General features: G+C 47.0%; 1 protein-coding gene across 1 annotated transcript; it reads left to right on the top strand.

Moving 5' to 3' along the window:
- The first annotated feature begins 34,857 nt into the window (after positions 1-34,857).
- Positions 34,858-59,673, top strand: LOC123323719 (arachidonate 5-lipoxygenase-activating protein). The gene is made up of 5 exons (XM_044912191.1): positions 34,858-34,981; positions 41,611-41,710; positions 48,446-48,516; positions 52,768-52,849; positions 59,202-59,673. The coding sequence occupies exons 1-5, from the start codon at positions 34,912-34,914 to the stop codon at positions 59,362-59,364; spliced, it is 486 nt and encodes a 161-aa protein (XP_044768126.1). The 5' UTR covers positions 34,858-34,911; the 3' UTR covers positions 59,365-59,673.
- Positions 59,674-71,411: the final 11,738 nt, after the last annotated feature.

The raw sequence follows: 71,411 nt of genomic DNA, 5'->3' as shown, positions 1-71,411 counted from the left end.
ACACGCGTGTTGGAGCCATTGACTTGCTGCTACGCACCCATGGCAATAACTCTGGCTTTGAGAATTTTATTATGCCGTGACACCTAATGATGGCTTATGTTGTTGTTTTTTGTTTTTTTAAAGAAAGACGTCCACAAATCTCCTTACAGGTCTGCCATATAATCGAGGCTTAATACGGTTTTTCACTACATGGGCTGTTTAGGGTGCCTTGTTCCATTGCTGTAGCCCTTACTAACAAGATGGCCTTTCTGATTTCTAATCTAAATATTGCTACATATTAAAACCCCATTTCTCAAGTTTATCTTTTGTGAAGAAGAATAATTGGCTATTCCTGCCATTTGTACACTTCCACATGTGTAAAGGAAGGCATTCTTCAGCTTGGTTTCATTATGATAAATGGCAGCAACCCCTGTAATATTTGTCCTTAAGTCCGATTTTACAATATAAATTTGCCTGTACGAGCAAGGTGCTTGCACAAGATAAAAAATTGGATTTGTGTAATGTCCTGGAGACCAACAACCTGGAAAGGATTTATTTATTCATATATTTATATGTTAACTGAGGCTTTACTTTGTGCCCCGAGGAAGACAGAACTGTGACTTCAGGATGAGAGGGGGTTTCATAAACACAACATAATAAGTATAAACGTAAAAGAAAGGGTTGATGTATTTGATTAAATTTAACATGTAGTAAAACTTACGTTAAATGAATAAGCAAAAAGTAAACAAATTTTAAAAGCCATAGACTGAGAAAAGAATTTTCAACGCATGTACCCAACAAAACCCTAGTATCCAGAATTCATAAAGAATGCCTACCAATTAGTGGAAGATAAACAACAAAACATAAAAATGGGCAAAACATCAATGAAGAGAAAATCCATATTGCCAATAAACTCGTGAGAAGACACTTAACTCTTCTAACAATCTGGGAACCAGAATCATAATGAGATGTTATTTCACACCCATTAAGTTGGCAGAATTTAAGAAACTTGACAAACTCAGCTGGTGAGGATGTGGAGCACTGATACTTCCATCTATTATGGATGAGAACGGGTGCACCTGCTCTGGAGAATGATTTGTCAGTTTCCTGGTGACCGGAAAGAGACTCATTCCCTCCAGTGCAGAGCTTCTTTCCTAGAGACATGTGTACAAGGATATATACAAGACTATTTGATCCAATATTGTTCCTAATATTGAAACATTTTAAATGACTCAGATGCTCATCTAAAGGAGAGTGGATAAATAAACATGGTGTATTTAGATAGTGCAATACTATGTAGCAGTTTCAATAATGGATTGGACCTTTATTTACCAATGTGTATAAATCTAAAAATACAATGTTGCAGAAAGCATAGGTATAGTAGTCCACGTGCCCATGCAGATCAAATAATACAGAGCAGGTTATAGTGGAAAGTCATGGTCTTCCAAGTATCCTCCCCTCCTTGAACCCAGAAGTCAGAGAAAATGTTTTCTTTTTCTTTTCCTTCCTTCCTGCCTTCCAGTTTCTTTACTAAGTTCTTCTTGTGGCTACCTTCATAACTCTAGACTTTATGTTGTTATCTCTATTAGTTAGCCTCTACTTATTTAGAAGACTTTGACATTACCTTTTAACTCTCCAATATGAAGATTTTACTTTGCACTTTCCCAGTCTACCACCCTCTTCCCAGTATTAATATTTATATTTGTGGTAGGCAGAATTTCTAAATGTATAAGCACTCCTTTGTGGTTCTCTGAATGTTCCGTTTTCATAGCAACCTATTCTTTTTGTATGGGTACAACAGGGCTGGGGGGGCCTGTGGTTCAGCCTGTGGAACTTTCACTTAATGCTCGGCTCTGGGTGTGGCATCATCTGCAATAGCACCCGATCCTGCAGCGGAGCTCCCCATTTGTCTGGTAAGCCCAAAGCTTTGCTCACATATAAGGCGGGAAGACTGTGTAGCCGATGTGGCCTTCCACAGCTGTTGTTATTTTCAGGCAAGGTTTCTCTACCGATTAGTCTTTGGATTCAGAGCTCTGGGTAAGATGGGCAAGAAATGGGCCGTCAGGCTTCAGGAGCCTCCAAATAAAGGCCTCAAGAGGAGTGAGATATTCTGTTCAGTATCTTTGGGTTTGGTTTGGTTTTGCATGGGGCTAAATGCTGACGGCTGGCTCTCTGGACGGTGATGGGTAAGATGGTGTCAAGGATAGTTGTCCTATAAGACGTTCCCATGTTCTCTCTCTTTTTTAGCCCACTTCTTGCTTCTACCCTCTAAACAGCTTCTGACTCTGAGCCCAGAAACATGTCAAGGTTCTGTCAGGTAGATCAGCTTCCAGCGTCTCTGCAACAGCCACAGAAAATTCTAGACGATGGTTTCTCTTTGAGTTTCATCAGTCAACTTTTCTTCATTCTGTCTTGCAGCTTCCAAAGACTTACAGATGTTTCTCTTTTGTTGGAGTGGCAGAAACTGCTAGCTGAGCACCCAATATTCATATTACCTTCTTTACTAACAAAACCTCTCTATTGTTGGAAGTGGCAGCTGAATAACATACTCCAGCTTTCCTTGCAGAGAGAAGTGGCCAATGAAATGTAAGTGGAAGTCATTAAGAGAGACTGCCAAAAAAAAAAAAAAAGAACACAACTCTTAAAAGAGATAGACTTGGAGTACCTGGCTGGCTCAGTCAGTAGAGCATGAGACTGTTGATCTTAGGGTTGTGAGTTCGAGTCCCACATTGGGTATAGAGATCACTTAAAAATAAAAATCTTAAAAAAAAAAAAGAGTGAGACAGACTCAGCCAGCAGTTCTTCCTGTTTATCTCTCCCCCCCCCCCCCCCCCTCTTTTCCTTCCTGTGTGGAATAGGGCCGTGTTTCCTGTAGCTGCAGCTGCCATCTTGGCAGGAAAGGCCAAGAACTCTCCCAGACCTCAGGCCTGGCATATTTTCAAATATTTGCTCCTCCAAAGGAGGATTAGATATTCTTGCCTGGTGCCTTGGGACTGTGGCAGAAATATATTTCCCTGCCTCATTGTCAGGTTTGGCCGTGTGACTTGCTTTGGCTAATAAAATGTGAGTGGGAGAAACCTGCAGAGCATTGCACGTTTCCACCAGCATTTTTGCTCTCTTCCCTCTGCCTTTAGAAAGGCACACCCAGGATAGAGGCTGTTTTTTTTAGCCTGGATACTGTTATGAGAAGACATCTAGAGGAGACTGGTAACATATATAGTGAGTTAGAAATAAACCCTTGTTGGGCACCTGGCCGACTCAGTCCGTAGAGCATGTGACTCTTGATCTTGGGGTTGTGAGTTTGAGCCCCATGCTGGGTGTAGAGATTACTTAAAGTCTTAAAAAATAAATTAACCTCTGTTGTTGTAAGCCACAGAGATTTTAGGTTTTGTTACTACAATGTTATCTAGTGGAAAGTTCGCTTACACAATCTGTAATAGGATATTATGTGCTGGAGTTTCAGAGCTGAGGGAAAAGGGTGAAAAGTGCTCACACATTCTGAAGAGAGACGCTAGCTCAACCTGCAGCCATTTACCATGATTTAGGGAAACCAGTTCTGAAATTCTGAAATGGTGACATTTGGATCCTCTTGGGAGCAGACCCTGAGGTGAAGTTATGAGTGCAAGAGGTTTACTGGGGAGCGATGGCTGTAACAGATGATGGAGGAAACAGGGTTGGACAGAGAGACCCCAGACTTTGATGGGAATCTGAGAAAGTATTGGCCAACCCAGTGGAGACCTCTGGACCAGCAGCCGTCCACGAGAGGTGTGCCACATTGAACGGAAATAGCCAGGCCCTAGTGTTCCTGTTTGAGGTTCCACACTGACCCCTCTGCTGGGGAGTCTGTGCATGTCTAGCCCTTCAAGTGGGTAATCCTTCTCCAGGTGACCTTCCACTGCTCGGCTTGGTCCCTGTCCCCAGAAGCAGGACAGCTCTGGCCTCTTTCTCCTTAGGTTTCTTGATGGTGGGCAGTTCTCTGGGTAGGGATCCCTTTGGGCTCACAACAGCTACCTTCCACAGTGCCCATTTGGGTCATGGAAAACCCTATGCATCCCTCTTCTTTTTTTTTATTTTTATTTTATTTATTTATTTATTTATTTATTTGACAGAGAGAGGAAACACAAGCAGGGGGAGTGGGAGAGGGAGAAGCAGGCTTCCCGCCGAGCAGGGAGCCCGATGCGGGGTTCGATCCCAGGACTCTGGGATCATGACCTGAGCCGAAGGCAAATGCTTAACGACTGAGCCACCCAGGCACCCCCCCTTTTTTTTTTAAGATTTTATTTATTTATTTGAGAGAGAGAGAATGAGAGACAGAGAGCATGAGAGGGAGGAGGGTCAGAGGGAGAAGCAGACTCCCTGCTGAGCAGGGAGCCCGATGTGGGACTCGATCCCGGGACTCCAGGATCATGACCTGAGCCGAAGGCAGTCGCTTAACCAACTGAGCCACCCAGGTGCCCGCATCCCTCTTCTTTTTGACCACAATCTAAATTGTGGTCAAAACCATATTATAAACTTTGCCATCTTAATCATCTGTAAATGTCCAGATCGGTAGGGTTAACTATATTCACATTGTTGTGCAACAGGAGACCCGTGCATCTTTCGTCAACAAATTCGTCAACAAATTTCGTCAGGCTGTTCCCACTGTTGCCCTCATCCCATGCCCCTGGCACCAGGCTCTATGCCTCCCAAACTCAAGGGACACAATTCAAGCTCTTGCAAGAACCATCCTGCCTCCTTCTGCCAATCCTGCAGCAGCTTTAAGCACATGTCCTTCTGTGTGTGAGAGGGGCTCCCGCTTCCTCCAGCGGCTTCCTTAAACTTCCTTTCACTTCTTGCTTGATCTGGGGAGGAAAGCACTCAGCTCCTGTCTCAGGGAGGGAGAAGAGGGGGAAATGTCTTAGAACTCTTAGGCTAACATGGCTTCTCAAAGAAATCTCTGCTCCTGGATCCCTCAAAGTAGGTTGCAGCCCTGCAGGTGCCCTGGATTCTCTCTATAAGAACTTGCTGCCAGAGGGGAGGGGTGGGGGAGATGAGCAAAGTAGGGGAAGGGGATTAAGAGGTACACCCCTCCACTTACAAAATCAATAAGCCACAGGGATGAAAAGAATTAGCCAACAATATTGTAATAACGTTGTATGGTGACAGACGGTAACTACGCTCGTGGTGGTGAGCATTACGTCATGTATAGAACACCTGAAACTAATGTAACATTGTATGTCAACTAAATTCCAATAAAGAGAAAAAAGAATAAAAGGAAAGAACTTGCTGTCCCGCTGTGAAGAGAGCAGTGGGCCTCAGGCCTCCAGCCGTAGCACCTCGAGCATCTGCTACAGGATTTGCACCAAGGCCATGCGCTTCTGGGAGGTTCACCATGGTGGGATCACAGCGGACCCTCCAAAACTGATTCAGATGAGAAGTAAGCAGCATTTGGATGATGTGTGCTGCCATGACGGCGGGCAGGCACCAGACAGCGGAGAGGACTTAGCAACAGTACCAGCCAAGTAAGAAAACCGACACAAGCACTTCCTTCCCACCCGCACTTCCCCCCCCATCTCTCTTTTCCTCTCAGCCTGGGAGCAAGTTAGGGGAGGAAGGCATGTGGGGGATGGAGTCCACACCCCCCGCTGCTGGCCTTGGCCCGTGGGGGTCCCCCATGAACAGCCTCTGAGCCTCTGCTCTTGGGTTTTGCCCCCCACACTCACTTTCAGCGGGGAGGGAATGGCTGTCTGGCCTGCACGCCGAGTGCTGATGTTTGGTGATGTCTCACAGGGAACAACTGCTTTCACCCTGGAGGGCTTGGGGAAGTCTCTCAGAGGAGGAACATAAACAAAGCAGGACTTATCTGACACCGGAGAAGACACTTGGAGGGACAGATGGCTGAAGTCTGGCTGAGGGAGAAATCTTCTACTTTGGAGCAGAATGAGGACGGGCTCTTGGTAATGCGGTTGAGGACAGACACAGTGGCAGAAGGAAATCTGCAGCCGGGGGCGATGGCCAGAGAGGAGATGAGAGAGAGAGAGAGACAGAGACACAGAGAAAGGCAGCAAGGAGAGGAGAATTTAGAATGGAGAAGTGTCAGGATGCCCAGATCCCAGGTCTAACACTTGCATCTCCAATTAAAAGGCAAAGGGATGTTTGTACTTGCTGTAAGATGTTGTCAGGTAGCGTTCAAGAGTCTTGCGCCAAATGGCAGTCCCCCTCCAATGCTGTGTAAGCACACTCTTTTGCATAATCACTCCGGCATAGCATTTTTTCATTTTTATTGATTTGTCTTAATTTAATACACATATAAGAATATCTTCCATTTTTAAAAATTTGCATTCCTTTAATTGCTTTGGAGGCTGTGCACTTTATTCTGTGGTGATTTACTCTGCCAATAAATATGTAATCACCGTGAGCATGTTTTATTTGTGTAATAAACCAAGATAAAAAACACACAAGATCCACTAACTATGAATTAGACACGTTGATCGGGACCAGGGTGACAGGTGAACAAGGTGCAGTCCATGTTCAGAACAACCTGCGCTTTGGTTGGGGAGACTGGTCATGCACATCAAAAGGATTAAAGTAATAAAAGGCAGAGATTATTGGATGCTAGCTCTCGTGCTACAGAACACAAATGCTGAAGGAGTTTCATATAGGGAGAGATCAAGACTATCCTAAGTGATAAGAATAGGTAAATTTATGACATTCGTTTAAAAACTCACCCCTTGCATAGCAGGATGAGCCTTTTGAAGTGGGGATGGAAGTTCTGCTGGCCCTGCCTCTCAGATCTGTTCCCAGGGAGTCTGAAGGGGGTGGGGACACAAAGGTGGGGCCCTGGACGAATGGCCAAGTGGAAAAGGGTCCCGCCAGCCGCATGCCTGGGTCACCTTTGCAGCCTGCTCTCCTTTACAAGCCCTCCCAATGAGTGTGTTCTGTCAGGGTTCTTTCAGGAACTACTTCAGGAGAATGAAGGCAGGAGGAAGTTTCCAGCAAAAAGATCCAAAGGGAAATGTATCTTACATGCACAGGACTGTTGTCATAGCTTTCCATATGGAGTATACCTAGAAAAGCCCATTTCTCTGACAAGGTTCTAAGAGGAGGGACCATCCTCTGCGACAGGATTATTCATTCTCCCTTTTATCCGCAGCGCTGATTGAGTACCACTGTCAGACCCTGTTCTTGCCGCTGCCTGGAGGGTCCTAGGCTTCTGTCTTGCAACAAGCATGCTAACTAATTCTTCCTTGGAGTCTTAACCACGATTTTAAAAGTAGGAAGCAGTTTCCTCAATCTGGCTCCGCCGGCTTTTCAGAGATTGGAAATTCCCTTTTGCAGGTCCGGCTGGGGTTAATGGCTCTTTCTTGCAGCCACTGAGAAATCTGAGGGCTCTCTTGCAAGTGCTGAGCAGACAGTTTGAAAGCCCTGCTTCCTGTCTCTGGGTGTGTGGGAGTGCCCACTGAAAGCTGATAAGAGCCGCCCCGAAGTTCCAGCAAGTTCCAGCAGCGTGGACTGCTTCCCCCTGTGAAGCCCAGGCGGGGAAGAAAAAAGCCACGGTTTTAAGAAAGAATGCATAAAGGAGAGGGGATCTGAAAAAGAGCCTGAGCAGAGTTGGGGGGGGTGGGGTGGGGGAAGCTCTTGTCCCAGCGGACAATGATAGGTGGACGGCTTCCAGGGACTGGGAAGAGCCCCACCTTACAGGAAGAGAAAGATACACTGAAGGACAGCAGGAAGGAAGCAGAACAGAGCTGTCACATCTGGGCTGACAAGCGCCAGCTTTCTCATTTTACAGATGAGGAAACTGGGCCCAGAGAGGGGAAGTGGTTTGCTCCAGAGCAGATTCTTGAAAGAATCATCTGCTTTCCCCCCTCCCTCTCCACTTCCTCACCTCCCCTGTGGTCCTGAGTCAGAACTGGAGGACGGGCAGGCTGGAAGCCCTAGGCGGAGGGGCCTGGGGGAGGGGGGCCTGGGGGGGGGGGCGGGCATGAGGCCCGCTGAGGTCCTGGGTGTGCCTTCGAGTCTTCATTCCAGGGCAGGGAAGGGAAGATCTTTAAGATCGTCTCTGCTCCCTTCTGGTAATCTCCCTTGAGCTCTGCACCTCTAGACAGAATCCCGAGGAGTGCAGAGCTGGTGGTGTGAGCTGGCGTGGAGCCAAGAGCGAGGTTGTGTGCCGAGCTGGGCTCCGGCAGTTAAGCAAGTGGGTGCTGAAACTCTCCGTCAACCCTTTCTCCCTGCCCCTGTGAAGACCTCTCCACAGAGCATTCTCACAGGAGGCTTCAGAGTTGAGAAAGGCAGGCCCCTGCCCTTCTGCTCAGTTTCGGCCTCCTTCAGCAAGCGCTCCGGAATCTGGGCTCCTCCCAGGGTCTGCTCACCCATCGTATTAACTCTACTTTTATGCCTTAGCCCACTCAGCCTAGAGTTCAGTTCTGTGGGCCTCTGTCTGCTGCCTTCTCTAGACTGGAAGTTGTCTGAGGCCAGGAGGACCCGGTCTTGTTCGTATCTGTCCCATGACCACCTGTGGCCTGCACTAATGTGCTCCGTGCTTTGGCATCTGGAAGCCCCATTAATGGTGGCACAGTCCCCACCCTCAGTGAGAGGTCTGACGGGTGGAAAGTAGAGGGATTTGGGTATGGAAATGGAAGCTTATTCTAAGAATGGGTGTGGAAGGAAAGACAAATGTAGCTTGTGCAGTGGAGGGCACGTGGAAGGAAAGAAAGTGGAAGTCAGAAGGGAAGGACTGAGAGGAAGAGCAGAAGCATCACAAGAGGAGGAGGGGAGGGGGAGGAAGGGGCAGAACTCGCCCACAGGGCTCTGCAGCAGGCTCCCCGCTCTCCTCCCTACCACCCACCCCCCATCCCATCCCAGGGTGTGCTTGACTGCTGCCCACAGACAGACAGACCTTCCTGGTCTTTTGTCTGCCATTCTAAAGCTGGGTCATTTAAAACAATCTTTTCTTTCCACCAGTACTCTGATTTCAGGCATTTGGGGGAGAAAAAAAAGGCCATGGTCCCTTGCATGCCAGTCTACTGAGATTAAAATAAATATATTCATTGAAACCATTTTCCCCCTTAATAGTTATTTGTGGAATTAAAAATTTCCATGATCATTGAGGCTCTAAATATCATTTTTGGCTCTTTCAGGATAAAGTTTGCATTTGATGCAAAATAACCATGAGGCATATGCGTCTGTAGGTGTGGGTAATGAGATGTTTTTCATCATTACATCTTCTGCCTTTACATCTTTTACCTCTGTCTGCTGTTTGGCAACCATAGCGTGGGTCTCATGAGTTTGTTGTTGTTGTTAGGAAGGAACCACTGGTTGGCTCCTGGCTCTGTCACAGGGTCCTGGGCCAGAGGTGCCTGTGGTGTAAGCTGCCCACTGGCTCTTCCGTCTGCTAGAACCCCATTTAGAAACCTGAACATTCCCTTTGACATTTTATGGTCGCCAATCCTCATTTGTCAAAATGTGTTCCGAAGAAGTTTTTTTTTTTGAAAGTGAAAAGAAGTCCATAACCTCTTCTCAGGGACCCAAAAAGCATGTGGCCATCCTCAGCCAGCAGGGGCCACTCTTCCCCCCCCCCCCCCCCCCCGCATGCCCATCAGATGTGCTGGTGGGTCCAGCGCAGGTGACTAGACGCCAGGCCACGCGCAGTGTTCTGTACAGTGTTCTGGATGCTGCAGGGAAACCTCACAGCGCCCCCCCCCCCCCACCGTCTGCTTTGGCTGGCAACTCGTGTTCTCCAGCACCCTGTTTCAGATGAAGCCTCCTCCTCCCTGTGGACAGTCAGTGGCTTCTGCCCATCGGGAGAGCCCCCGTCACAGAAGGATCCAGCTCATCACTGAGACTCAATCTGGGTCCCACCTCCTTATGATAATGAGGACAATACTTCTCTGTGCAAAGGCTTCCTGCCAGTCCCTGAGTTACCAAGATATTCCAGCTCCTCTCCTTCAAGCTATTATCATGAAGACCTGTGGGGTCAGATAATCTAGGGGGCTCGGTGGCAAGCTCTCTTCTCTAATTCCCTGCCTTGGGCCTCCCATGTGACATTGCCTGGAGGTGGGGTGGGGGTGGAAGTGTGGTGAGGAAGAGGCCCGAGTTCGGAATCTTCGCTCTCGCCAGCCATTGCCACTCTGGAGTGTAGCCTGAACACTTACTCTTGGGATGCTGTTGACTTTTCCACGATCTGAAGTATTTGACTTTTTCCATTAAGGTGATTGCAAGGAGAGGAACTGAGGGAACCAAATTCCCCCAAATAGATATTTGTAATCAATTATGGGCAGAGAGCATGTTAAAGAAGCAACGTGGAGAAACGTCGGCTTGAATGCTCGGTTCAAATCCAGCATAGCTGTACTTCGGTGGGCAGGGAGGCATTGTTGAATCATGGTGTAGTATATTCTGTGAGCCAACATACAGAGGGAAATGAGCCACATTGCCAAAAATTAGCTTTCCCTTCTCATTCACTCCGTGACTCCAGAGGTCCTCTTGTTCGTGTGTCTTGGTAACGAAAGCACGATGCTCTCATTACTTGCAAAGAGCAGGGTGCTATGAGGAAACTTCTGTGGGCAGAGGGGTGAAGTATTCAGAAAGCTTTGGGGGTCATTTTTTAAAAGATTTATTTATTTATTTTGGAGAGAGTGCACGAGTGGAGAGGGCGGGTAGGGGAAGGGGAGAGGGAGAGAGGAGAAGCAGACTCCCCAGTGAGCACGGAGCCTGATGGAGGGCTCAATCTCACAACCTGAGATCACCACCTCAGCCGAAACCAAGAGTCCGAGGCTTAATCGACGGAGCCACCCAGGCCCCAAGAGATGGGGGTAATTTTTATAGGCTTCTCAAACTAGTGAACATTGATCTTACTTTTTATAGGAGACAGGACATAGTCACTGAACACTTGGCTCGTCAGTAGCGTGACCGTGAAAGGAAAGGGTAGCTACAGAGCCTGACAGAGATGGTCTCTCTGTATACACCCCCCTGCCTCTCCCCATCCCCCCCACACTCCTTAGCCCCCTCTAAGCCAGAGCTTCTCTTCTGCTTCTACCACCAACTCACCCTCCATTGAAAGAGTAGGAGTCAGTGGAGAAATTTGGTTTGCATATACGTTTCATTTCATGGTCACTTTGTCCCAATATTCTGTACAACGAAGGGCCTCTGTATAGTGTAGTGATTTAAAGTGTGGGCTCTAGAGGCAGATTGTCTAGGTTTTTATTCCGGCTCAACCACTTATTATCTGTGTGTCCTCAGGCAAGCTCCCTCACCGAGGCTTGTTATCCCATTTGTGAAATGATAATAGTATTACTTACCATATAAGGTTGTTGTGAGGATCCATCAGATAAAATATGTAAAGGGCTTAGAACAATGTCTGGCACATAATAAGTGCTCAGAAAATATTAACTCTTATTATTCATAATAAACTGACATATATTTCTTGAGTGGGGTGGTGGGTACATGGTGTTCAGTTTATTAAGCTTTAAACTGTGCATATATCTTATAAATCCCTTTTATGTGTATGATATATTTTGCATGCATTAAAATAAATGCATTAAAAATAAATGAGCATTTATGAGGTTTGTTTTAGCAATCATATGTCCCAGGGTTCCAGGAAAACAATGGAGTAAAATATTCCATCCATTATTGGATCCATATACCAAACTATGGGACTGCCCATGTATTCTTATTCATGATTCAGAAAAATACAGTAACTATCGAAAGAGCACTGATTTTCTAGGAATTAATATGTGAGCATGTATTTATTTTTTCCCGTCCTAGATCATCAGCAGGTTCCAGAGTCAGAGAGTCACTACTGTTGAATCATCGGTATGCCCGTGCTCTCCAGGCTGGCCGCCCCGGTTCTGAGTGGGGATGGACAGTGCTGGGCAGCCTGCGGTGAGGACTGATCCATTTTCCAGAGAAGGCATGCTGCCGAGAATTCACACCTGGCGAATTCAACTTTGCCATTGAGACAGGCAATTCCGTTCCTCTTTCCTTTCTTGGCTCTCAATTCCCTGCTTAGAAAGCGAGAGGGGTTGGCAGGGAGGTTTTGTTCTAGGGACCAGGGGAAGGTGTCCAGATCTTTCTGGACAAAAAAGACACCGCTGTTTATCTCTGATGTAGTCTGTGGAAGTTACTCTTGCTCTCAGGAGCTTCTAGAGCAGAAGGGGGAGCTGCGCTCCTCACCGCGCAGGCTGAGGAGAATTGCTGTCGGGAACATGCTGCCTCTACTCTCTTTTGTTGTGCCAACGGCTGTTACAGTCCTTTGTGTACCCATTTGTCTTCTCCACTGGACTTCAAAGGTCTTAGAAGGAGAAATTCCATCTTGTTTATCTCCAAATACCCACGGTCACGTGCTTAGTGAGTGTTTTTTGAGTGTATGAATGGACGAGTAGGTAGGTGAATGAGTAGGAACCGTCATAAAAAAGTTGAGAATCAAGTGGAAAGATGGAGCCACAAAATCTTCTAGGTAAAATATTTTTCAAATATTAGGGATATTCTGATATGCTGAGTTGACGGAGTAGAGAATTTTAAATGCAGCTTCATTTGTCCAGCCATTTAGGAGAATTTACAAATGTTTCATTAGGCTGTAACGTTACGTCAGCGAGGACCACACTTACCGCCAGCAGCTGGCGCCCAGCAAGCACACAGTATGACGCTAAAGGAAATAGTCTCGTCTCTTCTCTTTTGGGGGTTAGCCCAACCAGTAACCCTGACAGGAAGGAAGACACAGCCAATTCAATCAACGCGCACACAGCATCTTCTTCTGGAAGTACTTTGCCAAGGACTGGGTGAACATGAGAATAAGTCATGGGTTCTCTCTTTCGGGAGTTTTCGGAGGTAGATGCATTTGCATCCAACAAGGCAGAGTGTGGTAAGTACTATAATAGAAGCAGAAATGCTAAGTGGATCAAGAGAGGAGGAATTTATTAAAGCTTATAGGATGTGGGAGGACTTCACAGCAGTGAGTTCTGGTGGGATAGGTAGGATTTTGTCAGGGAGAAGTGGGAGGAGGATCATTTGCGTGACTACAGTGCAAGGTGCACAGGATGAGAGGGTGAGGGTCAAGGTGGGAAAGTGCCTCCACGATGGCACCCAATGATTCCCACCTCCTGGGACTCGTGCTCTTTTGGAGTCCTCCCGGAGTTGTATGGGGGTTGGTCTGTGTGACCAATGGAAGAGGGAGGAAGTGATGGTGTGTGGCTTCTAAGAGTGCGTCACAGAAGATGTTGCCACTTCCCTGCTGCTTTCTGGATTGCCTGCTCTGGGGGAAGCCAGCTGCCTCCGCACGAGACCACACGGCAGCCTAGGGAGAGACCCGCATAGGGAAGGAACAGAAGTCTCCTGCCAAGAGCCAGCACCAACCTGCCCTCCGTGTGAATGAGCCGTCTTGAAAGTTGATCTCCTGGCACTGGGCCAGGGCTTCAGGTGACTGCAGTCCCGGGTGACATCGTGACTGAAACTTACAGAAGACCTTGAGCCAGAACTGCTCAGCAGTTTCTGACCCACAGTAACTGCAAGATAACAAGTTTTATTGACGCTTTAAGCCTCTGGTTTTGGGGGCAGTTTGTTAGACAGCGATAGACACGTTGTACAGAAATGAAGGCTTGGGGAGGAGTTTGGGGGAAGCCTTGATTTTCAAGGAGCTGTACTTGCACGCAATGGGGGCACTGTTGTGTGTGTGTGTGTGTGTGTGTGTGTGTTTTAACGTAAAGGATGATCATTCTGATGCTGTACCTAATCTAATTTGGCAAAAGGAGTGCAGGGACAGGACGATAATTTAAGAGGCCACCGCAGTAGTCCAGACGAGAGATGATGAGCGAGCCTAAATGGAGGCACTGAGGGGTGCGGGGTGGGGTTGGAAACAGAAAGAGGGGGCGCCTGGGTGGCTCAGTGGGTTAAGCGACTGCCTTCGGCTCAGGTCATGATCCCAGAGTCCTGGGATCGAGTCCCACATCAGGCTCCCAGCTCAGCGGGGAGCCTGCTTCTCCCTCTGACCCTCTCCGCTCTCATGCTGTTTCTCTCTCTCTCTCAAATAAATAAATAAATAAAATCTTAAAAAAAAAAAAGACAATCAGAGCCTTTAAAAAAAAAAGAAACAGAAAGAGGTGCATCAATTTCAATGTGGGGAGTGAGGGTACAGGAGCAGCGGAGGTGACTCCCTGGCTCTGAGCGCAAGAACACGGGGGAGCCGTCATCTCCTGTCCCCAAAAAGGAAACGCAGACGTGAGCACCGGTTTGGAGGCCGGGATGCGTGGGAATAAAGAAGCGGGGGCGTCTGTCTCCTGGAGAGAGCGCTCCCCGTGTTCAGAGCTCCGCGGACGGCTGACCACCAGGCTCGGTCACAGATCCGGCTGGTTGAGAAATCTCTCCCTAAAGGACAAGGCTGTTCCATTTCACAGCACATCTTCATCACTGCCAAGTGTTCCCTGGTGACAGGCTCTGCCATCGGTATTTTTAGCATGTGGCCTTTCGCAGCCTGAAGAGCAGCATCCTCTTCCTGGAGCTCCTTCTCCTGCGGACAGCCAGTGGCCCGCGGAGGAGGCAGCTTCAGCGGGGCCTGACAAGCGAGAGTCTGTCGCAGCGCCAACCTGCTGGGGGAGAGGCCGTCAGACCCCAAGTTTTAGAGAAAGCCTCCATCTCATTCCCTTCTGTTCTGCTGCAGACGCCTACCAACTTCAGTGCCAATCAGCAGCTGAAAAAGAAAAAAAGCCTGTCCATGAATCCCAAGTGGAAGGAAGTTTCTCAGGCAATTTCCTTATATGACAGTTACATCAAGCCCGAAGGTAATACCTGGCCAGGTAATGTCAGGAACCCACCAGGACCTACGTTTTGCCTTTATAGATCCTAGAACAGGCCTGAGCGAAAACCCTTTGGGATTTGTAACATGTTCCATTGCCTCAAATGGAGCCAGATTTGGGGCAAAGCAAGAGAGCACTGAGGCAAGCTTGAGAAGGGTGAACGGTTTCTCAGATGGGGTCTGCAGTCCCTGGCCGAGGCTGGGGTTATGAGAATAGAAGGACTGTCCTCCAGACTTGTAAGAGTTCTCTGCAAGAATTTTAAAATTGTGTGTTTCATGGTTATGGTAATCTAAACAGATTAGGATGAGCAGACTCGGTGCTGACTGTCCCCCTTATGTAGGAATATCATCTTGCAACCCCGGGACCCATAGCCACAAATGTGTTTATGATCGTTTTGATGCCAAGTGGCATTTTTATTTTTTTTTAAAGATTTTATTTATTTATTTGAGAGAGAGAGAGTGAGAGAGCGAGCACGAGCAGGGGGAGGGGCAGAGGGAGAAGGAGAAGCAGACTCCCTGCTCAGCAGGGAGCCGGATGCAAATGCAGGACTCGATCCCAGGACCCCAGGATCATGACCTGAGCCAAAGACAGATGTTTAACCCACTGAGCCACCCAAGCGCCCCCCAAGTGGCATTTTTAAAGGTGGTCGCACAGACTAAAGGAAAAGGCGAAAAATGGATTTAGTACAGAACAAAGCATTTGTGTCAAGTGAAGACCAGTAACATCTTTGTGCCCTGTCGGAACAAATGTGTAGCGGCCACTCAAGGCAGGAATGCCAGCAAAGCTGCCAGGGACAGGAAGGGCCACCTTCTTGGTGTGAGGATCAGGGTTCAGCAAAACAGTATCATTTGTCGCTCTGAACTCATGTGGTCCCTGGAATTTAGGGGTTTTGAAGAAAAAGAGCCACTCTTCGGGGGAATAGAATCACCGCAGCAATCACCATCATCAAAGCATTTACCTGGTGTGTGCCCTCGGAGCGGCGGTAGGATTAGTAATAGGAGGTGGTGGTTGTTTCTCCATGAGGACTGCATGGATGCGGAGAATGTGTGGGGATCAGAAGACGACGGTCTTTTGCTAATGAGGTGAAGGCCCCACATAAGTCTACCCTGGGTGGTGTGCATGGACATAAGTCTACTCCGGATGGGCAATAGCAGGATTTTCTTCTTGAAGCCTCAGGTGGGCTGGGCTGGCGGGGATAGAAGAGGATTTGGGGAGAACACCCGCCCTGGAACCAGAGGACAAGACTATACATGTTGGGTAGTAATAAGTGGGCAAGGCAAGAGATCTTCACAGCAGGGTCCTATACTACTGTGAAAACTGCCCCGAGCTAAAACCAAATCACATGTATGTGGACATGTTGGAGGCGGGACGGGGACAGAAGCTCCAGGGGGACCTCAGAAAGAGTCAAAGCACCAGGGATAACCCCCACCCTCTCCCTTAGCAAATCCAACTCTTTTTTTAGTTGGGGTCTCTTGGAACTTCAAAGCTTTGGGTACATTTGATTCACACACCCAGTTTCCTGGCTGTGAGTGTCTAAAGCTGGTCCTGGGATGACTGGAACGTCTGGTACCTCACCTTCCCTCGGGCCTCAGTCTCCCCTCAGGAATAACCACCTGTGTCCTATTTCCATGCAACTTGACTCGTGCACAGAGCTCCCCCACCTACACGAGAAGATCCTTTAAGCCATGTGATTAATGCAATTAATGGTATGCACTTCTGAGGATTAAAGGACTTGTGGATGGAGGTGATGCTGTATACCACACTGCTTTTGATTCTTCATTTTCCCCTTATTATCTTTATATTTTTACTCTAGTTTTTCCTTCCTGAATCAAGATGGATTACTTTTGGCCACATTAACAGAAACCTGACTGCAGGGGCTTAACCAAATAAGGTACTTTTTGTTTTTTTGAGATAGGGTTTGTAAATGTAAATGCACACATTTTAAGTTTACAGTTCAATGAGTTTTGACAAAGGTACTGTAGCTCCTAAAACCACCCCATCAATATACAAGACATTTTTGTCACCCTAGAAAATGAGCTCATATTCCTTTCTTGTGAATCCTGACCCTGTCCCCCAGGCAACCACTGTTCCGATTTCTCTTACCATAGCCTCTTTTTGCCTGTTTCTGGAACTTCATATAAATAGAACAATACAGAGTGTATTCTTTTGTGACTGACTTCTCTTGCTCAACATAATATTCATGGGATTCATCTGCGTTGCTGAAAGTTTCGGTAGTCCTTTCCTTTTTATTGCTGAGTAGTATTCTATTGAATAAATATACCACAATTTGTGTATCCATTCATTGGTTGGTAAATATTCAGACTGTTTTCAGTTTTTGCCTGTTGTGAATAAAGCAGTTAAAAACATGATTGCATAAGCCTTTAGTTTATAAGTTTTCATTTTCCTGGGGCAAATAACCAGAAGTAAAATAGCTGGGTAATAAATAGGTGCATATTTAATATTTTAAGAAACCGCCCATCAGTTTTTCAAAGTGCCTATGGTAGTTTACACTTCCAAAATGGCAACGTATGAGAGTTCAATTGTTCCACATGCTCACCGACAGTTGGTGTTGCCAGTTTTAAATATTTTAGCCGTTTTGGTGGGTGTGAAATGTCACGAGGTTGTGATTACATTCCTCTGATAACTGATGACATTGAACATCTTTTCATGTGCTTATTGGCCATTTCTATAGCTTCCTCTGTGACATGCTCTTTGAACTATTCAGTTAATTCTTTAAAAACATTGGGTTGTATTTTTCTTTGTTTTCTTTTTAACGTATAGCAGTATATATATTCTGGATACAAGCTCTTTGTCAGATAAATGTATTGTGAATATTTCCTCTCAGTTTGTGGTTTGCCTGTTCATATTCTTAATGTCTTTGATGAGTGGAAACTTTAAATTTTGATGAAGTTCAGTAGATCAGGTTTTAATTTTATGGCCAGCATGGATCTATTTCTAGGCTCTCTGTTTTGTTCTATTGATCTACTTGTCTACTCTTCCTTATGCTAATTTCCATGATTCAGATAGGGTTATTATTTCGTTTCCAGTGGTAGGTGGGCCGGGCCTGGGGAAGCTGCTCCACACTGAGTTGTCTGCTCAGAGCCAGGTTCCTTGCAGCTCTCCGCTCCACCATTTTCAGCAAGCGGTTTTTGTTTTCCAGATAGCAAGATGGCAGCTTCCTCACTGGCATCATAGTCTAGCTTCTGGGAAGAAGAGAACAAACAGGTTAACAACCCTGCTAAGTCTGCCCCTTTTCATCAGAAGAAAAAAAAGTCCCCAAACACAAAAAGCCAAACCATCATAAAAAGCTCCCTGAGGTCCCAACTAGAATTCTGTTTACATCTCAGAGCTGGTCATGTGGCCACCCGCGGCAGTGGAGACTGGGGAGAGGAATATTTGCATGTTATGCACTGACTGCATTAGTGAATTGGCCACTGAGGCAAAAGGGGAGTGATGGCACCTATCAGTCTGGGCAAGTCAGAACCCACCGTTGGAACTGGAGGTGGGTCAATCTCACAAACCGTGAGGATGCTACAGAATGTCTTGGGATGACAGTGAAGAGTGAGGACAAAGAGAAACATCCAGAATATATATGTGTGTGTGTATATATATATATATATATATATATATATATATATATATATAATTATTTTTTTTTAAATTGAGTTTTACTTCTTCAGTTAATTCTATATCAGTGCTTCTCAACCTGGTAAGGGTACACAAGAGGGCATAAGATTCGTGGATGGAGTTTTTCAAAAAACTCAACTTTCCTTCCACAGGGCTACCCCTATTGGCAATATGAACAGCAATGTCTCCTTCAGATCATTAATTAAATTTGCAAATTTTGAATCTTTAAAAGATAACCACCTGGTTAATATCTTAAATGAATCAGTGTCTTAGAAACCCAAAGCCAGAGAAAGCATTATGGCAAATGTTTGGGTCCCAGAGGTGTTCCTGGGCACAGCCCCTTCTGTTCAGAGCCTACTCTTTATTCACCGAGTGACAAAGTAAAAAGGGCCCTTGCAGGTTGACTCTATTACTATGTCACAAGCAGGCACTGCTCAAGTTCCCAGTATGGCTAGTGTAGCATTTCTTGTCTATGGCTCCTGTAAGTCCATTTATACTGCCTGCTGTTGAGTCATTTGTTTCGCCTTTAATATTACCCCATCCTTGTTCCTGGAAGAAATTGAGTTGAGTGACAGGAACCAGGCAAGAGCCTAGCAGGCCTCAACCCAAACAGTCTTCCATTTGGTAGGGTGACTTGAGACACAAGCATCTTCTATCGCAGTGATGGTTAGCGATCTTTAAGAATCAGTGTGAGCTGGTACAACCCATGTCTCCTGCTGTATTCATTCTCTAGAGCAGCTGCAACAAAGCACCATAAACTGGGAGGCCTTACACAGCAGAAATGTATTCTCTCACAATTCTGGAGGCTAGAAGTCAAAATCAAGGTGTTGGCAGGGCCGTCCTCTCTCTAAAGGCTCTAGGAGAGAATCTGTTCCATGCTTTTCTCTTAGCTTCTGGTGTTGCCAGCAATCCTTGGCTTGTAGATCCATCACTCCAATCTCTGCCTCTGTTGTCACATGGTGTTCCCCCTGCCTCCAAGTGTCTGTCCCTGTGTCTCTTGTCCTCTTCTTAGACACGATGAAGGCCCACCCTACTCCAGTGTGAGTTCATTTTAACATCAGTAGTTACATCTGCAATGACCCTATTTGCAAATAAGATCACATTCTGAGGTTCCAGGCATGAGGACTTGAGCATATCTTTTTGGAGGACACAATTGAACCGGTAACAGCTGCTAAGACATACCGTGGAGCTTGTAAGGTGGGCCAGGACCAAGGTATCAGCATTATTATTCTGCAAGGTCCAGGAAGGAAGCCGTGCTAACAGGAAGAACAGGTTTTCCTCAAGTCAGGCCAGACTGGGTTGCTACTCTAGCTGACAACAGAGGTGGTCTCCTGCAGCTCTCACTGCTGGGGAGCCTGAACTGGAAAGACACACCCACCACCTTCTTCGCTCTTGCATGAGAGCTGGGGGGCAGCTGGAGAGGAAGAAGCCAGCCCGCAAAGACACAGAGCTGTAGGTAGGGAGCATTCTGAGGATTTCTGGGTCCTGGCCCTGGATGTGCCTAAGCCCGACTCCCCTCCCAGCCATGCCTGGGTATATGGGCTCACAAATCTTCCTTTCTGCCTTTCATTTTCTCCAATCCTCAACTGGCAAAAGTTGAGCAGAGGAGAGGCTCTTTGTACATTTGAGCAAAGCCCGAGGAGCTGGATTTCCCAAGACACAAGACGGGACACCTTCTGGGAATGAGGGGTGCGGGATTGAGGGTAGAAGGGCTAGAAGTGGTAGAGGGGAGGATTAACTTCTTAAAGAGGGGAAGGGGTGTGGACACCAGGCTTCAGGGGTGCAGTAGGAGGCAGATTAAGTGGAGTGACACAGAGGTTAGGAAAGAGGAATTGTCCACACAGAACACTTGTCTTTTGCAGACCTGAATCGACGAGGCTTCCTCCCTGCATGGTACAAGGAAATGAGTAAGTGAGATAACATTGCAACTTCTGGTCCTCTCCTTGCACTGTTCCTAACTCCTCAGTGAGACAATTGTGCCTACCCCCATTCCGGTCTGGAGTGTGTTTGGTCTGTGGAAGGCTAGTGAGGCAAGAGGTCCCCAGAAAAGGAACAGAAATCACTTCCCATCACACGGGACTCTAGCGAAGGTGTCACAGCTCTGGCAGAGATGGGGTGAAGAGGCACCCGCTCTAGCTAGGAGGTAACTCTGCAGTTCCTGATTTCCCCACCCCCACTTCTGCCCCTTTCTCCCCTCCCATCCCAGACCCCTGTGCAAAGGGGGAGTCCGGACATACCTGGGCGATCCTGCAAGAACTCTGTAGAGCCAGTTTCCCTGCAAACAGGGCATTGTACAACTCTGGGAGGTCAACAGGAGCCAAGATGTTAGCATTTAACAGCAGCTCCCATGGCATGCACAGGAAGCTCTGATAACCTCTGAATTTGGGAAATCTTTTGGCACCTTGGGGAGCCTTGGAAACATAAAAGCTATCTCTGAGGTGCTAGTTTGTGTGTGAGTGTGTGTGTGTGTGTGTGTGTGTTGGAGGCACCTTCTACAGGCCCCCTATAAAACCACCCGGGCCCTGGGGCCCCATGCAGTGGTTATAAGAGCTGACATTCCCAGAAGCATGAAGGACAGCTGGAGTGGTCCTGCGCTCTATGTCCAACTCCATCTACTTCCGAACCAAGTTTCTTCTCAGGTCTTGTTCCATAAATCTGAATCATGGGGTCACACTCTTAGTCAACAGCTAAGGCATTCTTACCTGCCTTGCACTAAATAATTGTGGGTCCCTGAACGGTGCCTTGTGGAAGCAACTCCCAGCCCTGGCTCTTTATAAATGAGTGCTGAATAAGCACTAGGGTAAATAATGGATGAAATAACCTTAAAAGAAAATACCTGAGCTGAGTGTTCAGATTCATCAAGAGGTTAGAACATCTCTCTCTTCCTCTGGAGGGAGATGCCAGGGGCTCCCTTTTCCTCTCTCCTGAGAAGTACACTTCTGCAGGGATGAGCTCTCCTTCCCTCCTCACAGAGAGGCCTTGGCTGTGCAAGGGTGAGGGGGATGGGGCAAGGAGAAGACCACATCCACAGGTGCGGAAACATGTGCAGCGAGTGCATTGTCATTGTGATGCGAGCCTGCTGTCATGGTGGTGTGTGCTCGCTGTCATGGTGGTGCGAGCTTGCTCTCATGGTGGTGCGAGCGCACTGTCATCGTGGTGCGAGCGTGCTGTCATCCTGGTGCGAGCGCACAGTCATCCTGGTGCGAGCGCACATTGTGGTGAAAGCACACTGTCATCATGGTGAAAGTGCACTGTCATGGTGGTGAAAGCGCACTGTCATGATGGTGTGAGCTCACTGTCATGGTGGTGCAAGTGCAGTCATCATGGTGCGAGCGCACTGTCATGGTGGTGTGAACGTGTTGTCATGTGGTGCGAGCTCACTGTCATGGTGGTGCGAGCACACAGTCATGGTGGTGTGAGTGCACTGTCATGGTGGTGCAAACGCGTTGTCATGGTGGTGCGAGTGCACAGTCATTGTGGTGCGAGCACACTGTCGTGGTGAAAGCGCACTGTCATGGTGGTGCGAGCGCACAGTCATCCTGGTGCGAGCGCACTGTCATCGTGGTGTGAGCACACTGTCATGGTGGTTCAGGAGTGATCCATTTCCCGAGGCTGCCCGCGTTCTGCCCCGCTCTGCCTGCCTCCCCTGGCTCTTGCCCGAGAGGCAGTGGCTGCCAGGGGGCTTGGCAAGAGTACTCCTGCGGGGCTGCCAACTGCCTGTGAGCCCCAGGAGCGCTCTGGAGAGCCAGCACATGGTTTTCAGGCTGCCGACAGGCTCTCGTGGACGTTCCTGCAGGGAGGACCCTAGACGTGGGAAAGATTGGCAGGTGGTGCTGGTGGGGACTTTCTGTGGCCTCTTAGAAGACTGCTTGCCAACAGGCCTTGGGCATTTGGCAGAATGTCTCCACTTAGCTTACGGTCTCTGGTTCCTGTTAGGAAACTCAGGGCTTGCCAGAGTGTTCATTTTCCTAAGTGAACAACGCCGCTGTTGGCATCTATCTGGTTACTCACTGCAGTATTGTGCTGTGCTCCCACTTTGGAGCGTGCATCAAGCTTGTGAGAGACCACCCCTTGAGGTCAGATCATTTCTCACCTGGTCACGGCGTATCACAAGATGCAGGAGGGCTATCCTCCTCCTTAGGTTTGCCACCTCGCTCCTTCTCTTGGGCCTCCATAAGACAGCTAGATCTCACGGGCTTTGGAGACTGACAAGCCTGGCTTTGCGTACGATGTTCTACCTTGCTGTGTGACCATGGACAAGTGACTGGGGCTCTCTGAGCTTCACTTTCCTCATCTGTAAAAAGGGCAATAATAATAGGGTTTTGTCCATATTCAATGAGACATTGGGTACAAAGTACTTGGTACAGTACCTGGTACGTTTACCGTAATTGGTATATGTTACTTTTTATTCTTAGGAAGATTCTGTGATTCTGTGAGGATAGCTGTGCCATACCGCATTGGCCAAGGGCAAGGGGATGGGCACCTTCCTTCTCCGGCAGTGGGTACGGAGAACATGCCCCTGCCCTCCTGGCTTGCTCCTGAGCCTGGATGCCTCTCTGTCAGTACCGTGCCGGGAGGAAAAGGCCACAGTAACCTCCAAGGCCTGTTAGTCATTATTGTTACTGTTATTATGATTCTCTACAACCAAACCCACCTTGGCCGGGATTTCACTTTTACCACGTCTCACTGTGTCACCGCTTAGTCTCAGTGTTCTCATCTGGAAAATGGGACAATAACATCTCTTTGTAGGGTTGGTATAAGGATTCAGTAAAGTAAGAAGCGTAAGGTTGCTTGCATTTAGCTGCATTTGGTAAATGTTCCCATATCCTTGCTCACATTTCCCCTCATTCTCTTGCTATGGGTATAGACTTCAGACCACTAAGCTCGTTATAATCCAATATAATATGACCAGGCTCCTTAGGGCATTTCAGAGAGTCCAATACTGCTTAGTGAATATTCTCTGTGAAATCTATGTGGGTTGCTCAGGGTTGTCTTTGCTATGTCGTATGTCACTTTGTGTCCTACATAAGTGGGGTTCATGGACAAGTTCCAGGTGAGTGAGGAGGGACCACTGGAGCTGTTCTGTGGATAAGCTTGTGGCCATGCATGTGATCCAAAGACAGCCTGAGAAGGCTCTGCTTCAAATGCTTTGTTTCCCTCCTTTCCAAGGATCCTCTTCAAATGTGTGCTTGCATTTGGAAAATGTGATTGGCATTTGTTTTGAATTTTATAGTATTACACGCTATCGGAGGCTATGGATTACTTAAACCTTAAACCCTCTGGCTAACTAAAAAAAAATCTCTAAGTGGTTCTCAGCAACCTGCATATACAATGTAAATTGTAACCTCTCTCGGGGTATGTGAGAACATCTGTTTTTCTTCTAATGCTGTAAACATATAAGGGTCTCTTGGGATATATTTTAAATAGACTTAATACAACATTCAGGAATGATAAGCAAAATATAATCACAGTCTTAAGGGAATGTGAACATTTCATATTAATAACATTGGAAACTAATGTTTAATGCAGTGTTAAAAGTTGACAATTAAGCATGTAAGAGTCAGGAAATTCAATTAAAATTATCACAGTAATACGAATTTAGCCACATCCTGTATTGGTTATGAAATCCATTTAACACCACAAACAATAATGTTTTCAGCTGGTTTATTCAAAAGGAAAACAGGAACAAAACCACTCTAATGCTATATATATTCTGTTATTGTGGTCAGGCTAATTTTGCTGGGGGAAGAAGTTTAACTTCTGAATCTTTAAATGCCCAGTCATTTAATCTGAGTATTCTATTTCCTTGCTTGTTGCATAATTTCTGTCCATAAAATCAGACAGAACAACCACCACAGGAGCTTTCCCCTCCTCTCCCTGCTCCTTGCTAGGGGACTGGGCTGTCTGTAGCCTGAGGGCATCCTCCTGGGATCCTGGCCACCTTCCTAATTTCTCCTGCCACTTCTCTGTGGGCTCTGTGATTGTAGGGATTGTGATTCCGTGTGGATGCTGCACCCCTAATCTGGAGCTGGGAACCCCCTGGGGCCATGTACTTGGGGGGAAATGAAGCTTGTAATTCCATTCTCCATCAATGCACAGGGTTCATGGACCCTTCGTTGAATCTATTCCTCGTGCCTCCCTTCTCCTAGCTGTACATACCTCCCTCTACTCCTTTCCTATCCAAGACCACAGAAGATGGGCATTCATTTTTAATACACACACATCTGCAGCAAGGCTAAATTTGCCACATCCCAGGATTTTCACCAAATGATTGTTTGGAAGCTATGGTGCTTAGCAAACATTCACTCAACAGTAGCCAAAGTCAACCAGCCACTGGGAACTTCAGCTCTGGACCACACCATCCCTGTAGAGTGCTCTAAGAATAATGATAGTGAGAGTCTCGAGAGGAACTTCTCAGGGAGTTACACAACATTCATTTGGAAGGGTGTCAGAAATCTGAGAATCATTCTTTTTTATTTATTTTTTATTTTTTGAGAGAGAGAGAGCACGAGTGGGTGGGGGAAGGGGCAGAAGGAGAGGGAGAGAGAGAATCTCATGGTGGGGGAGGGGGGCTCAATCCCAGGACCCTGAGATCATGACCTGAACCAAAATCAAGAGTAGGACGCTTAACCGACTGAGTTGCCCAGGTGCCCCAAATCATTCTTGACTCCTCTTCCTTATCCCCCATCCCTCGCTAAACCTTGTAGTTACTATTCAATAAACAGCCCTCAAATCCACCAACTTCCGCCCAAGGCCATTGCCATCACACCAGTCTAATTCATCATCTTTACTCCATAGACTTCTGGAATGATCTCCCAACTGCTGGCCCCTCTAATCTGTTCTCCACCTTAGTCAGGTGATCTCAAATGCAAGTCTTGTTTTGAGACAAGTCCTCTTAAAGTCCTAGAGTGGCTTCTCTTTGTTCCTGGGATCATTTCAAAACTCTTGACAGCACTGGCAAGGCCCTTTGTGGTGTGTTTCCCAGACTCCTCTCATACCATCTCCTCAATCTACCTTCCAGTAAATGCAAATTGTTTCAGTTCTTCAACTGCATTGTGATCTTTCCCTTGCTTGGGATCTTTGAACACATCATTTGCTCTTTCCTCAAGTCTCTGATAAGCTAATTTCTATTCATCCTTCAGGTTTTATCTTAGATACCACCTCCTCTGGGAAGATGTTCCCAATATCCTCTGTAAAGAGGGCTGAAATAGTTTCCTACCCCATATCCATTCCCCATTCATCCAAATCGCTATTCAGGGCAGTAATGCACCCAGCGGAAAGACTATAGGCATGTCTTATTTAATTGCACTTTGCAAATACTGCATTTTTCACAAGTTGAAGCTTTGTGGCAACCCTGCATTGAGCAAGTCTATCGATGCCATTTTTCCTTTTTATTTTTTAAGGATTTTATTTATTTATTTGAGAGAGACAGAGACAGAGAGAGGGAGCAGGGAGAGGGGCAAAGGGAGAGAGACAAGCAGACTCCCCACTGAGCAGGGAGCCTGACACAGGACTCGATCCTAGGACCCTGAGATCATGACCTGAGCCGAAGGCAGACGTGTAACTGACTGAGCAACCTAGGTGCCCCTGGGGTGCCAGAAACCACGGCAATATAAGATGGTGAAATTAATCAATAAATGGTGTGTGTGTTCTGCCTGTACCACCAACCAGCCATTCCCCCATCTCTCTCCCTCTCCTCAGGCCTCCCTTTTGCCTGAGACACAACAATATTGAGATTAGGCCAATGAATAACCCTACAATGGCTTCTAAGTGTTCAAGTGAAAGGGAGAGTCGCACATCTCTCACTTTAAATCATAGGCTGGAAGTGATTAAGCTTAGTGAGGAAGGCATGTTGAAAGCCTAGATAGGCCCAAAGCTAGGTCTCTTGTACCAAACAGGTAGCCAAGTTGTGAACGGAAGAAAAAGTTATTGAGGGAAATTGAAAGTGCTGCTCCAATAAACAAATAAGAAAGTGAAACAGCCTTACTCCTGATATGGAGAAAGTTCGAGTGGTCTGGAGAGAAGAGCAAACCAGCCCCAGCATTCCCTTAAGCCGAAGCCTAATCCAGAGCAAGGCCCTAGCTAGCTTTCTGTAATTCTGAGGGCTGAGAGAGGTGAGGAGGATGCAGAAGGAAAGTCTGAAGCTGGCAGAGGTTGGTTCACGAGCTTGAAGGAAAGAAGTCAGCTCCACAACAGAAAGCACAAGGTGAAGCAGCGAGGGCTGGTGGAGAAGCTGCAGCAAGTTCTCCAGAAGGTCCAGCTACAATAGCAATGAAGGTGGCTACATTCAACAACAGGTTTGCAATGTTGACAAAATAGCCTTCTACTGGAAGAAGATGCCATCGAGGATTTTCAAAGCTAGAGAGGAGAAGTCAGTACCTGGCTTCAAAGCTTCAAAAGACAGACTGACTCTCTTGTTAGGGGGATAACATAGCTGGTGACTTGAAGTTGAAGTCAATGCACACTGACCATTCCAAAAATCCTAGGGCCTTTAAGAATTATGCTAAAACTACTCTCTCTGTGCTCTATAAATGGAACAACAAAGCCTGGATGACAGCTCATCTGTTTACAACATGGCTTACTGAATATTGGAAGCCCACTGTTAAGATCTTCTGGTCAGGAAAAAAGATTCCTTCCAAAATTTCTGTTCAATGACAACTCAGTTGGTCACCCAAGAGCTCTGATGAAGATTACAAGGAGATTAAATTTTTTTGAGAATAATGCTGTTTTCATGTGTGCTAACATAACATCCATTCTGCAGCTCATGGATCAAGTAGTAATTCTGACTTACAAATCTCAAGAAATACATTTTGTAAGCCTATAGCAGCCAGAGGGAGTGATTCCTATGATGGATCTGGGCAAAGTCAATTGAACACCCGGAAAGGATTCTCCATTCTAATGCTATTAAGAACAATCGTGACTCATGGGAAGAGGTCAAAATCTCCACATTCACAGGAGTTTGGAAGAAGTTCGTTCCCATCCTCACAGAGGACTTGGAGGGGTTCAGGACATCAGTGGGGGCAGTCACTGCAGAGGTGGTGGAAACAGCAAGAGAACTGGAATTAGAAGTGGGGCCTGAAGGTGGGACCGCATTGCTGCAATCTCATGATCCAACTTGAATGGTTGAGGAGCTGCTTCTCGTGGATGAGCCAAGAAAGTGGTTTCTTGAGATGGAATCTGCTCCTGGTGAAGATGCTGTAAAGATTGTTGCAATGACCACAAAGGATTTAGAATATGACATCAACTTAGCTGATAAAGCAGCAGCAGGGTTTGAGAGGATTGACCCCAGTTTTGAAAGAAGTTCTACTATGGGTGGAATGCTATCAAACAGCATCACACACTTTGGAGAAATAATTCATGAAAGGAAGAGTCAATCAATGAGGTAAACTTCAGTCTTGCTTTATTTTAAGAAATTGCTATAGCCACTCCAACGTTCATCAACCGCCACCCTGATCAGTCAGCAGCCATCAACAGAGGCAACACTCTCCACCAGCAAAAAGATTACGATTCATTGCAAGCTCAGATGATGGTTAGCATTTTTTTTAGCAATAAGGTATTTTTTAATTAAGGTATATACATTTTTTAAAGACATAATGCTATTTAATAGACTACAGTATAGTGTGAACATAACTTTTATTTGCACTAGGGAACCAAAAAATTCATTTGAGTCACTTTATTGAGATATTGGCTTTACTGTGGTGATCTGGAATCAAACCCACAATATCACCCAAAGATGAAGAGAGATTTATATTCTCTTTTAGGGGAAAGAGTTAGTGCATTTTCTATTTTATGAGAGCAAGTTTCATTATGTTATATGAAAGCATGATTTTACCATTGTCTTTCTTGGACGTTAACTTCAGTTTGGTTAAAGGGGTGTACATGGATGTCAAGGTGACGAGGGGTAGATAGGTTTGTAATGTGGTAGATAGGTTTGTACTATGTCAGTTTACCTAAGCTGGAGCCATGTTTTCCTCAAGTCATTTCCCTGCATAGTTCGGGTTAGTGTGGACTCCAGGAGACGTTTTACATGGGGTCAGAAGGTGGGAGTGAAGCGGTAGCCATCTTTTATGCTTCAGCAGATGAGGCGGGCCACATGGCTCTCTGGCACACACATTCTTGTTTATCTGCTGGCTCAACTGGTTGACTTAGGGCAGTTGGCTGGGACCCTCAGTTCTTCAGCTTCTGTGGGGAACTCCTTCAGCTTCTCTGGACTGTGACGAGGGGACCAGATTCTCCTGCAGAAAACCCTGGTCATTGAGGTTTGGGCTTAAAGTCCGTGTGTGACAGACATGGGTTCCAGCTTGTCTTCATGGTTTCCTCACAGATTTTAGTGTCAGTTCAGTTCTTGATTCCCCTGCTTCATGTCCCTCTTTACCCGACCCTCTTTGCCTGACGGCTTGCCCTTTTGGATTTTAGGCTTCAGCACCAGCAATGGAGAACAGCGGCCGTACTGTCAAGGGCTGAGCTGTCCTCCAAAAGACCTGTCCAAGTCCTAACCTCCCGGACCTCAGAATATGACCTGGAAAAAGGGTCATTGCAAATATAATTAATTAAGAAAGATCATACCGGAGTAGGGTGGGCTCCTGATTCAATATGACTGTTGTCCTTCCGAGAAGATGACCATGTGAAGACAGAGACATAAAGCATGAGCACCATGGGGTGTGCTGCTACAGCTGCGGGCTAAGGGATGCCAAGGACTTTGGTGACCACCAGAAGCTGGGACGAGCAAGGAGGGATCTTCCCCTAATGGGTTTCAGAAGCAGCATGGCCCTGCCGACACCTTGATTTTGGACTTCTACTCTCCAGAACTGTGTCACAATAAACTGCTATTGTTTTAAGTTTCTTTACAGCAACCCTTTACAGCAAACAAATACATTCACATAGACGATTTCGCCACCTCCCACAATTGTGTAAGCTCAGATCTCTGTAACACATTCATATATGTATATGGATTGTATATATAATCTCCTAGCTGTTCTGCTTCTCTGGTAAAACCCTGACTGCTACGAGACATGTGTTTTCTTTTCTTTTTTTTAAAGATTTATTTATTTATTTGAGAGAGCGAAAATGAGAGAGAGAGAGAGAGCACATGAGAGGGGAGAGGGTTAGAGGGAGAAGCAGGCTCCTCGCCGAGCAGGGAGCCCGATGCGGGACTCGATCCAGGGACTCCAGGATCATGACCTGAGCCGAAGGCAGTCGCTCAACCAACTGAGCCACCCAGGCGCCCCCATGTGTTTTCTTTTCTTTTGGAACAATACCCAAGAGTGGTATTGCTAGGTCCTAGGGCAAATGTGCATTTAGCTTTTTAAGAAACTACCCAACTTTTTCCAAAGTGTTTTTATTTAAATTTTACCACTGTTACATTTACCACTTTACGCTCTGACCAGCAATGGATTAGAGTCCCATTTGCTCCATGTCCTTGCTAACCACCCTTGGAGCTTTATGATGGGGTCTTTTACTTTGCATGTCCCCGATGACTAATGACGCTGAGCATCTTTTCATGCACTTATTGGCCATTTGTAGACCTTTTTCTGTGAAATGTCTGTTCAAGCCATTTACTCATTTTTAAAATGGGGATTGTTCATCTTCTTATCATTGACTGGGAATAAGTTCTTTATATATTCTGGATGTAAGTCCTTCATCAAGTGGATATATTACACATATCTTCTCCCTGTCTGTGGCTTGCCCTTTTATTTTCTTAATGGTGTCTTTTGAAGCACAGATGTTTCAAATTTTAATTAAGTCTAATTTACTGATTTTTTTCTTTACACAGCTCACACTTCTTGTGTCTTAAAACAAAAACACAATTTTTACAGCCTAGGGAATGTAGTCAATGACATTGTAATAGCATTGTCTGGTGACAGATGGCAGCTACACTTGTGGTGAGCCCAGCGTAACATATAGGGACGTTGAATCACCATGTTGTACACCTGAAGCTAATGTAATGTTGTGTGTCAACTATACTCAAATAAAAAAATGTAAAAAACCCACTTTGCCCTCCATACGGTCACAAAGACTTTCTTTTATTTTTTTCTTCTAGAAGCTTTATAGTTTTCTTTTTTATGTTTAGGTTGAAGACCCATTTCTAGTTATATTTGTGTGATTTGAGGGGAGGGTCAGTGTTCATTTCTTCCCCATATGAATACCCAGTTTTTCTAGCATCCTTCATTTGAAACACTTTCCTTTCCTCATTGAATTACTCTGTCAAAAATTAACTGAGCATATAGGAACCTCACAATGTTTAATTCTATTAGAACGGAAAGCTCCCACGTCTGGTCATGCCCACTACTGACCTCCTTTCCTTAGAGAGGCTGTAAGACAGATTAAGCTGAGAGTCGGGGAAAGGAACCCACACGTAAGCTTTGTTTTTGTACACGATACACGGCATGATGTTTGCTGCACTTCCAGGATATTTGCTTAATTTCTCCACAAACTCCTAACAATGCCCTGTATTTTGTGTGTTTGTGATATGAGAAGGAAGATGCTTTCTGGATGCCACCTTGGGTTCGTGCAGTCAGTGTGAGGGTCTGTGGACTTCTGCTTGCCTTTGTGTCCTTGCACTGATATTAGCAGCTTAGAGCTCAAGAGTCTAGGGGATGGAGGTCATATCTGTAAATGTCATTTTGTTTTGTGAAGCACCGAGCTCCGTGCCCGGAGCCTGTGTGGAATTTAATCAGTAGCATTGAGGTTACAGCAAATTCACTATCCGTCAGTTTCCTCGTCTATGTCATGGCATGAAGGCTCATCTCTAGTTCATTCAGTTCAGTTCAAGACCAAATGGGCGATTCGTGTAAAGAAAGACCATTGGACCACGGCTGGAGAAGGAGACTTGACCTTTTCACCAGGCTGATTTGGTTCTCTTGGAGACTATGGATGTGTGATATCTAGAACAGACCATGGCCTGGTCTTTGTTCATATTGCTCGTCTTTCAGATCGACATTGGTCTGAATAGTTTTTAGGTCAATGGAAATTAAAGGAACTGCTTTGCACTCATGGACAGTTTGTGCCTGTGGACCCGAGCTCTATCTCTATGTCCCAGCTAGTGCTGACGCCCCAGCCCGGAGAATTCTGCGCTTTCTCCCTCACTCCCACCGTTTATGTACAGCCCGGGGAAAGCCTCGTGCTAATGGACACGGAGGGCGAGGCTGCGTGGAAAGCGAAGGGAAGAGATGTCACGAAATGGCAACATGCACCCGAGGTGAGATGAAGGATATGTGCATGTTGCCGCTTGACAGCCAGACGGAGTGGCCCAATGTTGCCATGGTGACAGAGCCTGCTGCCGCTAAGTGTATGAGCAGCTCCCATGTTTTTTATAGCAGCCGGTCAGTGCCACTGCCTTCTCTGGATTGCTGCCCCCCACCCCCCCGAGTGGCCACTTGGCCCCAGCTGTCCTGATCTCTGTTGACAAATGGTTGTCCTTCACAGTCAAACTACTAGCAGTCATCTAATTAATGAATGTGCTAATTATCCTGCCCGACTCCCAGCACATTTGTCTAACTAGCCTGTCACACGCTGTAAGTGCAGCATAGGCATGATCGGCGAGGTGTGAGAGCAGGGGTCTGGGAGCCGTGGGGTGGGCTCACAGCTCGGAGCCGGGGGATAGTTCTTGTTAAACCACCTTTGCTAACAGTGAGGGGTCTGGAGAATCTGTTATTTCCTGTGACATGTATCTGTTTTCCTTTCCTTTTTTTTTTTTAAATCTCTCTTTAGGGGCCAGGGGCCATTGCTCATCGACCTAGCGCCAATGCGGAAGGACCAGGGAGTCCTGAGCTCTGAAAACGATTCCAGAGGCTCTAGGACCAGCATTCAGAGAGGTTAAGGACCCAGACTTTGAAGCTAGGAGAAGCCTGGCTTTGAATCCTGGTTCTGCTCCTTACTACATGTGTGTCCTTGGATGTGTGGTTTAACCCCTCTGCACCCCGGTTTTATCCTTTGGGCCATGGGAGGAGTAACCTGTCCCCGGAGGGCTGTGTTGAGGAGCAAAGATGCAAGCTGCTCAGGGCTGCGGGTCCTGTGCCTGGTCCGGCCTGGCCTGGGCCCTGTCGGACTGTCTGCAGGGCAGGAGACCATCTTGTTAGGAAGGGGGACAGAGAGCAGGGCCGCCGCGCTCCCCTCCCCCGCTCCCCTGGCGCCCCTCGTCTTTTTGTTCTGTCTCAGCAGCTCTCTATTGAGATGAATGGCATTTCCAGAGGCTTCACCTCTGATAAGTGTTCCTCTGCGGCGGCAGCCAGAATCTTAATGTGCGCGCTGTAATTTAATGGCCATCGCGGCTGACTATTAAAACGCTCTTCCCGGGTGAAGTGGACTCGCTCCATCGGCACGTGCTCTCCAGCCTGGCGGGGTGACTCCAGGGAGCTCGGATGTGGAGGGCGCCCACGGAGGGGGGCGCAGTGACTGAACCTCTTACCAGGGCCCTCCCGCCTCCTAAAGTGGAAATGGCTGGGCATTACCCACCCCCACCTCCACCCCAGGCCCACCACACCCCACCCCCACCCTAACCCCATTTTGTGGGGTCCCTGGAGGCTTGGGAAGCAAGAAGAGAGGCTGCCCCTTCCTGAGTTCCCGTGTTCCAGGAACCCAGGCTGGGATGATTCCCCAAGCATCGTTGGATTTTGTCGTGCTCTTTTTTATGTGCCTGCCAGTGGTGGCAGCCACTTACCTGCCATAAACACAAACACCCAAGCAAGAAGGAGGTCAGGCTGAGCCTTAGAGCCATCAGGCCATGTGATAGAGAAACGTCTTTAATAACTGGGTGTTTCAACCTGGAATTTTAAGTGGTGGACAGTCACAGTGTGATGGTAGATATACCCGGCATCCCTTCACCCCACACCCCCCAACGCCCAATCTTTCTTTAGGGAACGATCTCCTTCAACCACATGACAATTATGGAAACTACCAGGTTCTTTCATTTTCCTGCCATCTGGTGGTCCTAGGAATGATATGTGACTAGCCAGGGCCCATGAGATCGTTCTAAGAATTTAGATGAGAGAAGTCGGTCCTTTACACTGTGGAGAAAAGTGGTCTGCAGAGAGAACAAAGCTGACAAACCAAGAGAAAGTTGAGAGAGAAAGAGAAAGAGAGTGAGAGACAGAGAACTCTATTTGAGAGAGAGAACACCGGGCCTCCAAGGCCCAACCACAGACATCTCTGCTCTTTTCCACTTTCGGTTGTTCAGTTCCTTGGATTTTTTGACCCAATCAATTTCCCTTTTTGCCCAAGCTAGTTTGAGCTAAGTGTCTATTGTTTGCAACTGGAGTACTTTTCGAAGGGACTGGCCTTCACTTCTGATGCATTGTCCTTAGTTATGATAAGTTTTAGAAAGGCTACCTCTTCACCAGGGTCAGACTCCTTATCTCCTGGGCCCTAAGCAGCCTCTGAAACTTACCAGACCTCCCATAGAAATAGGGCCTCATTAAGGTGAATATGCAAATCTTGCTGGTGCTGAGCACCTAACCGATCTTGTGACATCACGCTTGGCAGAGTGCCCCAGGCACTGAGAGAGTTCTCCGGAGGGTCAAGACCTTGTCTGGCCTGCCCTTGCCATAGGCCTCCACATGTCCAAGCTCTGGACATTGCCTCCATGGACCTCTGTCTCTCTCCGTTGAACGGAGGACATTCAAGGTGGCCTCTCCCACACGAAGATGCAGTTCCCTGCAGCCACCAAGTATAGTGGCTCATGTTCTCTCTCAAAGTGAGGTTTTGATAAAAGCTCCTCTTGATCACTGCCGAATAGTTGTTGAGTCTGGGCTGAAGATTGCAGGAATCCTGCATTTTCTGTGTGGCTTCTGAGAGACTGCCATTTACAAGGAGAAAGCTGTCCTGTAAAATGACAGGTGACCACCTACCTCACCCAGCAGGCTCACTCTTACCCCTTCTCTCTACTCTTATTATTACGTTGAGAAGGTTCCAGGAAGGTGTCTCAACAATGACCTCGGAGGAGCCAGCGGTGTTTAATAATGCTGCCCGTTTGGAAGTTTTCCTTATGGGTCACCCGTATCCTCATTTCTGCTCCTTATCTAAATTCTTTGGTTTAGTTTTACTTCTCTTGTTGCCCTTTTTCTCCCCTGTAGAAATGGAGATGTCAGCTTGTCCCGCCTCCTCATTCATTCATTCATTCATTCAATCCCTCATCCAGCCCTCATTATGTGGCTACCACTCAGGACCCTGCCGTGTGTGAAGTATTCCATTTTTTTCCCCCCTGGGAATTCAAGAAAAGAAAGGCAGCACTCAAAACCCAGATCTTTTGGGTGCTCTATAAATAAAACCCAAGTTTCCTTTTTTTCTTTCCTTCCTGCTCCTCTTCCCAGCTCTGCTTCTCTTGGCAGGTCACACGAGCCAGGGTGCTTTGGTGGCTAGTGAAAAAAAAAAAGAGAGAGAGAGAGAGAGAAAGAAGAAGTAGGTGTGTAACTGTGCCGGGACCTTCGGAAATTCTAATGATGAAAGACGGAGTGCGGGCTCTCACTTCCCCTTTCTGCACGGTCCAGGCCTGGGCGCCCGCCACCAGACTAGAACAGTCCTCCCCAGGGACCCCAAAGCAAACATGGATCAAGAAGCTGTGGGCAACATTGTCTTGCTGGCCATTGTCACCCTCATCAGTGTGGTCCAGAACGGTAAGGGAAGGTCCTCACTCAGAGGGGGGGCCAAGGGTGGATTTTGTTTGCCAGGTGTTGGCAAGTCAGGCTTACACCGGTCTCTGCGTCTGTGTGCACTTTGGCCCACTTTTGCCTTATTTTGTTATTTGTTTCTTTTCCTTGAATGTATGGGTGTGTGCATTTGTGCCTACAGTTGGGGTTTTCCTTCTCCTGGGATTCCTTTCACTTTGATGGGGGTGACTAACCATGTTTTCAGAGCCAGGGCAGCAACCTAGAGGCTTGATCCAAACCCTGACTGAAGTGTCTGCAGTCAGCATTTTAACTATTAATTACTGTGGCCTGAGACCGGGTGGGACGCAAGAAGCCTAGAAAGGGAAAGTGAAGTACATGTTTACTCAGGCACTAGGCTTTAGTAAGTGCCGCTGGGCTGACTTCAGTGCAATTGAGATTATCTGTCACCTGTCGGCTAAAAAACACGTCAATTTGGGAGGTGGAAGGGAGAAATCCCCTTATCATTATTTTATCTCTGTGTTGCTCTTTTTTTTTTTTCCCCTTGTGGAGAAACAGGTTCTTTGTAATACTTTCATTTCCCCCCTAGCAATGTATAAATTTGAAGCATTTTTCCTATGCATTATATATTTACATAAAGAGAAAGAGGAAGCATTTTTCTTGTGTGGGGTTTGCATTTCCATTAACCTTGCTAGCACTTAAAAAAACCAAGTAAGGAACCCAGACCTGAAAAAGGTAAGACCGTGTAGAATTTTCTCTTTAGGGTTCTGAGTCAGGACTGCCACCGACTCTTTTTACACATATTTCCAGTGGCTTTGTGTTTTGTAGTTTATTAAGATAGAGGAAAAAGGAGAGTAATTACTAAGGGCAGCTGCTGTAACCTAATGGTCATTACTGCATGTCCCCACACTGTCATACTTGGGAAGTTTGAGTATTTAACCAGTTTGGGATATCCTGCTATTTCCCCCCAGCTTGAATGTGGACAGAAGCTGAGGCTTCACCTGAGCCCAGAGTGGGGCTTCCGGGAGACCTTCCCACCCAAGAGGGGCCCGACTTTGCATCCTCCGAGTATGTTTCCTATATGGAACAGCAGTCGATCGCTTTTTGACCCAAACATTTTCATACTAAATCCACACCATCAAGTTGCGGCTCAGAGAGGGAACAAAGGGATTGTTTAGGCTGCCATTCCTCAAGCCATTGCTATTTTGTGCAGGGACCATGAGCTCCCTTGATCTTGCACATCAGCCAGGGATTCATTTATTCAACCTGCCTACACCTGCCGGGACCCGCTGTGCTGGCTTTATGGGGATATCGCTATGGTGTGGGCCCCCAGGAAAGGAAAAGATAGTGAGAAAAATGGCCAGGCATGGTCAACAGGAAGCCTTCAAAGACCCTTCTGGTGTCTTTGGGGGCAGTTTTCCACGGGTGGGTGGGTGGACAGGGCTCTTTCAGCTTGGTGTAGGGTCTCCCCTCTGGCCCTTCCTCTTATGAGCATCAATGTAGCTGATGATCTCAGTGGACTGGGGAGCCAGCTCCCCGTCACCCGCCTGTGGGGAAGGGGCTAAACTAGCTGGAAGGTTGGCGCTCACCCTGAGCTGCTCCCTCTCAGTTCAAAGCTGACTTGGGGGAGGCTGCTGGGTCTCCTGTTGTGAGTACAGAGTCTCTTCATCTCTCCCGAGATGCAGAACCCGCCCCTGGTCTGTTGAGTGGGTCCTGGGCTTTTTCTCTAGTGGCAGAACAAACCCTGATCAGACTTGAGGAGGGACCAGGAGGTTCCTAATTGTTTTTGGCAGTGAGAGTAAGTCTTCTTCCTTGGTACAGTATGGAAGGAGAGATTATAGCTGGCCAAATGTCTGAGTCTAAACAACCACAGTCTAAGGGCCTTGACTTTGGACAGGCCATTTCAGATAGATAGGGACAGAACACAGTGGCCTCACTAATAGAGGTCCACCAACTGATGAGTAGGATGGAGGTTTCCTGGTGGGGAGATATGAGTATGGACCTGAGTGGAGCTCCCGTTTTGGGAGACTGGAGACTTTTTCAGGCTGGGCAGACCCTACATGGTGGCCACATCCTGTCCTCTGCCCTCCCCTCCCCGCTGTGAGCCGCTAGGGCAACGTAGGGGGAAGAGTGACCTTGTACAGCTCTGGTGCACCTTTGCTTGGGGAAGGGACAACCGGCTGCTCTTTTGAAGCCACAGAAGCAGCCCAGCCACATTCCTCTCTGAGGCAGAGACCTTGGACTGCCATGTGATTGTGATGCTGAGACCACTGTGTGAGGCCTTTTACTTGTAACTGTGAACTGTGCCCATGTCTGGGAACAAGAAAAATTCCAATAACTTGGCAGAGAACATCTGTACTTGCTTGCACCATGAGTTTTCAGGTAAACACAAAGGTTCAAGTGCATGTCCAGAGCCTCTCTTTGCAATTCTAATTAACTGCAACGTTGCAACCATAGATCTTCCTTACCAAGTTCAGAAAATATGCAAAAACTGTGCCTCTCTCCTCCTGCCCCGCAAAATGCCATTTCGAGCCCTTCCTGTTAGTGTTAAGGAGTATTTACATGTTGTTGCCAGGCACCGCACACTTTGTCTTTGTCCCAAGACAAAGAGGGCTGGTCCACCTGTGTCCATGATGGTATCTGGGGTCCGTGCTTTCTGTACACTGTGTGGACCTCATTTCTTGGAAGAGGCCAGAGCCCAGTCCGCCTGGGGGAACTTCCTCCTCTGACTCTTACACATTTTTAGTCATCAAGATCTTTGAACCTGTGGCCCTCTTCCAGCTTGATCCAGCAAAACACAGATTTGGAAGCACAGAACGAGTTTAAAATACATCATTCCAAGAAAGCTGGGCCAGAACCACCAAAGCCTGGTTTCCCAGGGAGTATAGATAGATGCATTTCCTATGAATAGCATCCAGAGAGCCTCCAGCTTCTTCTGCCAAGGTGCCAGCAGCGTTGACATGCAGCAAACCTGAAAAAACACAGATTTGGGGAAAGTGATTTCCATAGGAAGCCAAACTAATGAGATTGAGAGGAGAGGGTGAGCCGAGGGGTAGGGCACTGAGCCTCATGCATGGAAGCCTGAATGGCAACAGCAGAGGAAAGATGTCCTCCAGCAGGAGTGCTGTTCCCACAGCCCTCTGGTAGTAGGGAAGGGTTGTGGGAATTGGCATCATCCTCTCTCCTCCACTCTCTTCTTACCATGAAGCCAAGAAGGGGGAGACATGATGACCCTGCGGACACAAGAGTTTGTGAGAATAGCGATGAGGAGGGATGTAGAGCTGGTAGTGAGCCCTTATCTTGCCGTGTCATCCCTGGTACTCCCACCGCAACACACACACACTCCTAATGAATCTCATGGGCACCATATTGGAAGACCTAACAACCCAACCTAGGGTTAGACGGGCTTTAGAAATAGGACTCATGAAGTGCCCCATAGCAGAAATCTTATTTACACCATTCTCAGCAGCTCCTACCTGAACCCTCCTGTGCTAAAGAGCTCACGACCTACCAAGCTTGCCCTTCCCATCATTAGGTGTCTTGAGTGTCGGCTTTGTGTCAAGCACAGTGCTTTGTGTTGGGAATAATACCTCACTGAATCCTTGCAGCCTGTGGAATTACACTAGTGTTATTCCCATTTTACAGAGAAGCCATGTGGGGCTTGGAGAGGCTAGACCATTGGTTGAAGGTCCTAGAGTCAGTTGTGGTGACACTGGGATCCAAACCCATTCCAAAGAGTAGACGCTTATGCCATGTATATTGCCTCAGATACATTTATTCAAATGCACACTCCTCAAGAAGTTCTACTGCCCTATAACCTCCATCCACTGGCCCTGTTTCTGTTCTCTGGAAAAGCCTGGACTATGCCTGCCGCTTCTAGGTTTACAGAGTCAGCTGTACCATCCTGCCTTCAATGTATCGCTTCTCAGGTGGTTGGTTTCCAGGGTCCCTTGTCGTTGGGTCACCCCCTCCCACCCATCTTGCCCTGTGCTGTCTAAGATGCAGATGATAGATGCATCTGGGATCCAGACATCAATTCTATGAAAATAATCATGGGCGTGTGATTCTTTGAACACTTGTATCTCGCTGCTGGAGCCTCTTAACTTTGTGCTTAACTAAAATCTCCAGATCTTTTCATGTGATCCTGAGGAAGTTAGTTGGCTTCTCTGACTCTGTTTCCTTAACCGAGAAACGGAGCTATGGTAGCTTCCATATGTACTTGTTGGAGGCACTGCGTGGCATCCCGGAGGGCAAGTAGCCAGCAGGGCCCAGCGTGTGGTAGGTGCTCAGGTCAGGGATGGCCTGCAACCTTTTCTCTTCGTGTCTCTGGCTCTGGCTCTCGCTCTCTCTCTGGTTTGGCCTACCGTCAGCAGTTGGCCAAGATAAGTGTGTTCATGGTCTCTGCACGAGAAGTTTCTGTGACACCGTGGAGGATAACGCGGGGGCAGGGTGTGAGTGGGTGGTGAGGAGTGGACAAAGGAAGCCAAATTCTTTCAAGCTTAGGTAAGCAGTAGGGAGAGGTAGAGCCTAGTGGATTGAGGCAGGCTTGCTTTTGTTTTGTTTGATGGGTGGGAAAGATCCGAATCTGTTTCTAGGGTCAAGAGACGGAGGAAGAAAGAGAGAGAAGGTTCAGGAAACGGGGAGAACACGGATGAAACAAAGGGCTGAAGGGGTAGCAGGAATGGACTTAAGGTCACAGGTAGAGGGCAGTCCTTGGGAAAGAGGAAGGGGTTGGTTTCTCTGAGCAAGGAGAGGAAGAAGAAAGGCAGATGCAGAGAAGTACAGCCAAGTGGTGCGGCTGGTTGCAGAAATAACCTCTGACTTTCTTAATACCGTCTCTGTGACATGTTCAGAGGCAAGGGCCGTCCCGGTGGGTTCCGGAAAGGCAATGGTCAGAATTTTCTACTGTATTTTGTGGTAAGAAGAGACATTCAGAACAGACCAATGTGTACTTACATCCCCTGTGGCTGATGGAATCCCTGCGGTGAGCTTCAATGTGACAGTAATGAGAAAAAAACCGTCCTCATCTGCCCCCCTGGATTTGAATCCCCAGCTGCACTGCTCCCCAGTGGAGTGAGCTATCCGACCTCCCCGAGGCACTGCATCCTTGTCTACAAAGTGGGAACAGCGCTGCCCACTTCGCAGCGTCAGCGCAAGACCCAGTAAGGGACTAGATGTCAGGTGTCTGCTGGAGCGCCTGGAGCTGGCCAATGCCCCCTTCAGACCAGTGGCCCTTAGCTATGCTCCAGACAGGCACGTTGCTAGGGTAGGGCTGTACTTTTGCCCAAAAGAAAACCAGGGCAGGGTTTTCTTCATATACATGGTTGATAAGGCATCCATTTGACATTTTTTTGAGGAAGTTAATATGAAGCTGATGAAAAGGAATCCCATAAGACCCCTGATATAACGGGGGGAGGGGAGAGAGACCTTCATTCCTACCCCTCCCGGCCCCAATCTATAAACAAACCCTCGGGATTCTGGCTCCTCAGCACCCCTCACACCCCACAGCCAACCCCCTAGTTGGCTCCCTCCTACCTTCCCCCCTGTCGTGGGCCTGACCCCTCTAGACACTCACCACGCAGAAGACAGAATGGCTCTCTGCTTAACACCATTCCTCAGCTTACACCTGTCAGGAACTCCTTGTTGCTCGTGAGATGGGAATAAGTTCTGATTTTCTTAACATGGCTCTCATCAAGGTCATAGTCACGCTGCTAAATCCAGTAGGCACCTCTCAACTATCCTCTTCTTCAGGCCTGGGCTCACTTACTGCTTTCTCACTCCGTCCACCCTATGAGCATGCCACATGGCTCCTCACCCTGCTCTGCCTTCTCTTCTGTCCATGGCTCGGCACACAGTATAATTTTAATTTAAGTGTTTTGTTCACTGTGAAACACTGTGTATGATCTATCTCCTCTTCCACCCTTACTGGAACATAAGCTCCTCAGGCCAAGGTTCTCTGTGTGTTTTGCTCTCAGATGCAAGCTAAGTGTCTGGCATATGGCAAGTTACAAAGAAAAATGTCTGAAAGAACAATTCACCGTCTACCTCTTTGGCCTCATTCGTAATTCTGCCAGTTTCCACTCCCTGCTCCCGATTTCCCCCATCATAAGCTGGACATAGCAAACCAAAGACAGTTCTCGCCTCTGCACCTTTGTGTATTCCATTCCACTCAAGTGGGGTGATCTCCTCTGTTGCCTCCTCCATCTCTTTGGCTAATTCCCACTTGTTTGGCAAATCTTATCCTAGATGTCGCTTCCTTTAAGGATCACTCCGTGATCCCAACACTGAATTAAGTTGCCTCTTGGATCCTCAATGTTCTCAGTCAGTTTCATCTTAGCATGAATCACTAGAGTGCAATTTCTGCCCTAATTGTGTGTTTATTTCCTTCGACTGTAAGAACCTCGAAAGTGGGGGCTGTGTCTTGCTCACCGTAAAGATCTTGCTTCACCATCACCAAATGCAGTGATTTGTAGAGATAGCTGCTGAATGAATTTTTGGTAAATGACATTTGATGGAAGACGTTTAGGGCTGTTTGGAGGGCACATAGAGGGAACATTGAACATTCTAGTAAAATAATGGGAAACCAGGCTCAAGAACGTGCCCGTTATAAACCAGGTCCAAACCTTTCTCTCTGCCAGGTTTCTTTGCCCACAAGGTGGAGCATGAAAGCAAGACACAGAATGGGCGGAGCTTCCAGAGGATGGGAACACTTGCCTTTGAGCGGGTCTACACTGCCAAGTGAGTCCAAACCCTGATACTGCAAACTAACAGAGTGCGGCCCCGGGCACAGGGGCCTCCCTATCAGAGTGAAGACCACTCTCAAGGCTGCATGTCTGTCTGGGCCAACCTTCAGAGTGCAGGGGGAGGCAGAGCTCCCAGGGAAGGTTGAACCTCTCCTGGGGGGTGGGAGTGGGGGTGGCTTTGCGGACACCCCTCATCATCGTAATAAGTGCTAGTGTTTCAAGAAAGGAATTGGGGATATTGGGGGCTGGGGTGAGGGGAGATGTGCGATCACCACACTCCCCCTTGCTCCAGAAACTCTGAGCCAGTCCTGTGGTCACAGTGTTACCAGTTTCCTGGGGAATTAGTCCAGAGGTACTACCATGAAAACCAGCCACGATTCATTGGCTGGCTTTGGAAACAACAGGTGGGCCGTGATGGCAGCAGCCTTCAGCTCACTGCCCCTTGTGTCCCGCTCCGTGGACATCTGGAGGTGTGGCAGGACCTTTCAGAATGCCCGGTCTCCTTGAGCAACCAGAACAAGAACAGTAGGAATGGGGGAACTGTGCAATCGCTCCCCCCCATTCTTTACTTTTCAATAAAAAGGCTGCTTGAAAACACCTGAACGGTTCAGTGAAGGAAATGGGAGCTATTTAGGATGCAAATCTGAATCGATGTTATTCAAACACTCATTTCTTCCTTTATGCAGAACGTATTTGAACAGCAGTTTCAGGCAGTGGCCTGTTTCTCTGTGCCTGTGACGAGGGGCCTGTCAGAAGGAAAGGCTTCAGCTATGAGCTGGCTCAGGAGCCGGCCTTGAGTCTTAACTCAGAGGTGACTCTGATTGCCCCCACAGATCTTTCCAAAGGGGCAGTCATGGACACGCAAGGAAATCATCGCAGGCTGATGTCCTGGTCCCCTCACCCCGTCTGGGCCCTTTGCCTTTTGGGCTTAGGGCTTCAGGCTGCTCCTGAGCGCTCACAGTCCCTCCAAGACTTCCCCCTCTCCCGGGCCCTCACCACCTGCTCTCACCCCCCTTCCTCAGACTAAGCAGTCCTGGGCAGGGTCATTCCCGCAGTCGGATCTCAAGGAAATTCTTTGCTGAGCTACCTACAGGGAGATTTCTTTTTTAACATTTGGGCCTTCAGTGTATGAAGTTAAGTTTCCATCTTGCCAGCAATGAAGACAAAATGGAGCAGGCCAGGCCGTTCAGTTTCTGCCGTTTTCCCCAAAGGTGGGCTGGCTCTGTGCTCACACCTGGCCCTTGGCACCAGCCCCCAGATTGCAGAAATGCCCTTCGGTGCTGGCTGCGCTGCGTCATTTGGAAGGGCGGTTTGGAAGTTCTGCAATGGTGTGGAGTTCCTGACGTAAGAAGGGGCCAGGGGAGAGGGGTGGGGCATTCTTGCTGCCTGGGGGGGCCCCATGGTGTGGATGCCGCAGCCCAGCTCCCCAAGCCCCTGCGTCTTTACCACTTCACCTCCATGAAAGGAGAGTGAGAAGAATGAAGAGGGGAGGGAGCTGTGGAGAGGTAGGAGCTCAGGGGGAGGAGAGGAGAATTTTCTGTAAGATGAAGGTTGCCCAGACACTGTTGTGGTTCTGTTACAGAGACCACTTCCTCCCTGACCCAGCTAACAGCAAGCACTTGGCGTGCCTAGGGTGGTTTATAGAAGGGTGGCTTATAGAAGTGCTGGCAAAAGCCAGAGGCGCCCAGTCTGCTTGCATTTGCCAGGAAGCTATAGGCAAGGGGTTGTGTGTTGGCCCAGCAAAATTTCTTCTCCAGCAGTGGCTTGTCGAGGGGCCTCCAAAAGCACCAAAGAAGGTACAGGTTGGGCCATGGATTTGCAAAAAGAAAAGAACATATATTTAATCTTGTTGTCTAAAAACGAAGAAATCAAGCTGTACTCATGTTTAATACTCAGGTGGAAAGCCGAGTGTGTATTATACCTGTCACAGGGTTGCGTGATCCAATCTTCTGGTTGATGGGGTGTGAGATCATAAATGTTTCCGGACCACAGCTATCAAGAAAAACTAGCATAACAGGATAAATGATGCTGGTGGATTGAAAAGCCTGATGCATATTTTTCAGCATAAGATATGACTGCTGACAGATACAGATGGTTCCATATTTGGGGGGCAGTTGATAAACAGATATTGCAGCAAGGTGTGGCCCATCAGCTCCAGCTTGGCCTCGGTTAATGGTCTGTCCCATCACCCATCACCCACCAGGGCAGAACTGAGTCAGGGTTTGAGAGACAAAAAGAATCTTGACCTTGACTCTCTGTTCATGTGTATAAAACATAATTCAAAGCTCTGTTCCCCGATGAGGAGCACAGGTAGAACAAAGTTTGATTTCTGGAGGAAAAGCTCAATTAACTGACCTAAGATTCTTCCCCAGGAGTGCCAGGTAAGCACAGGTTGCCGAGAAGAGAGGGGTCCCTGGACAAGTGTAAATTTCTGACATGTGTTCCATAGATTACAAGTTCGTGGGCTGGTAACACGTGTTACAGAGAAGAAGAAGTTCTGGACAGCAAGACTTTTTGAGAACTTTTAATGAGCTGAGGAACATTGTGATTCTTCGTTCTCCAAGAAAGGGAAGTCTTTTTTTTTTTTTTTTTTAAAGATTTTATTTATTTATTTGACAGAGAGAGACACAGCGAGAGAGGGAACACAAGCACGGGGAGTGGGAGAGGGAGAAGCAGGCTCCCTGCAGAGCAGGGAGCCCGATGCGGGACTCGATCCCAGGACCCCGGGATCATGACCTGAGCTGAAGGCAGCCGCTTAACCAACTGAGCCACCCAGGCGCCCCGGGAAGTCTTTTTTTAACTACAGATACACCCCCCATTTTTTTTTTTTTTTTGCAAAGCATATCAAGGGTTTAGTGTTTCACAGAACACATTTTGGGAAATGCCACCCTAAAGTCCTTTCTCTCCTGCACCTCTCAAAATCCACCTCAGACTCACTTCTGAGTGGGGTGGACTTGTAAATAATTTGAAGGTAATAGATCTGCATTGATTCTATTGATTAGTAGTGATACTATTACTATTATTAGTGATATTTACTTAAGTTAATCCAAACTCACTAATAAAGCACTATGTAAGTACTTCTCTATCTGATTCCCAAAGGTGGAGAAAAACAGAAGGGAAAATACGAGTCCTTTTCTCCGTGAAAACATTGATAGTGTAGTGCATCAAATCGAACGCAGCACAATGAATTGTCGACAAATCTGGCAAGCACCTCGGAATTGGACCTCAAGAAATGAGAGCCAAGATGGGTTTGCCAGTTTTGTCTTGCAGAAAAAATGGCACATAACTCTCCACAAAAGAAAATTTGGAAGAATGATAATTTGTCAGCAGGAAAGACATTTCCACTGGGGATTGTAAGAAGGAAGACGTCGGAACAGTAATAGTCACCATTTATTGAAAGCTTGTTATGAGTCAGACACTGCTTTATCTCATTTTATTTTCACAAGCCAGGGTGGTAATTACTAATGTCTCCACTCACCTCTTATAGATGAGGAAGACCGAGGCTCAGCGAGGCTAGGAAATGCACCCACATTTACACAGCAGCTGCCTAGACGTCAGACCGAGGCTTTGTGACTTTATTTTATTTATTTATTTTTAAAGATTTTATTTATTTATTTGACAGAGAGAGACACAGCAAGAGAGGGAATACAAGCAGTGGGAGTGGGAGAGGGAGAAGCAGGCTTCCTGCCGAGCAGGGAGCCCGATGCGGGGCTCGATGTGGGGCTCGATCCCAGGACCTGGAATCATGACCTGAGCCGAAGGCAGACGCTTAACGACTGAGCCACCCAGGCGCCCCGAGGCTTTGTGACTTTAAAGACCATGTGAGCATCCGCTAGGCTCCATCTCAAGAGATAGCCGCATCACTGACCAAAGCTACTTGAATTCAGCCCAGCAGTGGCCCTCTGTCAAGGAGGGGCATCTTGCGTGGAGCTGTGGGTAGAACGTATCAGAGATCCTGGAGCGGAGAAGGACTGGCTTGAGCCAGAGCGAGGGACGGGACTCTGGGTATATTCTGGAAATCCAGAGGAGGAGCCCATTCTCTTAAAGTTGGGAGAGTTTCATTTAACTCCAGACAGACCATTTTTATTGGGGACCAAGGTGACTTGAGACAATAGGAAGAATGATTGAATGACTAATTCAGTGTCACATTACTATACCATTCTCTCTAATGAGCAAATTCCTTAGATAATTAAGAATTTTTTAAAATTTTGCACCACCCAGATGAATCCAGTACCTAAAAACAAACAAAAACAGAAGCATGAGAATGAGGAGGAGGCAGGAGAGATCTTGGTATTAATAAATTTTCAAACTGTTGGAGCATCAGGTATTCGGTCCCATCAGATGTAGAACATTATTCAATTAAATAAGGGATGTGCTCCCGCTTTTCTTGAACTGGGAAATAGATCACATTCTGAGTCCCAAGGCTGTGGTTTTGCGCCTCTGATACGTAAGAATAGATATGATGCTTGTGCTCTGTAGCTGCATATAGGACCTGTTTATTCTCTAGGTACTTCACCGTAAATAATAAATTTGTTCTACCTCCTGCCCTTCAGAGTTCCTGCTGTGTACACTAGACACAGTGAACCCCCTGGGCACCTGGCAAGGTGAGCAGGGCTCTGCTCTCTCCCCTGTGCCTATCGCCCAGGATAGGATACACTGCTTTCTTACCTTTAATTTCATTGACTTCTCCAGTAGAGGATCTTTTGATCATCAGAGGGACGTGACGTTTCCTGTGGCTAGGGACACAGTCCATCCTCTCTGGGTTCTCTGCAGGGGATGGACCAAGGGCTGCTCATTCCAGAGTTCTCAGTGGTACCAGTGAGCATGAGACGCTATTGGTCTGAACAAGAGTTCATAGCTGATTTAGGAGGGAAAGCATGAGAACCAGATCAAGAGGTATCCCGAGGAAGGACTCCAAGGAAGGAATTTGGATAAAAGGCACATTATGCAAATTGCATCTCTGCTTTTACCCGTGCAGTTTGAATTACATTAGACCAGTGGTCTTTTAACTTGAGCATGCTTCAGAGTCACCTGGCGGGGCTTGTTAAAACACAGATTGCTGTTTCCCCCACCCTGGGAGGTTTTAATTCTGTGGGTCTGAGATGGGCATTGACATTTGCAGTTCTAGCAAGTTCCCAGGTGCTTCTGATGCTGCTGATCCAGGGACCACACCTTGAGCACCACCTCATTAGAGCATCAACTCTTAGAGTTTACATGGCTCTCAGAGTTGCTATCAGTCTCTTAGTTTTTTCAGGTAGGGAAACTAAGTCCAAAGGGATTGCTTTGCCATTGACAAACAGCTGGTGAACGTCAGGGCAGGGACCAAATCCTAGTCACGTGCCCCTTCCACTCTATTGCTTTGTCCTCCCATCCTTTCAGGCTTCCACATCTTGTAAGGTTGTTTTCCCATGGACATGTATATTGGTTGTCCTGATCTAGACTCTGAACTTCTCAAGAGGACACTCGCTGTTTATTTTGCCTAGTCGAAGAGGTAACAGACCTGGTTTTAGAGTTGGACTTACTGTCGCTCGGTGATGCTGAACAGGTTACTCAGCTTCTCCAAACCTCAGTTTCTCATGTGAAAATGAGAGTAGCTACAGTAGGCCGAATGAAAGGCCCCCAAACACATTCACATCCCTTCCCCAGGAGCCCATGAATAGGTTCTGTTACATGGCAAGAAGGAATTAAGGCTGCTAACCAGCTGACCTTGAAATCAAGAGAGTATTCTGGATTATCTGGGTAGACTCCAATGTCATCACAAGGGTTCTTTAAATGTGGAAGAAGGAGGCGAAGAAGTCGGCGTCAGGAAGACTCGAATGGCCATCGCTGCCTTCGAGGTTGGCAGGGGGCCACAAGCCAAGGAATGCAGGTGATCTCTAGAAGCTGAGAAAGGCGAGGAAACAGATTCTTGGCTGGAGTCTCCAGCAGGACTGCAGCGATGCCGACACACTTGACTGTAGCCCAGCGAGACCCATTTTGGACTTCTGACCTCCATGTGATTTGTCTTGTTTGAGGCCACCGAGTTTGTGGCTACCTGGTCCAGCAGCCATAGAAAATGCGTGCAGCCACCCCTGTGCCCCCTCGGGACCTCGGTGAGCTTACAGGAGACGAAGGGTGTAAGACACCAGCATAGTGGCTGCAGTGAGGTGGGAGCCCCTGCATGGGAGCCCGGACTGAGCCCCGCACGCTGCGATCCCACTACCAGCAAGGGACCTTTCTGAGCACCTGCTTTTCTGAGTCGACCCTGGTTTCTCTGGTGCTTGAAGCTCACCCCTTGTTCCCCAGCCCAGCCTGTGGGGCTGAGCTGACTTGTGCGTCTGACAAAGGTTTCCTGAGTTGGGCTCCTCTCCCCTGCACCTCCCCCTAATCCTGACAGCTGCCACAGCCCTGCTGTCTGTGTTGCTCACTTTTCAATTCCAAGAAGCACTTTGGCACAGCCAGGAGCGGGAACCCTGCCAAAACGAATCCATCAAGAAACCAAGTCTCCTATTGGCTTCGCCGAGGAAGGGAGTGAACAGATCCCGAACGTGTGTTTGCTTCATACCACTGCCTATTTCTGATGGGGCACCCGTGTCTTACTGGTGGATGTAAGTGCAGTTATGAATGGGGTTTGCGCCTCACGTGTGATGGTGATTATCAATTTGGGTTTCGGGTGATTTTCAGACTACGCTGCAGTAACATGTTTTCTGATTTTTCTTCTCCTTACTGTTATTTTTTTTTTATTCTACAGCCAAAACTGTGTAGATGCATACCCCACTTTCCTTGTTGTGCTCTGGAGTGCGGGGCTCCTCTGTAGCCAAGGTAACTCAGGCTTCAGTGTGTGTGTTCTCTTCCTGAAACGTGCATCTTGAGGGGGTTCGAGTGCAGGCTTTTTATTGAAAAGACTTTGCTTGACCTCCAGCTCCGCTCCGCGAAGCCCCCGGAGAGGTGAGAACCCCCGGGGAGGTCGTTTTGCAGGCCTGCTCTGTGCCCGGGCGGGGCGGGTGCGGTAATGCATTGCTAATGCTTGTTCCCCGGTGGCTGTTTGAGAGCTGCTTCACCCACAAGGGTGCTTTCAGGCTAAATGTGACTCAGAATCCTTAAGCAGTCTTCGCCCTGATGCAAGGGCATTATAAATGAGAGCGCCTGAGGGATCTATTCTGGGACCCTGTCACTCGGCGCGTGCGCTAATAAGCTTCCAGCGGGGCGGCCGTGTGTCTGCAGAGCCCTGGTCTCCAACCCTCTCCCGGGTTATCAGCAGCCCACAGCCCCGACTCCAGGAGGTTGACTCCCAGAGTTGATTTAAAATGAAATGGAAACCAGAGTCCTGTGTTTGGTCCCCTTTGGAGCTTGGCATTGCGCCTGGTGGAGGCTTGGCGTGACCTGGCCAGCTTCCACACTGTGGCCCCGCAGGGTGCGTGCCTAAGGAAAGGCCACTGGTGGCCTCCAAGGGGCTAAGCAATCCTTATCATCCTCTCCCACTTTATGGAGGAGGTAGAGGGGTTATTATCTCCCTCTAGTATCTGTGAGGACACTGGTTCAGGGAGATAAGGTAACTTGTTCAAGGTCACTCAGCGGGTGGACGCAGAGCCAGGATGAGAGCCCAGGTCTTTGGGGCTAAATCCTGGATTTTTCATGAGTATTTTTCTGCATTATTCATGTATCTACTGCATATACATTGAACACCTGCTTCGTGGCAAGCCCTGTGCTTGGGTACAGAGTGATAAATAAAGAGATGGTGGTGGGGCACGCAGCACTTGGTGAGCTGAACCACAGGGAAGACGCGAATGGATAAATTCTTGCCGAGAGTGAGAAGTGCCAGGAAGGAAAAAGATCAGGTGCAGTGACAGGGAACAGAGGTGAGGGATGGCAGCAGAAACTCCTTCAGGAACGCCATGTGGCCTCCTTCTGTGCTCCATAAGGCTGTCATTACTCACTATTTATTTACCACTATCTATCCTGAGTGAAATAAGAAACATGTCTGGCATAACTTGAAAAATCAAGTCGAACTATGCTTATATGAGGAATTATGATTCCTTTTATGTCTTAGATGATACTTGATAGAGATGAATCTCCAGTTGTTCTAGCTAGATAAATACATAGGGAGTTGGAAGGTGTTTTGGAGCCCTGGAACCACGCATTTCAGCCAAAACAAATGTTGGCACTGCTAGGGGACGAAAGTGTCAGTAAACCATCTTCGATCATCGTCATTCCTTATGACTGTAGTAAATTACTGGATTTTTTAGTCAAAAGGAACCACAGCGATCATTCTAGCCCAGATCCATCACTTTATGGGAGCAGGAGCCCAAGTCCCAGAAGGACAAGTGGTTTGCTCAAATTTCAGAATTTTTGAGTCCAGATTCAAACCCGCTGTGCCCCTCCTACTGTTCTGAGCAGCCTGGGTCCACGAGGCACGCACCGTCCTCTGCAGGAGGGCAGTGAGTACAGCCATTTTCCACACCTGACTCCTGTCAGCTCTTGTTCAGTTTAGCCGCCCATCGAAATAGAGATGGGCTGGTAAGTTAGAGCGGGGCCATCCAGATGGGACAGACCAAGAAAGACTTCGTCCAGGGCAGATTGTGAATTGTGACAGTTCTGTGACCTTCAGATAATAAATAGCATGAACCTCATAAGCAGTTTCTTTTGTGCTTTGGTTTTCTTTTCTTTCTTTCTTTCTTTCTTTTTTTTAAAGATTTTATTTATTTGACACAGAGAGAGAGAGAGAGGGAACACAAGCAGGGGAAGCAGGAAAGGGAGAAGCAGGCCCCCAGCTGAGCAGGGAGCCCGATGCGGGGCTCGATCCCAGGACCCTGAGATCGTGACCTGAGCTGAAGGCAGACACTTAACCTACTGAGCCACCCAGGTTCCCCTGGTTTTCTTATCAAAGCACATGACACTAGTATTTTGGGCAAGGTGGAGTTGTGGCAAGAACATGGGTCTGGGGATGGGCAGACTGGAGACCGTTCTGAGGACACTCATTGCTGGTGCTGGAACCCAGGGCTGTTACTCAGCTGTCCTCAGCCTCAGTTTCCCCATTTGTAAAGTAGCAATAATCGAGTTCCCAGGATGATTAAGTGAGAGAGTGTGCATAAAGCCCCTGACATGCTGCATGGAATAGATAAGATCAAACCATATACACCTGCCAATGTCTGACTGTTTAAGACACACAAAAATGGCAATTTCATATAGTCCAGCCTAACAATAGATGCCCAGTAGATGTTACTCCTAGTGCTGGGGGTCGTAATACGGCTTTGAAATCATACAAACCTGGTTTCAAATTCCACCTTGTTCAAAAATAAAATTCGGGGCACCTGGGTGGCTCAGTCGTTAAGCGTCTGCCTTTGGCTCAGGTCATGATCCCAGGGTCCTGGGATGGAGATGCCCTGCATCGGGCTCCCTGCTCAGCCAGAGGCCTGCTTCTCCCTCTCCCACTCCTCCTGCTTGTGTTCCTGCTCTCGCTGTGTCTCTCTCTCAGTCAAATAAATAAAATCTTAAAAAAAAAAAAATACAATTCAACCAAGTGAATTTGAAGATTGAATTGGCTTTATCAAAGGATTCATGAATCCAGCAGCATCCCATCTAGTAAGCAGAGGGGAGCCCCCAGGGGTTGTACAAAATGGAAGGTTTTTATAGGAAGGAGGGTGGGGCAAGAAATTTGTTAGCACAAGAAAAGGATTGTTCCAGGCAAGGTTTCTTTCCCTTGGGGGAAGGAGGAGTGGGGGTCTTATCCTGCAGATTACCTCATCTTCCTTTGAAGGAAGGAGAGGGCCCACGTGGCCGATTACTTCATTGGCTCCCATCAGAACATTCCCAACTACAGGTTAAGACTGCATTTCTGTGAAACGGCAGTTAGATTAGGGATTAAGCCCTGGTTTGGGGACTTGGCCTAAGTGATGCCATTTTGGGCCTGTGGTTTTCTTTTTAACAACCTTTTCCTTGGCTCACCTGACTTTTATGAGTTCATTTAACAAATAATTTTTGGAAGCCAGTATGTGCCAGGTACCATGCCGAGCCCAGAGATTATGTCTAGCAGAAGATGGCTGTCCTCATGGGTCTTTTGGTCTGGTAAGTGACTCTGGGCAAACTGACTTCTTTGAGCCTCAATTTCCTCATCTGCCAAATGGGGACAGTAATACACTCTTCACCAGGTGGCCAGGAGGATTGGAGACCAAGGACCCCAAGTGGCTGGGGCAGTGCCTGACATAAAAAGTGCTCTGTCAACACAATTAGTTTGGCATTTGAACAATGCTGGAAGGTCTTCAGAGTGCTTTTATACCCAGGCACCTATTTCACCCTCACGATCCTTCCTGATAGGTAGGAAAGCTGCAGTCAGCCCTCTGTCCAGATGTAGGAGGAGTTAAGTATTAGCTCCTGATCATAATAGTCCTCGTGCGGTTGGGTTTTCTAACTCTCAGCTCTAAGGTTCAGGACTCGTGCTGCTCATGGTTGTTACTCACAGGACTAGAAGGCAAAGGGAGTCTTCCTCCCTAGAGATCTTTTTTCCTCCCCAAAGATTTATTTATTTATTTGAGAGAGAGAGAGAGCATGAGCGCACACAAGTGGGGGGAGGGGCAGAGGAAGAGAGAATCTCAAGCAAACTCCCCGCTGAACTCGGAGACCGGCACGGGGCTCGATCTCACAATCCCAAGATCACGACCTGAGCTGAAATCAGGAGTCGGATGCTCAACCGACTGCCCCCCCTTCCCAGGCAGCCCCCTCCCTAGAGATCTTTCCTGAATTGGCCACAATTGTTCAGAAAAGGTTGAGCATTGCACTGCTTGGAGGCCCAGAGGGGAAGGGTATGCTTTTAAGAGAGCCAGCCTAGAGCTGGGCTTGGGGTTTGGGGTGATGCCAATAGAAAGTAACAGTACTAGCATCAAACTTCTAGGTTTCTACCAGCCCTAGGCTTTTTGCTGAAGTTCCCATCAGCCTGAACTGCGACTGCGGGAACCTGAGGCCTCTGCTGGATTTTGCGACCAACGCTAGTTGCACAATGACTGTGTCGATATTGTGTTACTTTAGCATGTTCTGGCATCTGTGAAACTCACACGGCGTCTCCCTTTCTCCCCTTAGTTCCCGCGGCCTTTGCTGGACTAATGTACCTGTTCGTGAGGCAAAAGTACTTCGTCGGCTACCTAGGGGAGAGAACTCAGAGGTAGGCCACAGGGACTGTTTAAGAGCCAGGGTGTGAGTCATGCTTTTTGAGCAAGAAGAGCCATCACTCACAACCATATTCTGCCTAAGATTTAAGGCTCTGAGGGATCGCTTGGGGCCGGAGGGGGAAGGCTCACTAGTATCCCTCACCCTTTACCCCCTGAACTTTGCGGGCTCTGCAAATGCAGCTGGGGGACTTGACTTGTTTGCCCCGTAACCAACTCCTCCACATGGCGCTGGGCTCACAAAGGATGCTTTAATGCCACGCACTACACATTCTTGCAACCCCACACCCTCTACTCCCACCCTTCAGAGTCTGGGCCTTGAATGACTTTCTGTGTCTGGCTTCCCAAGGCCTCCGGTGAGTGAAACGTTTTATTGTTTGCCTAAAGAAACGAGAGCTAAAGCTTGCACCTTGTGATAAGTTCTCTTGAGTAACAAATCTTCCAGGGACCAGCAGGAAGAACGTGGCAAAAATAGGCTGCACTCACATGCAAAGGATGGAGTCTGTGAATAGTGTCCCCATTGCATTGCTTACAGATGCTGTCAGACGGAAAGCTCCAGAGTAGCAGTTATATACTTTGACGACACCTGGCTTGGGAAGTCGGGATTTTCATAAAATAAATGAGGATACTTACAGAAGAAATGTTCACAGTCTAGCCTGCCATCGGTTCCTTAGAATTCCTAATGTAACAGGAGGGCTCCAAGAGCCAGGCTGGTTCTCTCCAGTTCTGGGAGGCTGCCGCCCCTACGCGGGTCCAGCCTTCCCCTCCGTTTCTCTCCCTTGTCTCGTTTCACATCCCTCTCTGTCTCTCACAATAGCACCCTTCTCTTGTGGTTAATGGGCTCTCCGCTCAGATCATCCTTCGGCGGTGACAAAGGCTCTGACATCCCTCGAGGTCGGCGGGTGAAAGCACTAACATCTGGGGACCTTGGGAGCCTGTGAAGCTAAATGGCTGGGGGGTGGGGGGGGGGGGGGGGGGGGGCTTGATGGTGAGCTGCAGCCTGGAGGACGACTCTCCTTCCAGCCATTCTTTTCAGTGCTCTTCTTTTCTTCAGGCCTCTCTAGTGGCATTCGTATGTATCCTCGAAAACCACAATTCCATCATGTCTCTTATCCTAAGCAACACTGTCATAAATGAGGTTCTTTTTTCTCTCCCACCCTGGAAAACCTCTGTTCTGCCTTTCCCCGGGAGATCACCTGTTGTCAGGAGGTGGAGGGGAGGAGGGGTGTCTATCAGTGAAGTCGGGGAGGGGGGTGTCTGCTCTCTTAGGCTGCCTCCCTGGGCCTCCCTGTCTTCCTCACCAAAGTCTCAGGGGTTTGGCCCAGGCACTCTTCTCCTCATCTGTCACCACTTGCCTGAGATCTTAAAGTTGCTTTAATTCTAAGATAGTCCGTGGAGCATGACAAAATGTGTCATTTACCCACGGGCTCTTTTCATTTTCAAGGTAATCACTGCTAGGGAACGAACCAAGGTGGCAAAAATAATAAGATAGAGACTTAAAATCTTAAAACTATTGGATTTCCCTGGACCTCATAGACATGTAATTGGCCTAAACTCTTAAATCGTGGCCTGGTGTCCCCCAGGAGAGGCAGGTGAGATGACCCCAGCCCCGGCACCCCCATCTGTGCTGTGTTAGAGCCTCTTACTTCTCCTGCATCCACAGCCTTCATTACTAATCCATCACAGTGCTCTTTCCTGCTGAGACCAAACGTGGCCTCATAGGACTTCCAAATATAGGGCTCTGAGCTATTGTCATCAACAGACATGATAGGTACTAGATGAAATGTCTAATCCTAATCTAGACCAAAATATAGCTTGAGGTGGATATAAGCCTGAGGGCCTCTGTGGCTAGGTCCAAGAGGATTTTCAATTCTGCCTTCTGGAAGCTATGTGCTAATACCCTTCCACTGTGGATTCCACCGTGGATGCCCACCTCCGTCCCTGGGCTGTGCCACACTTGGACTCTGCAAATGATTTCATGGCTTAATGTCTTTGGGATCTGCTTATTTCTTGGGCTCACCAACAGAGGAAGATACTGCTCAGCGAGACCCTTCCAGGAATTTTTCCCTTGGGCTCTCAATCATCTTTTGCTCCTCGTCGGGCTTTGGCCCTAACCACATTAGAAGTTCTAGTGTCCTTTTTGGTCCAGTGGGTAGGCATGACATTCCTTGATATATCTCCCCCACCAAAACTTCTTCCTTTTGGGATTTTGTACCCCCCTCCTTTGTCCCCCCTAGAAGTTTATGGCTCTTATTCTCAGTCCTACATCCTACTCCCTGGCCCCTTTCTCCCTGTCTTGATTAGGTAATTTGTAGCATCTCTACAGGCAGTTAAGAATGAATTTTATTTTCTTCCCCTTTCATTCTAAGCTACTATCTGGCCCAAAGCAGTGGCTGTTTGGCATTATAGACTACTTGTCTTTTATTATCTACCTTTCCTGGCTGGCACTAGGCTGCCCTCTCTTCCTGTCCCTCAGAGCCCTGTTCCCTGTTGGAGCTCCTACTAAGTACCTCTCTGCAATTTAAGTTCTCAACCCAGTGGTGGATGGGGCAGAGACTGGCAACTCTTGAGACCAGGGAACTCAGGTTAACCAACTCCACCTTGCCTGGATTGCTCTCCTCATTCCTCGTTCACTCCCCACCCATGTAGTAAATACTTACTGACCACCTGCCCCCAGCGAGGTACTGAGTCAGTTGTTCAGATGATAATAAACATGACAGAGCCCTTGCCCTCAAGGAATTCCGGGGGCTGTGGAAGTCAGGGGCAGTACCCAAAACACTAAACCTATAGAAATAATTATGGGCACAGTTTTCAGAAGTCCTGGTCCCTCGTAGTCATTTTCCCCTTTAGGGTCAATATTTTAGAATCTCTGCCCCCCACCCCCAGTGTGGACCATGGGGATACGTCACCAGAGTTAGACTCCAGGGGTGAGTCTAGGGGTATCAAGGCTGGTGTTTCTAAAGTGAAACCCCCCAACCAACGACACCAGAATTGCCCGGGGTGCTTGTTAAAAATATAGATTCCTGGGCCCCACCCTGAACTTTATGGACTCTGAATCTCTGGGGTGGGAGCCAGGAGAATACACATTTTAACAATTTCTACACACAGTTTGGGAATCACTGAAGGCTGTTCATGCCTCTTTTCCAAGATGATTCATTTGACAAAAATGTATGGAGGACCTGATTTATTGGAAATACATGGGTGAACAAAGGAGCAGTATCTTGCTCTCATGGGCCTTACAGTTTTTATTCCCTTTAGAAGTTACCAGGTTTAAAGTGGTATTTCTTTATTGAAAAGAACAGAATTATAAAGCCAGAAGGGACCATAAAGTTTTCTTCTCCTACCCACATTTTGTATATATTTTCTGTGTGAGGCAGGGAGGGTCCGCAACTTGCCCAAGGCCACACGGCAGAGAGCTGGGCCTGGGGCTCAGGGGCCTCGATGCCGGGGCTCGCCTGTCTCACACCACAGCTCCTCCTCCCTGAAGTTTTAGGCACGTTTGAAAGGGAATTGTTTGTCGTAAGGCCTCTTGTATGTTTTCATGTAGGTTTCATGTTGTGTGCGGTGTGCGTGTGTGCGTGTGTGTGTGTGTGTTGGAAGGGGGGATACATTTGTTTCAAAACTAACCACAAAATCCTAGTCTCCAAAACCCAGGAGCCCTCAGGAAGGCAGAAGGAGCAGGACTGTGGCCTCACACAGACAGGTTCGAATTCCCACTCTGCCTCTTCTTGCCTGTGTCACCTTAGGCACATCGTTCAACCTGTCTATTCTCAGTTTTCCCACCTGGAAAATAGGTTAACAATATTGCACAGAGTAGGTCTGAGGATTCAGTGACGTTGCATATATAAAACGCCAGGTCCCTCAGATGCTTAATTTAATTCTGACTTTCCCCACCCCATTTAGAGAGAACTATGTATCAGCTTTTAGAAACAATAAAAGACACGCCTTGAGTTTCAGAGTCTAATTATGTAGCTTGTGGCCGGCTTTTCCTTCTACACTCTCCGTGGCCTCCCCAGAGCCTGGGGCAGGTCCTTCCTCTGGGTGCACCATGCCCACCTCCCAGGGCTATAGCCCATCTCCAAGCCTGACAGACTGAAAGAGGAAGCTAATGAAGTGCCCGAGCTGCGGACCTGCATTCACCCTTAGCCCTGCAGGTGATGGGCATGCACTGAGCTCCTGCTCCCCCTGCACCCTTCACATGGTCTGGGAGGAGTTAAGGCACCACACAGCCCTCTCCTGGGGGGCGATCTACCTCGAGGCCTTTGAAAAATGCTGCCCAAAGTCAAGAACACCACAATTTCAGCAGCAGGCACTGCCATTTCATCCTTCACCACAGATTTATCTCGAGCACGTTCTGAAACAGCTTTGCAAATCACTTTTTCTTGTTTCTGTAATGAGCATATGGTGGCCTCATTCATGTGATAAATCTGAGCCACCACAATATTTGACTTTTCACAATTTAATTTCTCTGAACCCTCTGTTCTCTGGCTAAAAAATATCCCTTTACTTAGACTCTGTGACTTCCTTATCGGCATTAGCAGGTAACTGTCTGTATTTGTCTGCCAGGGACACAATAATCGAGTACCAGCTCAGACAACAGAAACTGATTGTCTCATTGTTCTGGAGGTGAGAAATCTGAGATCAGGATGTTGGCTGCCTTGTTTTCTCCTGAGGTCTCTCTTCTCGGCTCACAGATGGCTGTCTTTGCCCTGTGTCCCCACCTGGTCTTCTGTCTGTGTGTGTCTGTGTCCACCTTCTCTTCTTGTAAGGACACCAGTCATATTGAGTCAGGGTCCCCCTTGGTGATCACAGTTTACCTCAATTACCTCTTTAAAGACTCTATCTCTAAATACAGTCATGTCCTGAGGTGTTGAGGTTAGGACTTCAACATATGAATGGGGGGGGGGACACAATTCAGCCCATAAGGCTCCCTTGAGGAGCCAAATATTTTTCCCCAATAAAGAGATAGAACGTCTCCCTTCAAGAGCATGACTGTAAACAGGAAACCCAGGAGAGACCACAGCTGGTCAAGGAGCGGGGTGGGGGCAGCTAGCTAGCAGGGCTGCTCAAGCTTTAATGGCCTGTGAGTCATGGAGGGACTTGTCAAAATGCAGATTCTGATCCAGTAAATCCAGGGAGGGACCTGAGATTCTGCATGTCTAACAAGCTCCCAGTGGATGCTGCTGTGATAAAAAGGCTAAAAAATATCCCTTACTTAGACTCTGTGACTGTGGACCACACTGTGAGGAGCAAGGAAATAGACAGTCAACTGCAGAATGGTTTTCAGACTCTTGGCTAGGAAAGTTACGAGTTACAGTATAAACCTTTGGGCTCCATTTCCGAAAGATACAATTTCTCATGTCGAACCTGTGTCTGCCAAATTCTGCTCTCTCTTGATTATGTCAAAACCCGGGCTCAGCAGCATTGACTCACCTGTTCAGCTGAGCCGGCTGTTCTTGTTGAGCAGTCTTGCTGCCAAAGGGTCCCCTCACCGGGGTTGTTACTAACAGCCTTAACGAGCCATTTGGCTGGACTTTCTGAACATGCTAGTGCTTGCACAGATGGATCCAGCCCCAGCGGTCACAGAGGATGGTGGGGAGGGAAGCCGGGGCAGCCGCTGTGTACAATTAGGCGGTCACATACCACTGGGGAAATGCCTCCTGACCCCAGCTGCTGATTTGCCTAAGCAGCTTAGGATTTAGAGCCTTCGAGAGAAGAATATGAACGCACTAAAACATCTCTTCCCCCTCCATTCACTTACAATGTAAGAGCCTGTCTTCCATTGTGAGGGGCCCAGCTCTCGTTAGCGGGAACAGGAGGTATTCCCCAGCAGCCTCAGGAGTGAGACTGAACTCTCAGATACTGAAGCACCTTTTAGATTCCACCAGGCTTATTGGCTCATTGAAACCAGCACCCCTCTCATAGAGTACTTAGGTCCTGCGTTAGACCCAACTGCTAGCACGGCTTTCTAGGCACTCCCGGAGCAGAACGGCCTCAGGAGGGGGTCTGACAAGTCAATGGGGTCCCAAATCCCCGGTCAGAATGCCTGATGACCGACCGACAGAATCCACTGCCTTCAAGCCGTTGGGGAAATCAGGAGAGCACCGAGAAGCTGCCCAGCAGAGCCCTAACGATGATGAGGTTGGGGGTCTAGGCTCTTTTAGCTTGGTTTTGAAATATATTCAGTGACCAATAATAGCGGAGACGCTCCCATTCTTCACATGAAGTATATAGAGCGTTCCGGAGTAAAAGGAACTCTAATTTAAACCCCATGTATCTCAAAGTTGATACCATTTTTCGTTAAGTTCGTATCATTTTGCTGCTTCTACAGTTTTCTTTCTCTTCCAGCACGCCAGGCTACATATTTGGGAAACGAATCATACTGTTCCTGTTCCTCATGTCCCTTGCTGGTATATTCAACTATTACCTCATCCTCTTTTTCGGAAGTGACTTCGAAAACTACATAAAGGCAGTAACCACCACCATCTCCCCTCTGCTTCTCATCCCCTGACTCTCCGCTGAATGCAGGGTCGGCACTCTCTGATCAATACTGAAAGTCGTCATAACTCAACCCTTGCAAAGATGTAGCTCCTCTTCAGACAGCTGTAAATCTAATGACCATCTGGGCTTCGCAGCTTGAGTTAACCGTGCTTTCCCTGGAAGAAAATAACTTTGTGTCTGCCCCACTCCTTGAGATTGGGGGTGGCCCCGGATCTCTTTTCAGACCCATTCTGTATGTTTCTTGACTTATCCTTCTTTCTGAAGATGTTTTTTGACCACATTGATGTGTTCCTAAAATAAAATGCAGAGACATGTTTTAGGCTGCTGGGTGAGTCTTTTGTGGGTTTATTGCTACATTTGAACAACTAATCTGTTTTCCTCGACCTTCATATAATGATAATAGGAAAGACACTGTCCCTATACACACATGTGCCTGGAAAGACATTCACCAAAACGTCCACTCTGATTATCTCGAGGTGAAGAGATTTGGGGTAAGTTTTACTCTGCGGTTTATATTTTCATGTATTATTTGAAGTTTCTTAATGAGCAACTAAACATCACTCAAGAGGGAACCAGAAGAAACACAACTGAAGCCTGGCCTTTTCCGGGAAGCCTTTCCTACCTCCAGGTTGGCCTGGGGCTGCCTCTTGACCTTCCATAGCGCTCTCTGAACATCTCAACTGCAGCAAACCCATATTATAATGTAAAGATGTTTATTAGCGTGTGTCACCCTTCCGCACTAAATCATTAGCTCAAATTAGATTCAAATCATTGAATATCCCTGATCTCTTATTTCTTTTGCTTTTCTTGTGCCAAGCTCGGAGACTGTCACATAGCAGGCATCCTGCCTCATGCTATTTTAGAACTCAAACAGACGTCCTGTAAAAGGGCTGTACTGTAGAGGACAGTGGGGATGAGTTTTATGAGATTAAGATGTGTTTTCTTTCAATGTTTTAATGTGATAAATTGTGGAGGAATGCAAAAACAACAACAACAACAACAAACCCAACAAAAAACAAAAAAACAAAAACCCCACGCTTTCCCTCCTATAGACAAACAGACTTCCTTAAGAACCTTTTGTCGACTTCCTTAAGAATCCTCCACACACCCCACGAGGATTAGGTTGGTATCTCTATGTGCCAGCATCGCGCCTAGCACCCATCATATCATTTTAGTTTAGAATGTGCTGTAACTCAGTGTCAGAGGCTAAGATAATGCCAGGCCCATTGTGGGGGGCCCCAATTATTGAACAAAAGAATAAATGAATGAATGAGTTAATAAGTCACTGGCTGCAGTATTTAATAAAGTATGTGTGTTGAGCCATTTCCCATATTGGGGATAGATTCATGGTGGTCCAACCACTGTTGCACATGGTGTCCCTTGGCACTGAGTACAATTTAGAAGATAGCTGCGTACGTATGATCAAGAGTTCAGGACAAATGACAGAAAGAAGCCAGCTCCTACAAGGGGAGTCAATTCATGAGGCCTTAGCTTTCAATTGAGGTGACCAGTAATAATACATGAGTCCTGTTTACTCCCATCTGAGTCTCATGATGCTCACAATCTTAGGAAGGATGAGGCAAATCTGGGGGCCAAACCTCCCCAGCTTTCTCTGAGTTGCCTGCTTGGGGAATGGAATGAAGAGAAACATGGAATCTGGCCCGTGTGATGTCTGGATCAATGTGCTTCATGTGTGATGCTCAAGGCAAGCAGATTGCTCACTTCAAGGAAAAACCCCCATGTGGACATGGTTTCCTAGGCCTATCTGGTGGTCCAGACTAAAGCCCCATCTGGGCTTTTATGGCCAAACCCCTCCCAGCAGAAGCTTCTTGGTGCCAATTATTTAGTAGAGTTGTTCTTAGCTCTCTGTAGAGAGCAGACTCAAATGTCCCAGCAGGCATTGGAAAGAAAAGTTCACAGCAAACAGCAGTGTGGAAGTGGCCCCAAGGCCTACCTCAGCCTGGGCTTGCTTTGGAGCAAGTTTGCCTGGGCCTGAGGGATTTCCTGGGAGGAGGGGCTCCCAGTTTTAAAACTGGGACAGTCCTGGGCAAACTAAGATGAGCTGGTTGCTATAAGGGAGAGCTAGGCCAGAATATGCTCAGGGGAGCCTGGGGACACTCTGGCTCCCAGAGGCCACACTGTTCAAACTGACTGTGGGAGGCCCAAGTGCAAAGACAGGAAATGACGTGATGGCCCATCAGAGGCTCTGCTGACTCTGGCCTGGGGGGGAGAGGGTGCGACTGAGGGCGTTAAGGAGTTGAGATGCAGGTAGAGCAGGCTCCATTCTTATGAAGAAGAGGGTCTCAGGTGCAGAACTCCAGCTCAACGGGCTCCTCGTCTGGTTGGAGGCAGCCCTGCCTCGTGGTCAAACTCTCGGTCTTCAGAGTTCTAGGCCTGGGCTCAATCCCTGCTCCATCACCTCCTCAGTTCTGTGACTGCTCCCTAAGCCTCAAGTTTCACATTTATTAAATTGGGATAATAATAGCACCAAATTGATGGGGTTGTTGTAAAGAATAATGAGATAAAGCAATTGGAATTGTTTAGCATATAATAAATGTTGAATATTATTATCTCCTATTGCTATATTTATTATTATTACCTTTTTGAATTTTCTATTGCTGTGTAAGAAATTCCCATGAACTTAGTGGCTAAAAACCCCATATACTTGCCACCGCACAATTTCACTGGATCAGAGGTCCCCATGCTTAGCTTGGTCCTCTGCTCTGGGTCTCAGTGGGCCATACTTAACATGTAGGCCAGTGATGCAATCTCAGCTGAGGTTCAGGGTTCTCTTCCAGGCTCATTGGTTGTTTGCAGAATTTGATTCTTTGTAGTTCTAGGACAAAGGCCCTCAGCTCCTGGAAGCCCCTTCCTGACACTTGGGCTTCTCCACAACATGGCAGTTTACCTCTTTAAGGCCAGCAGGAGAGCAACATTGGTGTCTTTATCACCTCTGACCTCTAGACCCACTTTTATGGGGGTTCTCCTGATTAGGTCAGGCCCACCCAGGTCAAGCTCCCTTTTGATGAACTTAAAGTCAACTGATTTGGGGCCATAGTGACATTGTAAAATTCCTTCACTTTTACCTTATAGTGTAATTAAGTGAAATTACAATCCAGGCCCTGCTCACACTCAAGGGGAGGGGATTATATAGGGATTTATATATTAATGCCTATATTATATAGCATTTTAGGATTCTGACTTGCCCGGCTTGCCTTCCAGTCTCTGAGGAGCCAAGGGGAGCTGGATGGATGGTGAGATTGTGGGTCTTCTGGGCAGAAGCAGGGTGGAATGTGTGTGTGTGTGTGTGTGTGTGTGTGTGAATGTGCACGTGTGAACACTTGGGTGAGAATTCTATGTGGAAGGAGGCTGGGGTCTCCTCCAACTCCTAGGGAGCAGGGAAGCTTCAAAGCCTCTTACATCCCCTATGGGAAACAGGACAGTGAGAGGGCAGTTGAAGCTGAGACAAACAGTAAATGAACTTACCCCTCCCTTTCCATTTTGACCAAAATAGGCTCTTTTCATGATGAGAATCTCCCTGATGGGAAAGAGATACTCTGCAAGTGGTTTGTTATATTCACCCTCCACTCATGTTGATCCCTCTCAGTAAGTGTCCCACCCATCACTCAGTTGCTCAGGCCCCAAAAGAACTTGTTGTCCCTCCACTCCTCCTTGTCTCCCCCCTCGCCCCCCAGCCAAGCCATTACCAAATTCCACCAGCTCTACTGAATACACATCCCCATCGCTGTACCTGTTGTCTGAGCTGACATGTCTCTCCTGGACAGTTTCCATAGCCAGCTCCACAGGGGGTTATGTCACATGCCCTTGCTCGAAACCCGCCAGGGCATTTTCATTGCTCTGAGGATAAACCCTAAATGCCTTGATGTGGCCTTCCAGGGCCTGCGCAGTTGGTGGCTGTGTTCCTCTTGGCATTGTCCCCCTTGGCTCGCTCAGCTCTAGCCCTGCTGGCCTTCCTGCTGCTGGCTCTTCCCCCAGGCGCTCTGTGGCTCTCTCCCTCCTCATAGTTGGAGTCTGCCAATGGTTACCTCCTCACAGAGCCCTCCAAGATCAGCATACCACATCTGTGTAGAAGTGCAATCTTTCCTCTGTCCCACCCACCATCTTCTAGTCTTGCTTTACTTTGTCTTCTCCAACACCTGAAATTAGATCGCTTATCTAGTCCTCTACTTGTTTACTGTCTGTCTCCTGCACTAGGACTAGAAGCTTCCAAAGGGCAGGGATTTGGCCTGTGTTTCTCATCATTCTAGCCCCATGGGCTAGAACAGCGCTGGGTAGATAATCAGCGCTCTACGCATAACTGAATGATTCAGTGGAAGAATAGAATGGGTCATGTGCTTGTGTCTACTGGCTTATGTGACTGTGTGGTAGGTCGTAGTGGTGCTGGCTCCCGGGCTACGAGCAAATTTGGGACAGGGAGCCCCACCGATGATCTTACATTTGAGTAAGCAAAACTCCAGCTATGGAACCCGTGAGTGCCACTCCCAGAGATCTGACGTGGTAGGTTAGGGATAGGGCCTAGGAATTCACGTTCTGATTAAGATTCTCTGGATTTTCCTGATGCAGATGGTTGAAGACCACTCCTTCAGTAGCTTTTGGTTTATAGCTGCATCACCCAATATGGTGGCTACCAGTCCTTGAAAGGGGGCTACTCTAAATTGAGATGTGCTGTAAATGTAAAATGCACACCAGATTCGAAGATTTAATACAAAAAAAGTAAAATATCTCATTCATAATGTTTTTATATTGATTACACATTGAAATGATACTCTCATGGATATAGGTGTTAAATAAAATGTATTATTGGAATTAATTTTGCCTGTTTCTTTGTACTTTCCTTGATCTGACTACTTGAAATTTTAAGTTACATATATAGGTTGTATTATATTTCTATTGATCTAGAAGTTCTGTGGGAGCCAGAAAGGCCTCACAGCTGAAATAAATGCTGGACCTCACCCTGAGTACTTATCTTTAGGTATGATTTCTTGCAGACAACCTTGGAAAAATGTGCTGATGAAAGTTACCACAAAAAGCAAACTGGTCCTGTCTAAATCTGGAAGTAGTTCTTTGAAGCTTGTTACCATAGGATCACAAGAGTGTTTCATTAAGTATTTCTGATCACAGATGTGACACATTATTAAAATATCATTTTTACGGTCACCCTAGAGGCAAGGGTTATCTGAATATGGAGAGAGAAACAGCTTGTGGAGCTGTTGTATAAATGAAATTACTAGAAAGCAGTGCACTCAATTGCCTATTGGCTTGGGGGCTTATTCTTATTAAAATGTTTAGATAGCAGTTTCTGTTCTGCAGAATTGCTCTCCAAATTAAAAATTTGGTTTGGCACACCAATAGACCAGAGTCCCAGGAGAAGTTTATCCTCCTTTCTTCTTGTTTTCCTTGCCTAAGCATTTAGATGCCATGCTGATAGGTAGCACAGAATGTCTGTATGGGGCATATGCATTAGAATTTCCTGCGGCCCAATTGCGTACAGATACAAATGTAGGGATCCAAAGGGGTACGTGCGCCCCGATGTTTATAGCAGCAATGTCCACAATAGCCAAACTGTGGAAAGAGCCAAGATGTCCATCGACAGATGAATGGATAAAGAAGATGTGGTATATATATATATATATGTATATATATACATATATATATATATATACACAATGGAATATAATGCAGCCATCAAAAGGAATGAGATCTTGCCATTTGCAATGACATGGGTGGAACTGGAGAGTGTTATGCTGAGCGAAATAAGTCAATCAGAGAAAGACATGTATCATATGACCTCACTGATATGAGGAATTCTTAATCTCAGGAAACAAACTGAGGGTTGCTGGAGTGGGGGGTGGGGTGGGAGGGATGGGGTGGCTGGGTGATAGACATTGGGGAGGGTATGTGTTATGGTGAGTGCTGTGAATTGTGCAAGACTGTTGAATCACAGATCTGTACCTCTGAAACAAATAATGCAATATATGTTAAGAAAAAAAAAAAGAAGATAGCAGGAGGGGAAGAATGAAGGGGGGGAAATCGGAGGGGGAGATGAACCATGAGAGACGATGGACTCTGAAAAACTGAGGGTTCTAGAGGGGAGGGGGGTGGGAGGATGGGTTAGCCTGGTGGTGGGTACTGAGGAGGGCCCGTTCTGCATGGAGCACTGGGTGTTATGCACAAACAATGAATCATGGAACACTACATCAAAAAGTAATGATGTAATGTATGGTGATTAACATAACAATAAAAATTAAAAAAAAAAAAGAATTTCCTGCGGCCCTGCAAGCACGCACAACTCCTGCTTGCCTAAAAGAAGTCGGCACAGGCTTCAAGAATATTAGAAGTTCTATCTAACGGAAAGCAACCACTCTGGCTCTCTCATGATAACTTTTAGAAACAATTTTTAACAGAAATTGGCCTTAATAGTTGAAGACTGTTGCAAAAATGGACTTGCTATTAATAGACTGGAAGCCACTCCATAAACATACTGAAATAAAAGCCTCAGAATTCAAACTAATAAATAACAGCCAATAAACAAGATGGCGAAAGGCTGAACAAGTGGTGCAAGATGACTTCCTTCCCTGCATATACATTTGCATCCTTGACGTCAGTACTATGGCAACCAGAACGAGGTCACAGCCACTGTCTGGAAATGTCTATTCTCACCTAGAGCCCAAGAGCCATGCCCACTGGGCGCACGGCCTCCCCCGCTCCCCCCAATTATATTTAAACTTATCAGGGCATCAGCTGGTATGAAAAGAGTGCTGGCTGATGCGACTGTGACACCATGAAGCTGGATGGTTCTTGTAACCTCCCTCAACAAAATGCCTGATGGAGGAGGGGGTTGCTGGGGAAAGTCTGTGGGTGCGCACACGTGCGCATAGTTCATAACTACTGAGAGGACAAAACCCACAATAACATTTTGTGATTCAGCTGACAAATCCTTTCTCCCTTTCAATCACCTGGGTTAATGAGGACCATGGAAAACATAGTTAATGCCTGAACCTCATCTCATTGTAACCCTTTGTTTCAAAGGCCTTCCTTTCTTGAGTTCCCTGCCTTCATTCTTCCCCTCTGGTGAGGCAGTTATTGAGGAATCAAATGGGAGAAGCCAGACAGAGAAAGGAAGTGGGTTTGCAGGAAGTCAAGAATTGCTTGGGTACTTTTCTGGAATGCTCCACATTGGTTCAGTGAGGGATTCTCAGCTAGTGTGTTACCATGAAACAAGTTAAGTTTCTGACCTTAAAATGCTAAAAATTAAATTAAAAAGTAGCCATTACTTATTACTTAATTACTTTGTTATTGTTCTGTTGGAAGCATTTTTTTTTTAAGATTTTATTTATTTATTTGACAGAGAGAACGAGAGAGCACAAGCAGGGGGAGCAGTAGAAGAAGAGGGAGAAGCAGGCTCCCCACTCAGCAGGGAGCCCGATGCAGGGCTCGATCCCAGGACCCTGAGATCATGACCTGAGCCGAAGGCAGCTGCTTAACTGGCTGAGCCACCCAGGCGCCCCTGTTGGAAATATTTTAAAGCATAGCATCAGAAAAGCTCTTACCACTAAGAGATATATAGAAAATTCATATGCAAAATTGATATGGCTGTAAATATAAAACACAAGAAAGTAACATCTCACACTTTGTATTTGAGTCAACCTCCTTTGTAATTTAGGGAGACTGGTGAGAAGATTTGAGAAATGCTGGACTGTGAACACAGGGATCAATAGGAGATAATGAGTAGACCATTTTGACTGGAGTGAAAGATTACCTAAAAGGAAAGGCCAGGGGTTAGGTTGTGGACACTTCAGTTGCCAGCCAGTCTACGGGATCTGGATGCTTTCAGTAGAGAGTTGTTGAAAGTGTTTGTTTTTGTTTTTGAGAGAATGATGACTTGTGTGAAGCGAGATTTAATCTTTAATCTGGCAGCTTTGTTGAAGACAGTTGAAGAAAGGAAATAACTAGGTGGGGGAGGAGGAACAAGCTGGAGATAATTGATAGGTGACAATTTCAATGGTTTAAATGCAAGATGAAGCCCAGACTAAGATGGCGGCAGAGCAGATGGAGAAGAGAGTGGAAGATATAACATTATGAATAAATAACAAAGAGGGAGCATGAATGGTTTCATGGGAACAGGGAAAGGAGAAGGAGAATAAAAAAGAGCTGGTTTTGAGCCTGGGTGAGAAGAGAATCACTATGAAATTAAGTTCCTAGAGTGCCTCTACCATATCCCAGGCCTAGGGCTAAGTGCTGGGCATCAACAGTGACAAAGAGGGACAAGATTGCCCTTGAGGAACATTTATTCTAATGGGACAGTAAGCAGTCAGAGAGGTAGAGGAATCACCAGAGCAACATAGATTACAAAAGCATAAGAGTGGACAGTTTTGACTTACAGCTCTGTGTAAATCACCAAGGAAAATGAAAATCAAGGGATATTGAAAAGCCACTTATAATTAGGAGAAATGAGAATCCCTAAACAATAATAACCATGACAATGCTTTTATTACCCTTTCACTGTGCTTTGTAGGGCTTATCTTATTTAATCCTCTAATAACGCCCAGGTGAGGACATTTGCCCAAGGTCAAAGAGCTAGGAAGGAGCATATCCCAGATCCAAATTCAAGTCTGTCTTATTTTAAAGTCATTGTGAACTGACTTTATCCAAAAGGTCCAACCACAACTCATGGGTAATTTTGGGTATATGAAGGCACTGGGACATTTAAGGTGGGTGAGAATTAGCTATGTCCTCAACCTCATTATCTTGTTATTTATTTATTTTTTTTAAAGATTTTATTTTTATTTATTTGACAGAGAGAGACACAGCGAGAGAGGGAACACAAGCAGGGGGAGTGGGAGAGGGAGAAGCAGGCTTCCCGCCGAGCAGGGAGCCCGATGCGGGGCTCGAACCCAGGACCCTGGGATCGTGACCTGAGCTGAAGGCAGACGCTTGACTGACTGAGCCACCCAGGTGCCCCCTCATTATCTTGTTATTAAGAAAGCAATTCTCAGACCAAATTTGGCCACAGATGCAGATCTTTTATTAAACAAACATTCCTTTAGAAAGCAGGCTCAGGACAATTCATACAACTGTGAGCTTGAGGATTCCACCTCTTGTCTAAAAGCTTTCCTTGAGTCAGAAGCTACAACATTCAATGCCATCCCTATGGACATGGCCTCAGGCCTCGCTGGATTCCTACAGCCCGTTCACGCATGGGCTGGGGAGCACCTTCCCAATATCTACCCAGTCCTCAAAACTTGAATACTTTTAATTTTAATATTGAGAGCCTATTTCTAATATTCACCATGTAGACCAGCAAGCCTCTCACTTCACCAATAGAAACTCACTTCTGATACTCACTATCTTAATTTTCAAAGCCTCAGGTGGCGACTGAGATCAGGAGAGCTGATGCTTTTCTGATGTAATCCCAGCTGTCCACCCTTGGGGGTTGAATTTCTCTATTGCCCTTGTTTTTTCTAATTTATTTTTAAAGATTTTATTTATTTATTTGCCAGAGAGAGAGCGTGCAAGCAGGGTAAGCAGCAGGCAGAGGGAGAAGCGGCTCCCCGCTGAGCAAGGACCCCAAGGCGGGACTCGATCCCAGGACCCTGGGGTCATGACCTGAGCCGAAGGCAGATGCTTAACCGACTGAGCCACCCAGGGGTCCTGCCCTTGGATTTCTAAGGGCAACTAAATGCCCCTAGAGTTGAGGTTTCCACTAATACAAAATCCTGCTCTCATGCTCAATGTCAAACTATTTTATTATTATTATTTTTCTAAGATTTTATTTATTTATTTGACAGAGAGAAAGAGAACAAGTAGGCAGAGAGGCAGGCAAAGGGAGAGGGAGAAGCAGGCTCCGCGCTGAGCAGGGAGCCCGATGTGGGGCTCGATCCCGGGACCCTGGGATCACAACCTGAGCAGAAGGCAGCCGCTTAACCGACTGAGCCACCCAGGCGCCCCTCAAGGTCAAACTATTTTAAAGTAAATTATGAACATTGTAAAGTAAACCCATATTTTTAACTCTTACTCCATAAAACCGTAATATGGGTTTTTTTGAAAAATGGTATCAATAAACTATAAAGTACCTATATTATTCTTTTTAACCAGGGAATCTTAACCTCATGGCCCAAGCATGAAAATAACAGCTAACAATAGCTAGCTGTCATCATGGGCAAGGCATTGTGCCAAGGGCTTCAGATATATCTACTCCTTTAACCTTCAGAACAAACCGATGAAGTAGATGTCATTATTACATGCCCATTTTACAAAGGGGGAAAGTGAACCTAAAAGAGAACAGGTCATTTGACCCAGATCAGACGGCTTGAAGCTAACAGATGTGGGATACAGGTCTGGAGCTTGAGGGTGAGGAAGCTCAAAAACCCTAAAATTATCCTCAGGATTGTACATGTGTACATCCCTATCGTTCATGTTGTTCCTGGGGGTGGAGAGTGGGGAAGGGCTGTGGTGAGGTTCTATGACTCTCATTGGATTCTTGAAGACTTTCAGCACCATGCACCATCAGAATCCAGACGCCTTGCTTGACAGTTGCCTGTCGTAAGTCATCTTCCTAATGGAAGCTCGAAGCAGATGTTTCATTTCCTCTTCTGCGGACAGACATATTGAACTGGGTCTTTTAATCTAAAAACACAGCAACATTATCCTAATTTATGGAAAACATGTCAGATAAGAAAAATCACATTCATAAGAAATCAATTGATCTTGGGTATTTATAATTTATTTTTCTGAATTTTCCAATTTAGAACTGGGCTCAAAGAGAACAGGATGGCTTCACACTGTGAAAAATAAAAATATGGGTCTTTTTTTTTTAATTGTTTCTTTGTTAAAAAAAGAGACTTTAAGGAATTTTCCTGATAATGGCTGTATAAGCCTTCCAGACTTTGTAGGTAATTTCTAACTTTATGGTCCTTTGCTGTTTGAAAAAAATAATCTACTCCCGTATTTATTTGGACCAGAGCAAATGACCATGTTTCCTTTGGCTTTGGTGGGATGTTGACAGAACAGATAATTGGAATATCTGTTGATTTGTTGATAAGGCAAACTGATTCGAGAAAGAAGAGGAGGGGAGATAGAGGAAGTAGATATTTTCTTGAAATAATTTGTCCTTCTATCTTCCTTCTGAGTTATCTTGAGTTGTAATGAGACAGTAGTTCAGGAATTAGCACAAAAAGAGAATATATGGTTTCTCTGATCCTTTCTCTACTTCACATTTACCTTAAGAATTGTTTGAAATTTGTACAGAAAAAGGCATATAAATTTTATAATAACTTGCACCATATTCTACTTACACATGCCCAACAGGCCACTGCTTTACTGCCTAGGCTGTACTCTAGAAATTAGGCTAAAACAGGCAAATGACTGATTGTCCTTTGAGGCTCATTTTCCCCTTACACAAAGAGTTCCTGTGAGCACCGAAGCTTGGTTCAGTATAATATGAGGATTTGGTTACATTATGCAGAAATGCATGAACTTCCCACTGTAATGTTTGGGTATGCAAAATTGAGAAGTATTTTGGGTTACTATATCAGACTGAGGGAGAAAATGGTGTGGAAATTGATTTTTCCAAAGCCTCAACATTTCAAATGCAAAAACTCTTTTATCTGGTTACTTCTGGGGGAAATAACAGCTGGGAGCTAATGAATGGGAAGAGACACCAAGATATCTCAGCTCCATGTTGGCCTGAATTCCACTTCCATTGCCAGTCCTAGTAGATGCTTAATCATGAGGCTGAACATCTAGAAGTCTCTTCCAACCAGCAGCAGGTGGCCAGCATGCTTTAGGGCCACTTTCTCAGAGGTTGTCATGGTCAGATGCTGATTTATTCATATCCTCTTGCCTGATCCCCAACTTCCGTGTGACTCCTATCCCCCATACCTATGTGGACCATGGCAAAAGGGAAGCATTTCAGGCTGGAGTTCATAAAGAGAGCCTTTAAATATGAATGGTTTCCTCCTTCTTCAAACACCTAAGCCATTCCCACTTTACACTATAGTGGTTTACCTTTATTTCTTCTCTAAATATTTCATTTGT

The sequence above is a fragment of the Neomonachus schauinslandi genome, unplaced genomic scaffold (assembly GCF_002201575.2).
Source record: "Neomonachus schauinslandi unplaced genomic scaffold, ASM220157v2 HiC_scaffold_367, whole genome shotgun sequence".
Taxonomy (NCBI): Eukaryota; Metazoa; Chordata; class Mammalia; order Carnivora; family Phocidae; genus Neomonachus; species Neomonachus schauinslandi.
Note: the sequence above shows the minus strand (reverse complement) of the source record. Positions and strands in the feature narration are given on the sequence as shown.

What these genes read in the sequence shown, in the direction of transcription:
- LOC123323719 (XM_044912191.1), top strand. Translation starts at nt 34,912, where the DNA reads ATGGATCAAGAAGCTGTGGGCAACATTGTCTTGCTGGCCATTGTCACC. An exon ending in GAGCGGGTCTACACTGCCAA is followed by an intron (nt 41,711 to 48,445) that starts GTGAGTCCAAAC and finishes TTTATTCTACAG; the next exon opens with CCAAAACTGTGTAGATGCAT. An exon ending in CTAGGGGAGAGAACTCAGAG is followed by an intron (nt 52,850 to 59,201) that starts GTAGGCCACAGG and finishes TTTCTCTTCCAG; the next exon opens with CACGCCAGGCTACATATTTG.